At 45.0% G+C, this 72089-nt stretch overlaps 1 protein-coding gene across 1 annotated transcript; it reads left to right on the top strand.

Moving 5' to 3' along the window:
• Positions 1-38365: 38365 nt before the first annotated feature.
• On the top strand, positions 38366-68742 carry LOC143962428 (uncharacterized). The gene is made up of 4 exons (XM_077471705.1): positions 38366-38484; positions 48041-48300; positions 54137-54247; positions 68632-68742. The coding sequence occupies exons 1-4, from the start codon at positions 38400-38402 to the stop codon at positions 68740-68742; spliced, it is 567 nt and encodes a 188-aa protein (XP_077327831.1). The 5' UTR covers positions 38366-38399.
• The last annotated feature ends 3347 nt before the right edge of the window (positions 68743-72089 follow it).

Here is a 72089-nt window from a genome sequence, read left to right as displayed (position 1 = left end):
GCAAACCAATAAATATACAATTATTGACTTTTTTTTTACCAAAGACATGTGGCTGAATACATTTTGGCCTAAATGTATGACTAAAATTGAGTTTATTGGATTTTTCTAATAACAAAAAGTAGAAAATATCATTTTTTTTCAAAATTTGCGGTCTTTTTACGTTTATATCGCAAAAAATAAAAATCGCAGAGGCAATCAAATACCATCAAAAGAAAGCTCTATTTGTGGGAAGAAAAGGACGCAAATTTTGTTTGGGTACAACATTGCATGACCGCGCAATTACCAGTTAAAGCAGCGCAGTGCCAAAGTGTAAAAAGACCTCTGGTCATTTACCAGCAAAATGGTCCGGTCTGAAAGTGGTTAAGAAATGTTCCTAATAATTTAGGCACCTTATTATAACTGTTTTTTTTTTCTCTCTCTTCTCTTCTTTATCTCTGAGGTTGCCTTAATCTTACATTTTTATTTTTTGCTTGAAAAATGAAATTATATGATTGGCTCTTGGTGTCCTGCAGGGAAGTTCCTTGCACCCTCTCCTGCTACCTTCAGCAGCTCGGTGTACACCGGGCAGTTGACAGTGGCTCATGTACCCTTGGAGGGAGAGTTGTTCTCCTCCCAACGGACACATTAAGAACATAGATATGTTAAGATATATTTCAATATTGTATATTAATTGTATTTTCTTTTTCAGTCATTATCTCCTTTCCCCTCCCTCCCTCCACCCCTATACTCTGGAGACAAATAATTTCTTATATGACACACGTTCTAACATAAACACCAACATATATTTACTTTTCCCAACTCCATGGCCCCATTAAACATCATATCATTAAATACTCAGGGACTAAACGTTCCACACAAACGCACTAAAGCCTTCCGCACATTTTCATCCAAAAAAGCACATATAGTTTGCCTCCAAGAGACTCATTTTGCGTCACAATCCACTCCCAAATTTCTCAGTAAAGACTACCCCCAAGTATACACAGCTTCGGCCTCCTCTAAAAAACGAGGCGTGCTTATAGCTTTCCATCACAATACACCATTTTCACTAATGAAGGAAATCAAGGATCCAGAAGGTTGTTACTTGATTCTTAAAGGGCACCTACTTGATACCGCTATCACCATTACATCATACTACGCTCCTAAAAAAAATCCTATTTCTTTTCTTTCTCATTTATTTCAAACTATAGAACACCACAAAATAGGTACTACAATTCTATGTGGAGATTCTAATCAGACCATATTTCCATTTTTGGATAAATTACCAATCCCACAGTCACATACAGCAGACAAACAACTCTTATCAAAACGAATTACAAAACATAACCTAGTAGATACTTGGAGAGAATTGAATCCAACCAAGAGACAATACACACATTACTCGTTCCCTCATCGCTCATTCTCTAGGATAGACCATATATTTTTGTCCATAGGGCTAATTCCAGAAATTATATCTACAAAAATTATTCCCATCCCATGGTCCGATCATAGTGCGCTTTACATTACTGTTGCCTCTATAATTCCAAAAAAAAAATATCCAACATGGATATTAAGAGATTTCCTACTCAAAAATGCAGCTCATAAAAATAATATTGAAATTGCGCTCAAAGATTATATAAAATATAACTCCACACCTGACGTCTCTCCGACTACATTATGGGAAGCACACAAACCTGTTCTCTGTGGCATATGTCTACAGCAAGCAAACATATTCAACAGAGAGCGGAAAATCCTTTGTCAGACTTTAGAAACAAATTTCAATAAATGTCACACAGCATTCCAAAATAACCCTTCTTCTTTATCTAAAATAAATCTTGACAAAGCTAAATTGGAATTTGATCTATTCCTTACTGAAACAGCGGATAAAACCATCAAGAGATCACAACACAATTTCTATATCAATGCGAATAAACCTCACACACTATTAGCAAGGGCATTCAAATCCTGCCAGAACCCAACGAAACCGATACATCTGAAAATCTCTAGGGGGGTATACACAAATAATCCTTTAAAAATATTACAAAAATTCAAAACACAATTAAAAAATGTATACTCTTCTAATAATGAGTTGAACCCTTCTAGAGCGAATGATTTTTTTCTCTCATATATCTCTACCGACACTATCTAAAACACAAATGGAAATAATGGAGGAACCAGTGTCAATTATAGAGGTATCTGAAGTTATCAAAAATCTGAAACTAAATAAAAGGCCAGGTCCTGATGGTTTTTCTGCGCTGTATTACAAAATGTTTATAAACACCCTATCTCCAGTCTTGACAAACACTTTTAATTCCCTTTTGGAATGTCATTCTTTTGGAAGAGAAACTCTAACTGCAATTATCTGTATGCTCCCTAAACCTCACGCAGACGATTCAATATGGTCTAATTATCACCCTATTTCATTACTAAATTTGGACATAAAAATTTTAGCCAAAATTCTAGCTAACAGATTAAATACTATTATAGGCAATCTTATACATCGTGATCAAGTGGGCTTCATTCCATTACGTCAAGCAGGAGATATTAGACGTGCAACACTCCTGTCACATGCCGCAAAAAAAAGACATATTCCCACTTGTTTTTTTTCTTTAGATATTATGAAGGCTTTTGACACAGTATCATGGTCATATATGAACTATACCCTTTCCAAATGGGGATTCGGCCTTCATTTTTTACGATGGATCTCTAATTTGTATCAAGATCCCAAAGCTTATATCAGATATGCAGGGTACAAATCGGACGAGTTTAATATACTGAGGGGGACTCGTCAAGGATATCCACTTTCGCCATTATTATTTGCTTTACTCATTGAACCTTTAGCACAAAGAATTAGGATGGAACCCACTATAACAGGTATTGAAATGGGTGGCTTTCATCATAAGCTCTGTTTATTCGCAGACGATATTCTCCTTTTTCTATCTTCTCCAGATGCTTCGGCCCCAAATCTTATGGTTGTACTACAAGAATTCTCATTTATTTCGGGCCTTAAGGTTAATATTAAAAAATCTTCAGCATTAAACATTTCACTTGTCCAGAAAGATAAACAATCTTTACAAAATTCTCTACCCTTTAAGTGGGTAGATCATAGCCTCCCATATCTGGATGTGCAGTTTACTCCTAACCCCTCCGATTTATTTGCAGCTAATTACCCAGCTCTATTAAAAAATATTACAAGGTCGTTATCTAATTGGTCATCAATGCCGATATCATGGTTTGGGAAAATCAATATCATAAAAATGTCTGTTCTTCCAAAATTTTTATATTTATTCAGAACTCTCCCGATTCATATTCCTGCATATTTTCTTAGGCTGATTCAGCAAAAAGTAACGAAATTTACTTGGGGGGAAAATAAAACACAGACTTCACAAAAAAACACTTGTTCTCCCCAAAGCTTTGGGTGGTTTGGGATTCCCAGACTTTAACATATATTATAAGGCAGCTCAATTATCTAAATTAACAAAATATTACTCTTCTACAGAGATTCCTTTATGGGTCCTCATTGAAGCTGTAGACTGTGATCCTCTTCCTATAAACAATATATTATGGTTACAACCTGCGGATCGTAAGTCTATAAATAACCCCATGTCTAAGCACTCTCTATCTATATGGGACAGGTATAGAAATTCACATGGTCTGCAATCTCCACAAAATCCGCTATTATCTTTTCACAAGAATCCGACTTTTTACCCAGCCTGGAAATATCCCAAAACCTTTAAAGCTTGGTCTAAGGCTGGTATCACTTGTCTATATAATTTAACTTCAACTACATCAATAAAATCTTTTACAGATCTATGTGAATTATATAAGCTCCCACAATCAGAAATATTCAGATATCTCAAAATCAAACATTTTTATACTCCTCTTCTCAAGGAACCACATGCTAAAGGTCGTATTACATCATTGTATACACCAGGGATATGCAATTAGCGGACCTCCAGCTGTTGCAAAACTACAATTCCCATCATGCTCTGCCTCTAAGTGTCATGCTTGTGGCTGTCAGAGTCTTGCTATGCCTCATGGGACTTGTAGTTCTGCAACAGCTGGAGGTCCGCTAATTGCATATCCCTGGTATACACAAATGATATCTAATTCTAATACTGTTATACCTAAATATGTGGCCAAGTGGGAAAAAGATTTGGATTGTACGATCGATTCTAGGTCTTGGTCCAACATATGGTCTTTCACAAAATCTTCCTCTATAAATATATTGGCGTCTGAATCATCATATAAAGTTCTCACACGCTGGTATTTAGTTCCTGCGAAAATCGCCAAATTCTCAACAGACAACACTGGCCTCTGCTTTCGTGGCTGTCCAGAAAAAGGTACCTATATACATACCTGGTGGCATTGCCCAATTGTACAATCATTTTGGAAAAAGATCTTTCTGATAATTACAAAATTTTTTGATCGTCCAATTTTTCCAGACCCAATTATAGCTCTCCTTAATTTAAAACCAGCCTTTCTGAATCAGAAACAATTCAAATTAGTTCTTACACTCCTGATAGCCACAAAGCAGACTATAGCCAATGCGTGGAAAACAGACGTGGTGAGTATTGCAGAAACCAAACGTAGAATGAATCAATCTTTCATCCATGCTAAAATGGACGCTAAAGATAAAAACCAGATGACAAAGTTTGATATCATATGGAAACCCTGGATTAAATATTATACGTCAGATAATATTGACAACCGAGTTTTATTGTTATGGTGATTAAGATTTTTTTATAGAATTACAACATTAGCTGATATATAAAACCTCCTCCGGAGAATTATTCCCTCCCCTTCCCCTCCTATATACCTTTTTATGTTCCTCCCTTACTATATAATATTTACTATAAACATACTTTAGAAGTTATGGTCAAAACTTTAAAATCATATATTTTCTTTTAGACATATTTATATTTTCTTGGGATTAAAATGTTTAAAACTCAGCTATAAGAATGTTTTCAAATTCTAAAATATATAAGGCCATTTATTGTCATTCCCACGAGAATATCTTGAAATTCTTCTTTTCTTTATATCATCCGCACTTCAATATGTCTTTTTATTTCTGGTATCAAATAATTTGTCTTATATTCTGTACATGTAATTTATTTTAACATAAAATAAAAACTTTTGAACAAGATAAACCAAAAATTTGATTTCTGTTGCCTCATACTAAATAATTCTTTGTGCTCAGACATCTTTGTGGAACCATCTTCCCCCTCACATTCTGTATCTTTCTAAGAAAAAAAAAACCGCAATAACCGTGTATTGGTTTGCGCAAAAGTTATAGCGTTTACAAAATAGGGGATAGTTTTATGGCATTTTTATTATTTTTTTTTTTTTTATTAGTAATGGTGGCGATCAGCAATTTTTATTGTGACTGCGACATTATGGCGGACACATCAGACATTTTTGACACATTTTTGGGACCATTGTCATTTATACAGCAATCACTGCTATACAAATGCAGTGATTCCTGTGTAAATTACACTGGCAGTGAAGGGGTTAACCAGTGGGTGGCAGTGTAGGGGTTAAGTGTTCCTAGGGGCGTGTTACTAACTGTGGGGGGCTGGGCTTTGTTTTAGTGAACACTGATCTCTGCTCCAATCACATGGAGCAGAGATCAGCATCACTTGTTGCTAGGCAGAATGGGGAGATGCTGTTTACAACGGCATGTCCTCGTTCAGCCGATCCGTGAGACGATCGCGGGTATGCCCGTGGCGATCGAGTCCGTGAGACCCGCGACCGGACTCACGGGGGCCCCAATAGACACGGCGATGTACGTCAGCAGAATGGCACGGGCAGGCATATTGGCATACAGGTACGTCCAATTTTAAATGCTGCCCTGCCATCGTGAGCTCACCGCCGGCGGTGCGCTCGCGATGGCAGGGCAGCATTTAAAATTGGACGTACCTGTATGCCAATATGCCTGCCCGTGCCATTCTGCTGACGTACATCGCCGGGCGCCGGTCGGGAAGTGGTTAAAGCAGAACTAAACGTAAACAAGAAAAACAGTAGAATTTTTGTAGGCACCGCTTTGTATATTTGTTCCACCAAAAATATTTTTACCTTCTTACTAAGGATTTTTTCAACCATAAATTTTTATTGAATTTTTCCAAGAAAAGACAGTGAACATAGCAGACGAGGTAGTCAATGGATATACAAGTAAGAAGGGATGATACACACACATTGTCAGTAACATTGACATTCACCAGGATAGCTAGGTCATACATATTATAATATAGTTGTAGATCACCCAAACAATATATTTTAAAAAAGCTGAACCTACAGAACCCATATCATATTTCTTAAAGAGAAAGTAAACCCTGATGGGTTTACTTCCTCTTTGATTCCCTGCAAAGGTAAAGCATAATGGACTACTATGCATCGCATAGTAGTCCATTATGTGTCACTTACCTGACACAGGAGCCAGCGAAGTAACCGCTGTCCCCTGTAGTCCGGAGCCTCCATCTTCTTGGTGGGTCTCGCTGCTCCGGCGCTGTCATTCATCAGAGCCGCAATGACGTCACTCCCATGCATGCGCACGGGAGCCACCACTCGCGGCATATCGCTGCTAACTGCGGCGTGCTCAGTGCACTTGTTCGCCGCTGTCTACGGTGCATGCACCGTAGACAGCGATGCCTGTCTTTCGACAAATATCTCCTAAACCGTGTAGGTTTAGGAGATATTTCTTGGACCTACAGGTAAGCCTTAATATAGGCTTACCTGTAGGTCAAAGTTGGTTGTAAGGGTTTACAACCACTTTAAGCAAGCTTATTTCAGTAACTATCGCACTGGATGGAGGTAGCACACCTTATGTATAATTACATCTTCCTACATGGAGTATATAGCCCGTCTTAAGACACCACATCATCTACTATAGCTAGAAACTTATAATAAGATGAAACAAGTGATCCCATCCCTACCCACCCACCATCACTTCTACAACAAAGGTGATGGGGGGGATAGGGTAGGAATGAGATCAGTGGTGGTGGGGGATGGGATCAGTAAGAGCCAGTCTTGGTGGTGGTGGGAGTGGCATCACCACTGCTGCCACCCCCCCCCCCAAGTACACCATCGCTGCCACCCCCCAAAGTACCACCGCTGCCACCCCCCAGTACACCACCACCGCTGCCACCCCCCATGTACACCACCACCACTGCCACCCCCTCAAGTACCACCGCTGCCACCCCCTCAACATTTGGGTTTAGGGGAAAGCAGTACTATGGAGCTGACAAAATACATTGCTAAGTGACTAGGCTATATGTTTATGGACCCAAAAGAGCATGCTGGGGAATTTAGTGAAGGCAATTATGCATGAAGGACAAAAAAGGAACTTGAAAAGCTTCCAGCATGCAGGAGGACAAAGGGGCACAGCATATCAATTACAACATATTGCAATCGTGGTAATTAGGGAATGAGGAAAGAAATCCAATACATTAGCAATCATTAAATACATAGAATGTGATGCTAAAGGAGAAAACTTACCTTAATATAGTCCTTCTGCAGGACCTGAATGATGGCAGAACAAGTCTCTGCAATAATGATTCCCAGAGCCTGGGGGGAGATGCCTGTCGAGAACTTCAGGTCCTGAAAACTTCTCTCTGTCACCAAGTACCGCAACGTGGTGATGAGCCTCTGCTCCGGAGTGATGGCTTGCTGCATGCAGGTATCCTGCCTGGTGATATAAGGGGACAGCAAAGCCAGCAGACGGTGAAAATCGGGGTCCGTCATCCGGAGATAATTCCTGAAATCATCAGGATTATTCTCCCGGATCTCACAAAGCAAAGGCATGTGCGAGAACTGGTCACGCTGGAGCAACCAATTCTTGGTCCACAAACTCCTCCTCACCCTGATCATGGACTGGGCTTGTGTCAAAGCTAAAAGCCCAACACCAAGCCCCTGCACAGCACAAACTCTACGACAAGTACGTGCACGAAACATGGCTTAAAACGGTCGGCTGGTCATAACGCACAACAGAAAGCACCGATAAACAGCAAGACCTGAAAGAACGGACTGAAAACCAGAAATGAGCGAACAATAAGCACTGTAAATCAAAGCGTACTATACCAAGATACAGTCCGCAATGACCAATGAATGCGAACTGACTACACGCACTGATAATCAGATACACACCGACAAGCACAAACTGAAGAGCAGTAACGATCTGAAACACAAATCTGAAAAGCGCGAATCGTCTCTCACCAAACTTCTACTAACACGCGATAAACACGAGATCAGCAGAAGGAGCCAAAGGGTGCCGGACGTGGTGCTGAACTTCCCTTTTCTAGTCCCGTCGTAAACACGGTTTACGTCACCGCGTTCTTGTCGACTGGAAATTCCGATAACTTTGTCCGACCGTGTGTGTATACAACACCACTTCTGGACTAAATCCCTCGGAATTTATCCGATGGATTTTGTGGTCGGAATGTCTGACCGTGTGTATGGGGGCTTAGAGGTGTGTTTGGAGTCATTTTCATGTTGGAATACTGCCCTGCGGCCCAGTCTCTGAAGGGAGGGGATCATGCTCTACTTCAATATGTCACAGTACATGTTGGCATTCATGGTTCCCTCAATGAACTGTTGCTCCCCAGTGCCTCACTCATGCAGCTCCAGTCCATGACACCCACCACCATGCTTGACTGTAGGCACACTTGTCTTTGTTCGCCTCACTTGGTTGCCGCCACACACACACGCTTGACACTATCTGAACCAAATAAGTTTATCTTGGTCTCAACAGACCACAGACATGGTTTTAGTAACCCATGTTCTTAGTCTGCTTGTCTTCAGCAAACTGTTTGAGGACTTTTTTGTGCATCATCTTTAGTAGAGGCTTCCTTCTGGGACGACAGTCATGCAGACCAATTTGATGCAGTGTGCGGCGTATGGTATGATCATTGACAGGCTGACTCCCACCCCTTCAACCTCTGCAGCAATCCTGGCAGCCCTCATACATCTATTTCCCAAAGACAACCTCTGAATATGACGTTGAGCACGTGAACTCAACTTCTTTGGTCAACCATGACAAGGCCTGTTCTGAGTGGAACCTGTCCTGTTATACCGCTGTATTGTCTTGGCCACCGTGCTGCAGCTCAGTTTCAGGGTCTTGGCAATATTCTTATAGCCTAGGCCAGTGATGGCAAACGTTGGCACCCCAGATGTTTTGGAGCTACATTTCCCATGATGCTCATGCACTCTGCAGTGTAGTTGAGCATCATGGGAAATGTAGTTCCAAAACATCTGGAGTGCCAAGGTTCGCCATCACTGGCCTAGGCCATCTTTATGTAGAGCAACAATTCTTTTTTCAGATCCTCAGAGAGTTCTTTGCCATGAGGTGCCATGTTGAACTTCCAATGACCATTATGAGAGAGTGAGAGTGATGACACCAAATTTAACACACCTGCTCCCCATTCACATGTGAGACCTTTTAACACTAATGAGTCACAAGACACCGGGGAGGGAAATGGCTAATTGGGCCCAATTTGGACATTTTCACTTAGGGGTGTACTCACTTTTGTTGCCTGTGGTTTAGACATTAATGGCTGTGTGTTGAGTTATTTTGAGGGGACATAAAATGTACACTGTTATACAAGCTGTACACTCACTACTTTACATTGCAGCAAAGTGTCATTTCTTCAGTGTTGTCACATGAAAAGATAGAATAAAATATTTCAAAAAATGTGAGCAGTGTACTCACTTGTGTGAGATACTGTATCTTCTGTCACCATGAAGATTGGCGCTAGTTAAAAAAATCAGTGAATCCTCAACAATCACAAACAAAAATTATAATTTAAGAAATAACCGATTCGTCATTCAGAGGGGATACCTCCTCCAATACCAATAAACTACTGTATAATCATGGGAGGTTGGGAAAAAAGGAATGCCACCAAGAAGGTAAATAAGAGGAAGGTCAACCACAGTATGTTTAAGCAAAAATATAAGGCTTTATTAACCACTTCAGCCCCGGACAAATTGTCAGCCTAAGGACCAAAGGTCTTTTTACAATTTCGCACTGCACTGCTTTAACTGGTAATTGCGCGGTCATGCAATGTTGTATCCAAACGAAATTTGCGTCCTTTTCTTCCCACAAATAGAGCTTTCTTTTGATGGTATTTGATTGCCTCTGTGATTTTTACTTTTTGCGATATAAATGGAAAAAGACCAAAAATTTTGAGAAAAAAAAGATATTTTCTACTTTTTGTTATAAGAAAAATCGAAATAAACTCAATTTTAGTCATACATTTAGGCCAAAATGTATTCAGCCACATGTCTTTAGTAAAAAAAATGTCAATAAGCGTATATTTATTGGTTTGTGCAAAAGTTATAGCGTCTACAAACTAGAGTACATTTTCTGGAATTTACACAGCTTTTAATTTATGACTGCCTATCTCATTTCTTGAGGTGCTAAAATGGCAGGGCAGTACAATCCCCCCCAAATGACCCCATTTTGGAAAGTAGAAACTCCAAGGAAATTGCTGAGGGGCATGTTGAGCCCATTGAATATTTTTTTTTGTCCCAAGTGATTGAATAATGACACACAAAAAAAGAAAAAAGTTTACAAAAAGTTGTCACTAAATGATATATTGCTCACACATGCCATAGTTATATGTGGAATTGCACCTCAAAATATATTCTCCTGAGTATGGGGATACCACATATGTGGGACTTTTTGGGAGTCTAGCCGCGTACGGCACCCCGAAAACCAATCATTGCCTTCAGGATTTCTAAGGGTGCAAATTTTTGATTTCACTTCTCACTACCTATCACAGTTTCGAAGGCCATAAAATGCCAAAATAGCACAAACCCCCCCCCAAATGACCCCATTTTGGAAAGTAGACACCCCAAGCTATTTACTGAGAGGCATGTTGAGTCCATGAAATATTTTATATTTTGCCACAAGTTGTTGGAATATTAAAAACTTTTTTTTTTTTTGCACAAAGTTGTCACTAACTGACATATTGCTCACACATACTATGGGCATAAGTGAAATTACACCCCAAAATAAATTCTGATGCTTCTCCTGAGTACGGGGATACCACATGTGGGGGACTTTTTGGGAGCCTAGCTGCGTACGGGACCGCGAAAACCAAGCACCGCCTTCAGGATTTAAATATAAAACGCTACCAAAAAAAACTGTTAGCGATCGCAAAGGATCAGGCCTGACTGTGCGAACGCTGCAGTTATGTTTTTAGTGTTTTTTAAGTGACAGTGATCGATCGATACTGCACTTGGGTGGGCTGGGCGGAGGGGCAAAATGCAGGTGTTAGCAGGTATCTGGGCTGATCCCGCTAACAATGCATTTTTTTGGAACGCTAAACTGCTGGGGACGCTATTATAGATCTGATCAGATCAGATATTTATCTGTTCAGATACTATACCACTACGGGAGGTGTATGCTTTGCGCGTGGGTGTTAGCGGTACAGGCACTAACCTGCCTGGGGCGACGCAGACCCTGACCCTAAAACCTAATTGATATCACCCGCTGGGTGATCAGGGGGTTAAACCTTTATTGGGTAATAAATGGTGGGTGCCCTGATGCTATAAAAAGCAAACTAACTAGGGGCGTGGCTTGGCCGCTGACCGGAATGGCCGCATAAGTGCTGAGCTCCTCACATTCACGCAGCTACGATCAGCATCCAGCGCCATCCGATACCGCAATCTGTGCCACGGAGTTCCAGGGATCACCCCGCACCACCGGGGACATGACCCGCGGCAGAACCGCCGCCCACGGAGCGAGGAAACTTACCGATTTCTACATGAAGCCTGCCGGCGTACAGGCCTAAGATGGCGCCGACCGGGATGAAAGCAACACGCCTCAGGAGACACCCGCGGCCTCTGCGGCCCTTGCATCCACAGAGGATCCCCTCTCTGACATGGAGGAATCTGGGGAACAGCAGCGCTTGCCCGCCATATCTCCGGCTGACAGAGGTAAGAGAGCAGCAATCTCCCCAGCACACTCTCCCTCTAAGCCTCCCCTAGTGAAGCGGCAACATGGTGCTGGCATCTGTAGTTCCACAGCTGCACTAGGTGATTCTGACTCCTCGCTGGCTGCTTACAATACCTCTGACAGCCCTGCTTCTGAACATTCACTGAAAGCCATGCTACTCTCATTACAAGCAGACATGCAGAAAGAGCTCAGATCCTCCATTAACCATTTGTTGGACAGAGTAGACGACATGGAAGACCGCATAGATCACATTGAGCACCATCTCTCTGCTGCCACTAGCTCCCATAACACTGTGGTTGACATTCAAGATGAACATTCCACAGCTATCCGCCAACTGCGTCTTAAAGTCGCAGACCTCGAGGACCGCTCGAGGCGGAATAATATTAAGATCCGAGGAGTCCCAGAGACTGTGTCACCCCCTGATATAGTCCCTTACCTGCACCAGCTGTTTCACAAGATCATACCGGCCCTTACACCGCAGGATCTCCTCACTGATAGAGCACATAGAATCCATAAACCGCAGCACCTGCCCGATTCAATACCCAGAGATATCCTGGCTAGGATACACTTCTTTAATACTAAGGAGCAGATTATGAGGGCCGCGAGAACCATACCTAACCTTCCTGAACCCTTTGCTAAAATTCAACTGTATAATGATATTTCAGCCGCCACCTCACAGGCACGCAAGGCCTTCTCACAAATTACTGCGATACTCATAGAGCATAAAATCGCATACAAATGGGGATTTCCCACCAAGCTTCTTGTAAACTACCAGCAACAGCAAGTCACATTTCTGACTCCCAAAGATGGATTCAAACAGCTACATAATTGGAGCATCTCCCCTACCATACCCCCGGCTCCGCCTCTGAATACTAGAACCACCAAGATCCCTTCTAAATGGGCTACAAAAATTAAATCATGACTCTCAGATGACTAGGGGGCCTCCCTCCTGGTCACCCCCCTTCTTAACAGGTGCTCCATTTCACAGGTAAAAGTGGATGACTGCTTTATCTCTCTTGAACCCCCCACGCCGAACTGCCACTGTGTGCCACGCACACGGCATTACCCATACCTGTACTCCCAACTCACCGTTACACCACGTTTTACGCCACTTATTGTTCCTGAAGGGACTGTCTGATTACGTGGTTTACGCCTCTATATCTCCTGGTCAGCGATATAGAAGCTTCAACACTGTTTGTTTTCTATACTGCATTATCGTTCTTGTTCTCCTTTTTTTTGTGTTTTTGTTACAATACTTGTTTATCTCTGCTCAAAGTCAACGATTTTGTGTTCGTTCTCTGTATACAGAGCTACTGTTTTTTTTTTTTTTTTATAAAGGTCCGTCAACCTCAGTACCATCTTGACAACTGACCTTAGTAGTTCATGTCCCTTACAATCACATCCCTTAATGTTAAGGGACTAAATAGTCCTTTCAAGCGATCCCTCTTATGGAGGGAAGCAACGACTTCCCGATCTGATATCCTATGCGTTAAGGAGACCCATCTATCCTCCCGGAACACTCCACAATGTACTAATAAGCGATACCCTCATATCTTTCATTCCCGCACAGACAAAAAAGTTAGAGGTGTACTGATAGCAGTGCGCTCCACGGTGGCGCTCACGGTTTCCAATGTAGAGCAAGATCCCGAAGGGAGTTTCCCAATTCTGGCCGCTTGTTTTAATAACAAGCCCTTGGTAATTGTTAACATTTATGCTCCTAACACTCACCAAAAGCCCTTTCTTAAGTCCATTCTTGCCAAAATACAACACTATCCGAAAGATCAAATCATTTTATGCAGGGATTTCAATGCGGTGCCAGATCACGCACTTGACTCCTCAACCCCCCAAAGGAGAAGGTCCTCCACCCTCTCCTCCTTTCTACACTTGGAAGAATTCTATGACCCTTGGAGGTGTCAACATGGTACTGAGAGAGACTATATGTTCTACTCTAACGCCCAGAGATCATATTCCAGGATTGACCTGTTCCTGACATCCAAAGTGCTAATACAAGCAGTTGCGTCCACTAATATTGGCGTAATATCATGGTCTGATCATGCCCCCATCTCTATGGTTCTCAATCTCTCCCCACCTACCACCCCATTCACAATTTGGCGTCTAAACCCTAACCTGATCAGCACTAAGGACATTAGGGAACAGGTCAATTGTCCCCAATTCCACCACATGCTGGAACGCACATAAAGCGGTCCTACGAGGGATTTTACTAAAACTGGGGACTCAGGAGAAGAAAAAGCGCTCAGCGACCCTTAACGCCCTTCTAGATAGAATAAAGTCTCTAGAGAAGAGTAATATGAATTCGCCCTCTGCCTCTACTCACGCAGAACTCAGTAAACTGAGGTCAGAACTGAGTACTTACCTTCAGAACAAACATGAGTTTTATTTGCGAAAACTTAAGCTAACCTGGTACTCTCAAGGCAATAAATCAGGCAAAGCTCTGGCCCAACAATACAAACACAGGACAGTCCAATCCACAATCTCCCACTTAATAGATTCTAAAGGCAACAGATTGACTAATCCCAAAGACATAACCAATTGCTTCGGCGCATTTTATCAACAATTGTATAACTTAAAAGACTCCACGACTGAGACGCAGCCCACTGAAGCGACTATCCAGACATTTCTCTCTAACGTAGCCCTCCCCTCCTTGTCCCCTTCTCAAGCTGCTGACTTAGCCTTACCTTTCTCTCCCCAGGAAATTAAAAATGCAATTAAAGGCCTTCCTCTACATAAAGCCCTGGGACCAGACGGTTTTGGAAATGAATATTACAAGACATTCATTGATGCACTAACCCCGCATTTATGTAACTCCTTTAATCGCATGTTAGCCACCGGGGAGATCCCCACAGAATTTTTAGAAGCTACCATTTCCACTATCCACAAACCAGGGAAGGCCCCGCATGACCCAGCTAACTAGCGCCCTATTTCGCTTCTTAACACCGACCTGAAAATGTATGCCAAACTTCTGGCCACCCGACTTTCACAACACCTGACACTCCTCATACACCCAGACCAGGTGGGATTCATTCCCCGATGCCAGGCCTCCGATGGTACCCGTAGGTTTGTAGATCTTATCCACTGGGCAGAACACAGTCGAACGCCTTCTCTGTTGATTTCGTTAGATGCAGAGAAGGCGTTCGACAGAGTCCATTGGGGATATCTCGAGGCAGTTCTAAAGAAATTCTGCATAGAGGGCAACTTCTTACGAGCTATCCTAGGCCTTTATACCTCGCCTACTGCGAGGATCCGCACTTCGGGCATTCTTTCCAACCCCTTTAGAATCACTAACGGCACTCGCCAGGGTTGCCCACTCTCACCCTTGATTTTTGCCCTAGTCATGGAGCCATTGGCACAATCAATTCGTTCACACCCTCATATTTCTGGTATCAATGTGAAAGAAACCTGTCATAAGATAGGTCTATATGCGGACGATGTCATCATAGCTATCTCTGACCCAGTAAAGTCCTTACCTGTCCTGACTGAAGTTCTCCATACTTTTAGAGAAGCATCAATGTATAAATTGAACCACTCGAAATCTGCCATGCTTGGCATTGAGATTTCGCCAGCGCTTAAATCAGAAATTGACAAAATATCGCCCTTCTCCTGGGCCCCCGGTTCCTCTTTGCAATATTTGGGCATTCAACTAGTCTCCCCCTCTTCTGCATTGATACGAAATAACCTTGCTTCCTTGTTTGCGAAAATTGAACAACTTAACCTCGAATATGACCTCCTTAAAAGCCTCATGGGTTGGTAGGATAGCCCTAACCAAAATGTTTCTCCTCCCACATGTGCTTTATTTTTTTCGGACCCTCCCGCTTTCAATTCTTTCAGCAGAAAAACTACAAAAAAAAAACTACTAAACTACAGCGTACCTTAGACTCATTCATATGGGCAGGACGTAAACCCCGCTTGAAATCCTCCGTCCTATGCACTCCCTCTGCCTTAGGAGGGATGGGATCACCAGACGTTAAAAAGTACTACAAGGCCGTCATTCTAGACCAAGGGAAGCAACTGTGGTCGCAGGACCCAAACACAAGGTGGCACCAAATAGAAGCAGCAACTCTCTCAGCTGAGCCACAACTAACCCTAACAGCGATCTGGCTGTCCCTCCCTATCACACGGTCCATCTTTCCCACAGTACGCGCCTGTCTAGCACAATGGAATGCAATACGCCAAGATCACCAGGGCATTCATAGAGATTCGCTGAAAAATCTTCCCTTACTAGCGCTACAACTTCTCTCTCCGGATCTCCCGATCAAGCACTGGCATGAAGCCGGAATCAAAACCATTGGAGTCCTGTTTCTTGGTATAGATCTAAAGAGTTTTCAACAACTGACATCGGAATTTAGTCTCTCGCATAATACTTTTACATATACCTCAGGCTCAGACACATCGTCTCTCAAATCTTGATATCTCCAGAATCCACCTCCAAGGAACTTCTCAATTTTTACAACCATCCCCCTAATGTCTCAAAGGGCATATCCTTCATTTACAAACTTCTCTCCAGGCCTACCATGTCCTCGAAACCTTCGAACATGATCTATTGGGAATCCAAGTTGCATTGCTCTTTCCCCCTATAAGATTGGCATCTCGTACTACGCACCCCACTAGTCATCTCCAAAAATGTAACGCATTGGGAAACGGTCATGAAATTGTTTCATAAGTGGTATTATACACCGGACAAGTTAGCAACCATCTTCCCCACTCATTCTCCAAAATGTTGGAGGAATTGCAATTCCACCGGAGACATGTTCCACATCTGGTGGAGCTGCCCGGTTATCGTGTCCTTTTGGCTTCAAGTCTCCTCTCTGGTTCAGACTTTGACCAACTCTCCCCAACAGCTGACCTCACGAATGGCTCTTTTTGGTCTGGATTCCGAATATTGGCCCTCCACTAGTTTACCTGTAGTACACCACATACTAATTTCAGCACGCCTGCTCATAGCTCGTGCGTGGAAAAATCCCCTCTCTCCAACACTTACTGAGCTTATAAATACCCTTAATGTTCATTGCCGCATGGAATATCTTTTCTCTAGAATAAACATGACAGAACCTAGATTCAACAAACAGTGGTCCTCCTGGTTAACACACCCAAGCTGTGTTAAACTTGCGTAACCTCGTTGTGCATCACACCCAGACCAGATGGAGCCGGCAGTGAAAGTCACTGGTTTAATGTACTATTTCTTATATACCATATATAAGTTAGCTGTGATTTTCCTGAAGCTCTGACTACTTGACTCAGTTATCTCTTTTCTTTCTTTTCTTCACATTATGGGACTAAGTTCCACCCACACTCTACCTTACCTCTTCACTGTTCTTCGGCATTGCGTCCCCACTGGACACAGCCCATTGGGGTGTCAGTGGGGGACGGGATGCCTCCGGATCCACCGGACCTAACTATGCGGAATGCGTAGTATACAGCAGACGTGCACCAGGCCCATGTTCCTTTGTGCTAGCAACCCATGTAGTTCAATGTATTTGGGCACTATTTGCTTATCTATTCAATATCTCCCTACAACTTATGTACAATTTGTTGTTGTCATATATTTGTTACTGTGATATATTACAATTAGTGATGGACGAACTTCCGACGGGACGTTTCGCGAACGCGAAATGCGAACGGACCCAAACGTTCGCGAAACCGAACGTTCGCCGCGGGCCCCATTGACTTCAATGGGAGGCGAACTTTGCAAACCTTCATGTCGAATTTGCGGCCACGTGGTAATTATTAGGGGGTAAAACGTAGTCCCACCATCTGGACAATGACATAATACATGTATGAGGTGAATTTGGGATCGATAACTACAAGCATTTTTATTTTATTTGGGAAATTGTTCTAACAATTCAGGACTATGGAGCTAATGAAGGCAATGGAGGAGAGGGAAGGTCAGGGACCAGGGTAGGCAAAGAAGAGGGTGCAGGAGATGATCACCAGCAGCGTGACATACCGGAATGACACATGCACCGTGATAGAGGCATCTGACAGCAGCACCGTAATACAGAGCACTGACAGCAGCACCGTGACATACAGCGCTGACAGCAGCACCGTGACATACAGCGCTGACAGCAGCACCGTGACATACAGCGCTGACAGCAGCACCGTGACATACAGCGCTGACAGCAGCACCGTGACATACAGCGCTGACAGCAGCACCGTGACATACAGCGCTGACAGCAGCACCGTGACATACAGCGCTGACAGCAGCACCGTGACATACAGCGCTGACAGCAGCACCGTGACATACAGCGCTGACAGCAGCACCGTGACATACAGCACTGACAGCAGCACCGTAAGCAGCCCCAGGAGGAAGTCAGCACAGCACAGGGATGGTGTGATCCCCTCATAATAAGAACCCCCAGGAGGAAGTCAGCACAGCACAGGGATAGTGTGATCCCTTCATAATAAGAACCCCCAGGAGGAAGTCAGCACAGCACAGGGATATCATAAGCAGCCCCAGTAGAAATATGACACCGCTCAACCTCTTCAAAGAGGAGGGTAGGGGCATATAGTACGGTGTGCTTTTTTGGGTCAAGGAAGTGAGCCAAATGAATTAAGAAGGTCTGTGTGCTTGATTAAAAAAATAGTTTATAGACATATACATGGTCTACTGGTCACATGTGTTGAATTCCTCCGAGATCCATGCCTCATTCATTTTTAGAAATGTGAGGTAGTTAACACTGTGGTGAGCTAGGCGAGTACGCTTATCGGTCACAATCCCCCCTGCTGCGCTGAACGTCCTTTCGGACAGGACACTGGATGAGGGGCAAGCCAACAGTTCGATTGCAAATTGGGCAAGCTCTGGCCAGAGGTCAAGCCTGCCCACCCAGTAGTCTAGGGGTTCATCACTCCTCAGAGCGTCCACATCGGCCGTTAACCCAATGTAGTCGGACACCTGACGGTCTAGGCGTTCCCTGATGCTGGATCCGGATGACACCTGTCGATGGGTCGGCTGAAAGAATGACCTCATATCCGAAGTCACCAACACATCTTCAAACCGGCCTCTTCTTGCAGGCGCTGTTGGATTGGTACCCGCAAATCCTTCTCTGGGAGTGGGAATTGCTCCTCTGCCAGCGCACGCAAAAGCAGAATGCAGCATTTCTCGAAGCAAGGCCTGGAAGTGCTGCATTCTGACAGCCCTCTGCGACGGCGGTAACATTTCCGCCATTTTGTGTTTGTACCGGGGGTCTAAGTACGTTGCCACCCAGTACTGGTCCTTGACCCTCATGCTTTTTATACGGGGGTCCCTATTAAAACACTGGAGCATGAAGGCCCCCATTTGCACTAAAGTGGAAGCGGTGTGGTGGCCTGGCTCCTGCTCATCATCCAGGATAATGTCGTCCTCTTCATTCTCCTCTCCCCATCCTCGCACAACAGGGATCCCAGAAAGGTTTAAAGCATGCTCTTCTTGCTCCTGCTCATCCGCCCCGGCACCATCCTCCTCTGACTCCTCATCAGACTCCTGTTGTTGACTTGTCTCAGATAGAGTAGCCCCCCCTGGGAATTCATCCAGCATTGCGACTTCCTCATCTTCCCGCTCCTGCTCCTCCACAGCCTGATCAATGACACGACGCAATGCACGCTCCAGAAAGAAGGCATAAGGTACCATGTCACTGATGGCGCCATGGCTGCGACTGACCAGTTTGGTGATCTCCTCAAATGGCCGCAGAAGTCTGCATGTGTCGCGCATGAGCAGCCACTGGCGCGGTGAAAAAAAACCCAGCTCCCCAGAACCGTTTCTTTCGCAGAGTTCATACAGGTAGACGTTAACTGCACGTTTCTGCTGGAGCAGACTATCAAGCATATAGAAGGTTGAGTTCCATCGCGTCGGGCAATCGCAAATAAGACGTCTGACCGGCAGATGGTGTCGCCGCTGAATGTCAGCAAGGCGAGCCATGGCCGTGTAAGATCTTCTGAAATGGGCCGAGATTTTCCTTGCCTGCCGCAAGATGTCCTGGACCCCAGGGTATTTGACAAGGAATCGCTGCACGACCAAGTTTAAGACGTGTGCCATGCACGGCACGTGCGTGATTTTGCCCTGTTTCAATGCGCTAAGCAGATTGGCACCGTTGTCACACACCACTTTACCAACTGTCAAATTGAGCGGTGTTAGCCACTCATCTGCCTGTGAACGCAAAGCTGAAAGGAGTGCCGGGCCAGTGTGGCTCTTTGCTTCCAGGCACAACAGACGCAGCACGGCATGGCAACGTCTCACCTGGCATGTGGAATAGGTTCTGGGGAGCTTGGGCGGTGCAGTGGAAGAGACGCTAGCAGCGGAAAAGGAGGAGGCAGCTGAGGAGGAGAGGGAGGAGGATGGAGTAGGAGGAGGAGAAGAAGAGTCAGGCCTGCATGCAATCCGTGGCGGTAAAACCAAATCTACACGGGTGCCACGGGTTACATGCTTGACGGCCGTCAGAAGGTTCACCCAGTGGGCAGTAAAACTGATATACCTTCCCTGCCCGTGTTTGCTAGACCACGTGTCTGTGGTCAGATGTATCTTGGCACCGACACTGTGTGCCAGAGATACATTCACTTGCCGCTGAACATGGCCATATAGCTCTGGGATGCCCTTCTCTGAGAAATACTTCCTTCCTGGGACCTTCCATTGTGGTGTTCCAATGGCCACAAATTTGCGAAAGGCCTCCGAGTCCACCAGTTTATATGGCAGTAGTTGGCGGGCTATGAGTTCTGACAAGCCAGCCGCCAACCGTTGGGCAAGAGGGTTATCCGGCGTCATCATTTTTTTACGCTCAAACATTAGGCCCACGGAAGCCTGCCTTTTTGCAGAAAAATGTGAGCTTGGCGTGATGGAAGGTGGAGTGGAGGACAATTGTGAGGAGAGAGGAGAAGGAGAAGTAGAAGACGAGGCTGGACGGTGAGAGCCTGCAGTGTGGCTTTGTGTGTTCCGTTGCTCCCACTGGGCTCGGTGATGGCTGCTCATGTGCCTTCTTAAGGCGGTCGTCCCTAGGTGAGTATTGGGCTTACCGCGACTAACGCGTTGACTGCAAAGATTGCAGATGGCAACGCTATTGTCAGCAGCGGACACGTTAAAAAAAGCCCACACTGCGGAGCCATGTGCCGGTGTCCTGGGAGCGCCAGATGTGACCGTACATGGTCGATGACTCGCTCCTGATACATTTGCAGTCTGCTTTGTCCCTGCTGTGCAATGTAAGTCATTGCTGCTTCTCCTCCCTATCTGCTGGTCCATATCTCCCTCTGAACTCCCCTCCTCTTCCTCTCTTGTGGGCACCCACGTGACATCACTAGACACGTCATCATCAACGTCACCTTCCCCACCGCTATAAGTAGAGATCTCGGAGTAGGCAGCAACACCGGGGACCAACCTCCTCCTTGGGCTGATCTGGGTACTGGCGTCAGACTGCTGAGTAGCGCTTGTTGCTACCTCCTCTTCCTGATCCAATACCAAGAGTGGCTGCGCATCAGAAATGTCCTCTTGATATGGATCGGAAAATAATTCCAGTGACTCAAGCGGAAGGTATGTGGTGGTGGTGGTGGTGGTCGTGTTGTTGGTGGTAGTGTCTTTGGGGGTGCACATAGCAGAGAGTGAAGAAGAGGGTGCAGATCGAGAGGATGAGGAGGGTGCAGAAGAGTAAGGCTGAGCGAGCCACTCAACCAAGTCTGGTGCATCCTTTAAAGTAATTGAACGCACCTTCTGCAACTTCCCACTTTGGCTCAAGCCTGTTGCTCCTGCCCTACCCCTACCACCCCTGCGGAAGGGCCTGCCTCTTCCTCTGCCTGTCATTTTTTAAATGACCCTGTGACAAAACTCTTAGTCCCTATACCGCTGAAGGACTGCTGCAGTATAGGGCAGCGGTCAGCAGTGGTGCACGTCAACCCTATCTATTGTGGACCGATAGCGGTCCTTACAGAACAGCAGACTGTACCGCACTCAAGCCTATGTACCGTAGCACCCTATACCAAGTTACCAGTCCTTATAAGAACTTTTGTGGACCAAGCAGGTTGTGTATTCGTGTTTAGCAGACTGTACGTCAGTCCCTATACCGCTGAAGGACTGCTGCAGTATAGGGCAGCGGTCAGCAGTGGTGCACGTCAACCCTATCTATTGTGGACCGATAGCGGTCCTTACAGAACAGCAGACTGTACCGCACTCAAGCCTATGTACCGTAGCACCCTATACCAAGTTACCAGTCCTTATAAGAACTTTTGTGGACCAAGCAGGTTGTGTATTAGTGTTTAGCAGACTGTACGTCAGTCCCTATACCGCTGAAGGACTGCTGCAGTATAGGGCAGCGGTCAGCAGTGGTGCACGTCAACCCTATCTATTGTGGACCGATAGCGGTCCTTACAGAACAGCAGACTGTACCGCACTCAAGCCTATGTACCGTAGCACCCTATACCAAGTTACCAGTCCTTATAAGAACTTTTGTGGAACAAGCAGGTTGTGTGTTAGTGATTAGCAGACTGTACGTCAGTCCCTATACCGCTGAAGGACTGCTGCAGTATAGGTGAGCGGTCAGCAGTGGTGCACGTCAACCCTATCTATTGTGGACCTATAGCGGTCCTTACAGAACAGCAGACTGTACCGCACTCAAGCCTATGTACCGTAGCACCCTATACCAAGTTACCAGTCCTTATAAGAACTTTTGTGGACCAAGCAGGTTGTGTATTAGTGTTTAGCAGACTGTACGTCAGTCCCTATACCGCTGAAGGACTGCTGCAGTATAGGGCAGCGGTCAGCAGTGGTGCACGTCAACCCTATCTATTGTGGACCGATAGCGGTCCTTACAGAACAGCAGACTGTACCGCACTCAAGCCTATGTACCGTAGCACCCTATACCAAGTTACCAGTCCTTATAAGAACTTTTGTGGAACAAGCAGGTTGTGTGTTAGTGATTAGCAGACTGTACGTCAGTCCCTATACCGCTGAAGGACTGCTGCAGTATAGGTGAGCGGTCAGCAGTGGTGCACGTCAACCCTATCTATTGTGGACCTATAGCGGTCCTTACAGAACAGCAGACTGTACCGCACTCAAGCCTATGTACCGTAGCACCCTATACCAAGTTACCAGTCCTTATAAGAACTTTTGTGGACCAAGCAGGTTGTGTATTAGTGTTTAGCAGACTGTACGTCAGTCCCTATACCGCTGAAGGACTGCTGCAGTATAGGGCAGCGGTCAGCAGTGGTGCACGTCAACCCTATCTATTGTGGACCGATAGCGGTCCTTACAGAACAGCAGACTGTACCGCACTCAAGCCTATGTACCGTAGCACCCTATACCAAGTTACCAGTCCTTATAAGAACTTTTGTGGACCAAGCAGGTTGTGTATTAGTGTTTAGCAGACTGTACGTCAGTCCCTATACCGCTGAAGGACTGCTGCAGTATAGGGCAGCGGTCAGCAGTGGTGCACGTCAACCCTATCTATTGTGGACCGATAGCGGTCCTTACAGAACAGCAGACTGTACCGCACTCAAGCCTATGTACCGTAGCACCCTATACCAAGTTACCAGTCCTTATAAGAACTTTTGTGGAACAAGCAGGTTGTGTGTTAGTGATTAGCAGACTGTACGTCAGTCCCTATACCGCTGAAGGACTGCTGCAGTATAGGGCAGCGGTCAGCAGTGGTGCACGTCAACCCTATCTATTGTGGACCGATAGCGGTCCTTACAGAACAGCAGACTGTACCGCACTCAAGCCTATGTACCGTAGCACCCTATACCAAGTTACCAGTCCTTATAAGAACTTTTGTGGAACAAGTGAGTTGTGAATGTTTAGCAGACTGCAGCAGAAGGGCAGCAGTCAAGTATAATATCCTTTCTATATTTGGAAGAAAGAATATTATACATGTACAAGCCTATTACTGTACCACTGATACCAGTCCTGAAAAGAACCTTTGTGGAACTAATAATAACAGCAAGTCTTTAAAATTACCCTCACTGCCTGACAACACTGCTTCCTTCCTGTCCCTATACAAATTGGCAAAAAAAGAGAACGATTAGTGGTTACTGGAACAGCTCTTTTGTGGACCTTGATAGTAACAGCTAATGATGATGATGATGATGATGATGATGAAAGACTAATCTGGCTGTCCCTGTAGCATACACCGTCCTTTCCCTTTCTCTAAACTAACAAAAGACACTCAGGCTGCTGCAAGAATCAGCAGCACAGCAAACCTATCAACACCTAACACCTATACCAGTCCTGAAAAGAACTTTTGTGTACCAAATAGCTAGTGGTTTATCTCTCCCTACTCCACACAGGAACCTGTCCCTATCGTAACAGAAGAAAGAATGTAAAATGGCCACCGGATCGGGTGTATTTATAGGTTAGGGGGAATGTACAAGTGTCCATGTGCTGTCATGTCTCAATTGGCTGTCCTGTATCACATGATAAACGTGTCACCAAAGGTTAAAGTTCTTGTATACATTAAACACGTAAGTCCGCCGCGGCGAACGACGGAAAAAGGCGTTCGAACGTGCGGACCGCGAATGTCGGAAATTCGCCGCGAAACGACCGCCGGGCGAACCGTTCGGCCATCACTAATTACAATAAAACCCTTTTGAAAAAAAAAAAAAAGCAAACTAACTAACCAGAGTCACCCATAACACTTATACGGTGATCACTGGTGAAAGGCTTGAAAGGGGTTAAAATCTTTATTAGGTAGTATATGGGGGTCATGGATGCTATATAAAAACCTGACGGGGGAACCTAAATAACTAAATAACTAACTGGCTATCCAGCATCACCAGTGACACTTATACGGTGATCGCTGGTGAAAGGGTTAACTCTAGGGGCAATCAGGGAGTTAAAACCTTTATTGGGTAGTATATGGGGGTACCTAATGCTATAAAAACCTGGCGGTGAACCTAAAAAAATAACTAGCTACCTAGCGGCACCAGTGACACTAATGCAGCGATCAGAAAAACGATCGCTTAGTGACACTGGCAAAAGGGGGTGAAAGGGTTAACTCTAGGGGCAATCAGGGGGTTAAACCTTAATTGGGGGGGTAGGGGGCTACCCTGGACCTAACACTAACTGCCCTGACACTTTTTACTGTCGCAACTAACACTAAATGCAGTGATCAGTAAATAAATGATCACTGCAATCAGTGACACTGTGACTGGGAGGGGGGGGAAATCGGGGGGCGATCGGGGGTGATTTGTGTGCCTATGTGTACCTACATGTCAGTGTAGTGTTGGTGCGCTTACTATTGTGTTCTCTTCGCAGTCCGGTCAAATAGAACGCCCCGAGGAGAATGACATCACTTCCTCCCTGCCTGTGTTTACACTACACAGGCGGGGGAAGCTTCTCATTCGCCAGGAGCAATCGAGAGGGGATGGCCAGAAACCAACGGTCCTCTGCTCATCCTGGATCGCTCCTGAAGCGAAACGGACCGCCGCAGCCAGCGGGAGTGGGGCCAATCGGACCCCCCACCCGCTGGAAGGCAAGCACATACATGTACGTGCTTGTGCCTGTCGGTGCCATTGTGCCGACGTACATTGACATGCGGCGGTCCTTAAGTGGTTAAGTACCCTCTCCCAGAAGGCACAGCAAGAGTGACACTCCCACTGGGCTAGTTCTGAGAGAGAATAACCTTAATGCACCCAACTAGACTGCGTTCTAAACCCTGCCAGAGATGACCGTGCCACCTATGGTCAGGCAGAACACCATGCAGTCCAGCCAGACTGGTGCTGAGGTTAAAATTTAGAGTAATTAAACCCAAAACCAAACTGCAGTTCAAGGGAAAAGTTAAATGACAAAACACATAGCGCGTGCTCTTCAGGAGCCGGCACTACATATTCATGTAGGTTCAATGTGTAAAAAAGAAATAGTCATGCTACTATATAGGTGAAAACCTAAACAAACCTTAAGTAAATAATAATAATGTTTCTGAACACAAATGAATAAGTCTAAAATGTATCAATGAAAATAACATGCATATATGTGTGTGCAAAGTCCACATAAAATAATCTGTTACTCCAATCCAAAAGTGAAAAAAAGGCTAAGAAAAGAATAAAAAATTTTCAAGATGATCCACCACCACCGAAGGGAACTTGAGATCGCCCTTTTCTTGAGGTACACACCGGAAGAATTGAAAACTCTTACTAGATGCACGGGACCTCCTACTAGAAGCGAGGTCAACAGTGCCTGCAGATATAGCCCTCTGCGGGGTGTAGGATGAGTTTTAAATGCTGGTCCCACCGAGATCCAGGCGTCCTCACTCCAGAAACACAGCGGGGGCCTTCCATCCAACTGGGAGTGTGGCGTGATCCAAGCGTCCTCCTCTCTCCAAGAACGGGGCCCTCCGTCCGCTGTGCACTGCAATAAAATACATTGCGTTTTCAGGGATAACCACTGTAGAGCCACTTCCAGTCTGTCTATCTGGCAGCTTCTAGCAAATGTGCATTACTCCAAACAGGTGTCTCTCCCCAACCCCGAGTAGGCATATGTCTGCTCACAGCTACACACACATGATTATACACAATTTTTATCTCAAGTACCTAACTGTCATATTTTTCGCTCCATAAGATGCACCTAGGCTTTAGAGAAGAAGAAAAAATATATATATGGTGTACTAAAATATTTACCAGTGCCCATGAAATGAAGCCTGTCTGTGATATACAATGCAGCCTAACCTGTGCCTGGTGAGGACGTCATCAGATCCGACAGAGCAAACTCAGAGGAAACTCCAGTGAACAGTCAGTCGCTGATTATGGAGGCGTGGTTAAGCCTTCAAAATGCTCCGATTGGTCACAGCATCCCAGGCTATCTAACAGATCATCACAAAGTTCCCCGCAGCTCTCTGTATCCTTATACCAGCTTCCTCCAGTGATTCAGTGATCACAGCAGCGTGGATCGGGAGAATGCTGGCAGTGGACTTTACAGACTGTGATCTATGCCTACCGCTCTGTCACGTGTGAGTGCAATACAGATTGTTTTTAAACATTTCAAGAAAAACTACTGCACCAGCGGCTAACCTCTCTCTCCCTCTCTCTCCCTTTCCTTTTTGTCTCCTCTGTAATTGTCCCCCCACACCGCCGCTCCGATCCCCCTGATGTCCAGGTCCCCCTGTGTGCTGGGGCCCCTACAGGAGGTACAGTGGTACCCCGTCGGCTTCAAGTGGTGACAATATGGTACATATGTCCTTAGTGAGAAGCCATTGATTTGGCTTCAATACTCACAGAAATACTTGTTGCATAATAAGTGCAGCTACTGCAGAATGACCTGGTTGAAGTCCCAGCTTGTGGGTGTATCACACAATAGATTGTGTGCCGGCAGTTTGAGCTGTCGTTGAATGTCAGCCAGCAGAGCATTGGCTGGGTATGACCACCTAAAGTGTCTACATACATTTCTGGCCTGTCTCAGAAGATTATGTATACCAGGGTACCTAACTAGGGACTGCTGCACTACCAGGTTGAAAATGTGTGTAAGGAAAGGCATAAGTGTGAATTTTCTCTGCTGAAGTGCAGACAGCAGGTTGGTACTGTTGTTACACATGATCTTTCCTGGTACAAGATGGTATAGAGTTGGCCACCTCTAGGTCTTCCATTTCAGAGATGTCAGAATCTCTGCCCAGTGTAGCCAGTGTTGTCATTATGGGGGCATGGGAGGTGCGGACCACACCTGGGTAACACCGCCAGAGGGGTGACACCAGGGGTGGACTGACCATTCAGGCACTTGGGCACTGCCCAAGGACCTGTAGCCAGTAGGGTGCCTCATGATAGGCTTCTGGTTCCATTATTATAGTTGCCATTGACTGTTTTTTCAGACACATGTACTGTGATATATCCCAGCATCGTGGCTCTGTCAGTATTATGTTTATATTCCTCCAATCTTCCCGCTCTGTGCCTAGATTCTGCATGCTGTTCAATTCACCCCTACCTGCCAATTCTCTCAGATTCTCTGATATACTGGCCACAGTAGACCCCTACCCTGTCCCCGATCACCTTGTTCTCATAGCTGAGCTCACACTGTGCCCGGGCTGTGGGCGCTGCTGGGCTAGGATGCCTTTGGATGAGAGCCTTGAGAGTCTCATCTACTCCCCCATTTCTGTTCTGCACCATCTTCTACCTGCATGACATTGGATCACAGATGAATGAGTCTAGGAAACCATACTCACATCAGTCTTGGAGGGGGGCACAGACTTGTACTGCATCTGTACGGGAAGAAAAGGATGGGAGGTTACACTACTGAGGGGCCTGTACTGGGAAAAGCAAGGATTCTACTACGGAGTAGACATGTGCATTCGTTTTCGTCCAAATGCATTTTCGTCGGAATTTCAGCTATTTTCGTTTTGACAAACGATAACGAAAGCACAGAATCCGAAAAATGAAAGATCCGACATAAATAAATGCTTTATTTTCGTTGTTACAACAGTTTGATATAGAACAGGGCCGCTGATAGGCCAGTACAACTGGCCCTGCTGTACCGGGCCTGACCAGCAGGTGGGCCCGGGCAACCTGAACTGCAAAATTTTATGTATAAAAAAAAAAGTTCCTCCTTCACCGATCAGTGCCCTACAACCTCCCCCCCCCCAGTGCCCCCCTCCGCAACTGAAGAAGAGACAGCGCCGTGCCTCGGATTCGCAGCCCACACAGAGAGAGCCCGAGGCACTGGCAGTGGGCGGCATTGCAGGGGGGAGGTGCGAGCAGCACCCGAGTGGAGTGACAACTGCCGGCTCAGTGATCCGGGACCCGGCGCAATAATCCCCTTCTCTCTGTGGTCGCGTCGCGTGGCCGTTCTGATCAGTCTCGGCAGCGGCTGCCACTCGCAGCCGAGCAGAGTGAAGCCGCCTCCCCCTACTGCATGCACAGCACTGTGTAGACATAAAGTAGGAGGGGGAGGCGGCTTCACTCTGCTCGGCTGTGAGTGACAGTCGCTGCCAAGACTGATCATAACGGCGCGACGTGAGTCACGTGACCACCGAGACAAGGGGATTATTGCGCCGGGTCACGGATCACTGAGCCGACAGATGTCACTCCACTCGGGTGCTGCTCGCACCTCCCCCCTGCAATGCTGCTGCCTTGGGATCGAGGCACATTATGGGTCCTTAGGGGAGTCTCTGCACTGTAGGGGGGTTCTTTACTGTGGGGGTCTGTGCACTGTGGGGGGGTTTGCACTGTGGGGGGTCCTGCACTGTAGAGGGGTCTGCACTGTAGGGGGGGTCTGCACTGTAGGGGGGTCCTGCACTGTAGGGGGGGTCCTGCACTGTAGGGGGGGTCCTGCACTGTAGGGGGGGTCTTGCACTGTAGGGGGGTCCTGCACTGTAGGGGGGTCTTGCACTGTAGAAGGGGTCCTGCACTGTAGGGGGATCTGCACTGTAGGGGGAGGGGTCTGTACTGTAGGTGAGGATTCTGCACTGTAGGGGAGTCTGTACTGTAGGGGAGTCTGTACTGTAGGGGGGTCTGAGCTGTAGGGTGGAGGGGCCTGTACTGTAGGAGGGTCTGCACTGTAGGGGAGGATTCTGTACTGTAGGGGGGTCTACACTGTAGATGGGGTCTGTATGGTAGGGAGGGGGGTCTGCACTGTAGGGGGTCTGTGTAACATGCAGGAGGTCCAGAGCTGTGAGGGGCTGTGTAATGTAAAGGGGTGCAGAGGTGCAGGGTGCTGTGTAATGTAAAGGGGTCCAGAGGTACAAGGGCTGTGTAATGTAAAGGGGTCCAGAGGTTCAGGGTGCTGTGTAATGTAAAGGGGTCCAGAGGTACAAGGGCTGCGTAATGTAAAGGGGTCAGGAGGTTCAGGGTGCTGTGTTATGTAAAGGGGTCCAGAGGTACAAGAGCTGTGTAATGTAAAGGGGTCCAGAGGTGCAGGCTGCTGTGTAATGTAAAGGGGTCCAGAGGTGCAGGCTGCTGTGTAATGTAAAGATGTCCTTAGGTGCAAGGTCCTGTGTAATGTAAAGGGGTCCAGAGGTGCAGGGTGCTGTGTAATGTAAAGAGGTCCTTAGGCGCAAGATCCTGTGTAATGTAAAGGGGTCCAGAGGTGCAGGGTGCTGTGTAATGTAAAGGGGTCCAGAGGTGCAGGGCACTGTGTAATGTAAAGGGGTCCAGAGGTGCAGGGTGCTGTGTAATGTAAAGGGGTCCAGAGGGGCAGTTGTGGAGAGGGGGGTACACAGTAGTGACAAAAAGATATTGAAGGATGCAGAGGTATGCAGGGGACACAGTGGGTGTTTTTACATTTTATGGTGGGGGGGTGCCAGATATAGAACCGCCCCGGGTGCCAAATGCTCTCGGTACGCCCCTGCCCCCCCCCCCCCCCCTTGTTCAGTAAAGTTTTTTTTTTTTTTTTTAAATGTGCTATGCGCTCATTGCGCTGTGTTCATTCCAGTATGCGGCTGCAGGGGAGGGACTCTTTCCTGTATTTCGGGCGCAGAAGAATACGTCTACTGCACCCGCTCCGCACACCGCACAAGTCCCGGCCAGCATATAATGTTATGGTGTTGCGGAGTGATATTCCCAATCCTCTCTCTCTCTCTCCGCGTGACAAGAACTTAGTAGCAGAGTGAGAGGCGACTCAGGCGAGCAGAGAGAGCAGGGGCCGGGCGAATCGATCGAGTCGAGATCTTGTGGACAATTACAGGTGACAAGGTGAGGTGTATGCTTGCTTGGGGGGGGGCTTGAAGTTCAACATCTGCAAATGCAATACATACCCTGACAATACCCTGCCAATACCCAATACTCTGCAATACATACCCTGACAATACCCTGCCAATACTCTGCAATACATACCCTGCCAATACTCTGCAATACTTACCCTGCCAATACCCTGCCAATACTCTGCAATACATACCCCGCCAATACTCTGCAATAAATACCCTGCCAATACTCTGCAATACTTACCCTGCCAATACCCTGCCAATACTCTGCAATACATACCCCGCCAATACTCTGCAATAAATACCCTGCCAATACTCTGCAATACTTACCCTGCCAATACCCTGCCAATACTCTGCAATACTTACCCTGCCAACACCCTGCCAATACTCTGCAATACATACCCTGCCAATACTCTGCAATACATACCCCGCCAATACTCTGCAATACTTACCCTGCCAATACTCTGCAATACTTTCCCTGCCAATACTCTGCAATACTTACCCCGCCAATACTCTGCAATACTTACCCCGCCAATACTCTGCAATACTTACCCTGCCAATAATCTGCAATACTTACCCCGCCAATACCCTGCCAATACTCTGCAATACTTACCCTGCCAATACCCTGCCAATACTCTGCAATACTTACCCTGCCAATACTCTGCAATACATACCCCACCAATACTCTGCAATACATACCCGCCAATTGTTTCAAGGCAGGGTCTGGGGAGGGGCAATGGGTGGGGCCAGGGGTGGGGCTGAAGGAGGGACCAGGGGCGGGGCCAGTGTGGAGGTGAAGGGGGCCCCATCAGGTAGGCTGTACGGGGCCCCATGATTTCTATCAGCGGCCCTGATATAGAATTGGAGATTCGACGTGACTCTGACAATAACAATCTGTCATTAGAACCTGTGGTCGAATGTGCCTAACCTTACCTCTATTAGTCCAAGATTATATAGAGAAAATATTCGACAGAGAAAAAAGATTTGACAGAGAGAAAAGATTCTGCAAGTTACTGTCCTAAAAAGTGTTTGGGGACCCGGGTCCTGCCCCAGGGGACATGTATCAATGCAAAAAAAAGTTTTAAAAACGTCAGTTTTTTCGGGAGCAGTGATTTTAATAATGATTAAAGTGAAACAATAAAAGTGTAATATTCCTTTAAATTTTGTACGGGGGGGGGGGGGGGGGGGGGGCGGGGTGTCTATAGTATGCCTGTGAAGGGGCGAATGTTTCCCGTGCTTAGAACTGTCCCTGCACAAAGTGTCATTTATGCAGGAAAAAAAGTCCTTTAAAATCACTCGCAGCTATTATGAATTGTCGGCTCCGTAATATAGAGAACACTCATTGAAAGTCATTGATAAAAAAATAAATAAATTTAAAAAAAGTGTGGGGGTCCCACAAATTCAATTACCAGGCCCTTCAGGTCTGGTATGGATATTAAGGGGAACCCCACGTCAAATTAAAAAAAAAATTGACGTGGGGGCCCCCCTAAAAATCCATACCAGACCCTTTATCCGAGCACGCAACCTGGCAGGCCGCAGGAAAAGAGGGGGGGGGCGAGAGAGCGGCCCCCCCTCCCTCCTGAACCGTACCAGGCCACATGCCCTCAACATTGGGAGGATGCTTTGGGGGTCTGTGACGCAAGGGGAAACCCGGGCTTCCCCGTGATGTATGGGAGACCTCGCACCCCTCTGATGTAACACCCATATATCACGGGGAAGCCCATCTTTCCCCTTGCGTCAGAGGGGGTGATGTCAGGTGACGGGTGGCCCCGCCCTCCACATATTACAAACGTCAGGCCGCCGGAATCCCCGCAGTGTTTCCTCCATGGAGACAGAAGATGGATGGATTAGCTTCGCTGATTCAGATGAGCCATCGCTGGACCCCGGAGAGATGATCGTCCGTCGCTGGATAGCAAGAGTGGATTACCACCTCTGGAATCTTTTTTTTATTTTTAATAAAGGAATTTTTCAAAAGTGTGTTTGTCTTATTAAACTATTTTTTACACTTTCTTTGTGAAATGGTAGGGGTACTTTTGTACCCCCTTACCATTTCAAACAGGGGGGGCCGGGATCTGGGGGTCCCCTTGTTAAAGGGGGCTTCCAGATTGTGATAAGCCCCCCGCCCGCAGACCCCCACAACCACCGGCCATGGTTGTGGGGATGAGGCCCTTCTCCGCATCAACATGGGGACAAGGTGCTTTGAGGGGTCACAGACCCCCAAAGCATCCTCCCAATGTTGAGGGCATGTGGCCTGGTACGGTTCAGGAGGGAGGGGGGGCCCCTCTCTCGTCCCCCCCTTTTTTTCCTGTGGCCTGCCAGGTTGCATGCTCGGATAAATGGTCTGGTATGGATTTTTAGGGGGACCTCCACATCAATTTTTTTTTTAATTTGACGTGGGGTTCCCCTTAATATCAATACCAGACCTGAAGGGTCTGGTATGGATATTTAGGGGGAACCCCACGTAATTTTTTTTTTTAAATTTGACGCAGGGTTCCCCTTAATATCCATACCAGACCTGAAGGGCCTGGTAATTGAATTTGGGGGACCCCCACGCTTTTTTATTTATTTATTTATTTATTATTTTTTATCAATGACTTTCAATGAGTGTTCTCTGTATTACGGAGCCGACAATTCATAATAGCTGCGAGTGATTTTAAAGGACTTTTTTTCCTGCATAAATGACACTTTGTGCAGTGACAGTTCTAAGCACCAGAAACATGCACCCCTTCACAGGCATACTATAGACACCCCCCAGGTACGAAATTTAAAGGAATATTACACTTTTATTGTTTCACTTTAATCATTATTAAAATCACTGCTCCCGAAAAAACGGCCGTATTTAAAAAAAAAATTGCATTGATACATGTCCCCTGGGGCAGGACCCAGGTCCCCAAACACTTTTTAGGACAGTAACTTGCATATTAGCATTTCAAATTAGCACTTTAGATTTTGAACGTTGGAGTCCCATAGACTTTAATAGGGTTCTAAAGTTCACACGAAGTATGCTATATATTAGCTCCGTCGAATCTTCTTTATACATTCGACAGACACCATAAGCCTTCTAAGACAGATTCGACTGTAATTCATGTGGATTTTCGGACGAATGCAATTTTTGAGCGAAAAACAAAATAAATAAAAATGAATTTCGGGAGTAACTAAATAAATTGATTTTTCAGACGAAAACGAAATCACGAAACGAAATATTTTACTCTGCACATGTCTACTACTGAGGGGTCTGTGCTGGGGGAAAAGGTGGGGTTCTACTACTGAGGGGTCTTTACCAGGGGGTAAGGGGGTTCTACTACTGAGGGATATGTACTGGGGGTAAAGGTGGGGTTCTACTACTGAGGGGTCTGTACCAGGGTAAGGGGGTTCTACTACTGAGGGGTGTATACTGGGATAAAGGGGGGGTTGTACTACAGAGGGGTCTAAACTGGGGAAAAGGGGGATTGTACTATTGAGGGGTCTGTACTGGGGGTAAAGGGGATTGTGCTACTGAGGAGTTTGTACTAGGGAAGGGGGGTTCTACTACTGAGGGGTCTGTACTGGGGGAAAAGGGGGTTGTACTACTGAGGGGTCTGTACGGGGGGTAAACATTGGGTTCTACCACTGAGGGGTCTGTACCAGGGGGTAAGGGGGTTCTACTACTGAGGGGTCTGTAGTGGGGGAAAGGGGGGGGGTTCTACTACTGAGGGGTCTGTACTGGGCACTAATATTGCCATTATGTGCAGTGTCATATGGGAAATAGTTATTAGGGGAGTTAAACCATATTTTAATACACCAGGTGACACCAATCCTAGTGATGCCACTGAGTGTAGCTCCTGTACCTCAGGCATACCACCTGCAAAACAGAATAGCAGAATTTTGCCTAAGACATTGCATAGACTCTTGGTCATTCGGGAGAGACTGGTGGTTCAGATGATGACTCACTGGAATAGGGCCATTGAGAAGGAGGGGGTGAAGGTGACGGATCTCTCACCGTTACCAAGAGTCAGGCCATGAGATGGTTCCATCAGCTTCCCTTAACCACCTCAGTACAGGGCAGTTACACCCCCTTCCTGACCAGACCAATTTTCAGCTTTCAGCGCTCTCACAGTTTGAATGACAATTACTCAGTCATCCAACACTGTATCCATATGAAACTTGCGTCCTTTTTTCCACACAAATAGAGCTTTCTTTTAGTGGTATTTAATCACTAGTGGGGTTTTTATTTTTTGTGCTATAAATAAAATAAAACGTAAATTTTGTGAAAAAAATGCCTTTTTCTTAGTTTCTGTCATAAATTATTGCTAATTAGTAATTTTTCTTCATAAATTTTGGCCAAAATTTATACTGCTACATATCTTTGGTAAAAATAACCCACATTAGTATATATTATTTGGTCTTTGTGAAAGTTATAGAGTCTACAAACTATGGTGCCAATCACTGAAAATTGATCACTTCTGATGAGGCCTTCAGTACATCAAGTGTATCTCATTTCTTGAGACACTAACAAGTCAGGAAAGTACAAATACCCCCCAAATGACCCCTTTTTACAAAGTAGACATCCCAAGGTATTAAGTAAGTAGCATGGTGAGTTTTTTTAAGTTGTCATTTTTTCCCACAATTCTTTGCAAAATGAAGATTTTTTATTTTTTTTTATTTTTTTTTACTAAATTATCATATTATCAGGTTATTTCTCACACACAGCATATGCATACAACAAATTACACCCCAAAATACATTCCGCTACTCTTCCCGAGTACGGCGATACCACTTGTGTGAGACTTTTACACAGCCTGGCCACATACAGAGGCCCAACATTGATGTAGTACCTTCAGACGTTCTACGAGCAAAAATTACGCATCTCGTTTCTCAACCACCTATTACACTTTTGAAGGCCCTGGAGTACCAGGACAATGGAATTTCCCATAAAATGACCCCATTCTAGAAAGCAAACACCCCAACGTATAATCTGTGAGGCATAATGAGTCTTTTGAATGGTTATTTATTTTCCAGAAGTTTTTGGAATATGTGGAAAAAAATTAAAACGCATTTTTTTTTACACAAAATTGTCAATTTATAAGATATTTCTAACACATAGCATGTATATAGCAAAAATTACATCCCAAAATACATTCTGCTACTCTTCCCGAGTACGGCGATACCACATGTGTGAGACTTTTACACAGCCTGGACACATACAGAGCACCAACATTGATGTAGTACCTTCAGACGTTCTACGAGCAAAAATTACGCATCTCGTTTCTCAACCACCTATTACACTTTTGAAGGCCCTGGAGTACCAGGACAATGGAATTTCCCATAAAATGACCCCATTTTAGAAAGCAAACACCCCAACGTATAATCTGTGAGGCATAATGAGTCTTTTGAATGGTTATTTATTTTCCAGAAGTTTTTGGAATATGTGGAAAAAAAAAAATTAAAACGCATTTTTTTTTACACAAAATTGTCAATTTATAAGATATTTCTAACACATAGCATGTATATAGCAAAAATTACACCCCGAAATACATTCTGCTACTCCTCCCGAGTATGGCAATACCACATGTGTGTGACTTTTACACAGCCTGGCCACATAGAGAGGCCGAACATTGAAGTAGTACGTTCAGGCGTTCTAGGAGCATAAATGACACATCTTATTTCATTCCTACCCATCACTCTTTTGAAGGTCCTGGACCACCAGGACAGTGCAATTACCCACAAAATGACCCCATTTTGGAAAGCAAACACCCCAACGTATATTCTATGAGACATGGGCTGCAAATAGGTACTCGGGTACTCTGATGGTCTGGTGACAGGTACTCGGGTACTCTGATGGTCTGGTGACAGGTACTCGGGTACTCTGATGGCCTGGTGACAGGTACTCGGGTACTCTGATGGCCTGGTGACAGGTACTCGGGTACTCTGATGGCCTGGTGACAAGTACTCAGGTACTCTGATGGCCTGGTGACAAGTACTCAGGTACTCTGATGGCCTGGTGACAAGTACTCAGGTACTCTGATGGCCTGGTGACAAGTACTCAGGTACTCTGATGGCCTGGTGACAAGTACTCAGGTACTCTGATGGCCTGGTGACAAGTACTCAGGTACTCTGATGGCCTGGTGACAAGTACTCTGATGGTTTGGTGACTGGTATTTGGGTACTCTGAAGGGCGGTGACAGGTACTCATATGGACTGTGACAGGTACTCGGGTACTCAGATGGACTGTGACAGGTACTCTGGTACACAGATGGACTGGAACAGGTACTCGGGTACTTAGATGGACTGTGACAGGTACTCGGGTACCCTGATGGACTGTGACAGGTACTCGGGTACTCTAATGGACTGTGACCGGTACTCGGTACTCTAATGGACTGTGACAGGTACTCGGTACTCTAATGGACTGTGACAGGTACTCGGTACTCTAATGGACTGTGACAGGTACTCGGGTACTCAGATGGGCTGTGACAGGTACTCGGGTACCCTGATGGACTGTGACAGGTACTTGGTACTCTAATGGACTGTGACAGGTACTCGGGTACTCTAATGGACTGTGACAGGTACTCGGGTACCCTGATGGGCCGTGACAGGTACTCGGGTACCCTGATGGGCCGTGACAGGTACTCGGGTACCCTGATGTGCCGTGACAGGTACTCGGGTACCCTGATGTGCCGTGACGGGTACTCGGGTACCCTGATGTGCCGTGACGGGTACTCGGGTACCCTGATGTGCCATGACGGGTACTCGGGTACCCTGATGTGCCGTGACGGGTACTCGGGTACTCTGATGGGCCGGGACGGGTACTCGGGTACTCTGATGGGCCGGGACGGGTACTCGGGTACTCTGATGGGCCGGGACGGGTACTCGGGTACTCTGATGGGCCGGGACGGGTACTCGGGTACTCTGATGGGCCGGGACAGGTACTTGGGTATTCTGATGGGCTGTGACAGGTACTCAAATACTCTGATGGGCTGTGACAGGTACTCTGATGGACTGTGATTGACAGGTACTATGAGGGGTGGTGACAGGTCCTCTTTATTGGGGGGGGGGGCAATCAGTATGTTTGGTGTACACTGTATGCGGTAACGAGATGTTATCGCAATCTCCTCCTCACACGCGATCGGTGTGTGAGGAGGAGAACCCGGTAACCTCCCGTTACCGCAGTTCGTTTACATTTGAGTGATCGGCTGTGAAAGGATCACAGCCGATCACGTGGGTAAACAGCCAGCCAATGGCTGTTTACCAGCGTCGGTGACGAGCAGTGTTCCCGGGGAACACGCCGCCACCGACATGCACGCGCAGCGCGCTCGCGATAGCGCGCATGCGCCGTGCACGTTCGGGGTGTTACCATCTGTGATCGGCCGTGACTTCATCACGGCCGATCACGTGGTAAACAGCCATAACGAATGGCTGTTCACCCCCTTCGGTGGCGAGCGGTGTCTCCGTGACACGCCGCCACCGAAGAAACAGGGATGCGCGCGCACGATCGCGCGCATTCCCTGTTTAAACGGGAGGCCGTCATATGACGGCCTCCCGCCACAATAGCTGCGCCGCCTGGCCGTCATTTGACGGCCGGCGGTCAGCTACTAGTTAAAGAAGGGCTACATTTAAGTTTGGGACCAAGAACAGACTATAGTTTTTTGAGCTATTGTAGTAGTAGTTAAGTTATCTATGTTATCCATCAGCTAGATAATATCAGGGGATTGAGAAACACGCAATAACCATGTTCTGTGACAATCTAAGAGCAGACAGTTATGACCACCAGGAAATGTGTACATCTCTGAGATATTATCTTTAGAAATAATTTCCTCCAGTGATGATAAAAGTACTCAACTCTCTACAGTATAATTCTTCAGCATCAGCTTTCCCTTATATCGGTGTTCAGAGCTCAACCCGCAGTGGAAATGGAAGTCCGTCGTCTTCTGCCTCTCGTCCTTCTACATGTGGTCACCATGTGCCACATAGTGAACAGTGGCATTCAGAGAAAGGGTGAGTACCCAGCAACCTCAAAACATTAATGTAATATGTGAATAGAGAGGGCTGGTTGTCATTGATCGGAGTACAGAGGGTACAGGGACAAGGGAGGGTGGACGATGCACGCCCTGGATTTTTTCTGTTTGGATTTGCACAGATTCCCTGTTTAGCAAATCATCCACCTGTACAGCCGGGTTATTTGAGCTTTGTGTGGTTTGATGTATAAAACCTGCCTTACTTCTCCTTCTTAACCACTTCAATACCGGGCACTTTCACCCCAAAAGTCATGGAACACTGTACATATAGAAAATTGTTATCACTTTTTTCACCCAAATAGAGCTTTCTTTTGGTGGTATTTAACCACTTCAGCCCCGGATGATTTGGCTGCTCAATGACCAGGCCATTTTTTGCGATACGGCACTGCATCACTTTAACTGACAATTGCGTGGCCATGCGACGCTGTACCCAAACAAAATTGACGTATTTTTTTTCCACAAATAGAGCTTTCTTTTTGTGGTATTTGATCATCTCTGTGATTTTTATTTTATGCGCTATAAACAAAAAAAGAGCGACAATTTTGAAAAAAAAAACACTATTTTGTACTTTTTGCTATAATAAATATCCCCATTTAAAAAAAAAAAATATTTCTTCAGTTTAGGCTGATATGTATTATTCTACATATTTTTGATAATAAAAATCACAATAAGCGTATATTAATTGGTTTGTGCAAAAGTTATAGCATTTACAAAATAGGGGAAAGATCTATGGCATTTTTATTATTATTATTTTTTTTTTTTACTAGTAATGGCGGTGATCAGTGATTTTTATCAGGACTGTGACATTATGGTGGACAGATCAGACACTTTTGACACATTTTTGGGACCAGTGATAATTATACAGTGATCAGTACTATAAATATGCACTGATTATTGTGTAAATGTCACTGGCAGGGAAGGGGTTAAATATTAAAGAAAGGAAGGGATTCCGGCGCTCCAATTTTTGTAATGTCTTATTAGGATGATGCAATATAAGCTTAAATGGCTCATTAAAGTCAGTCACTATTTATTTGCAGGTGAGAAGGCAGCCATCCTCAGAGGGTGTCCATAACCTCAGTATATAAGCAAAAAAAAAAAACAGGAAATTAGGGTTTTGGAGGCGCCAACTCCAGTAGTTCTATCACATAAATATATGCTGTTTTTTTAACTTACTGGTTTGCAGGTTCATAAAGTAGTGATGTCCATCAAAGGTTATAAAAACCCTGAAGTGTGTTGGTGATAGGGTGCAGGCTCTGCTGGCAGTCCTTTTGCTGTAAGGATGTTAGTCCTGGTTGTTTTAGCAGCTAGTCCGTGTTGTACATGGTGTGGGAAGCTCCACGCTAACCACCCTGGAACGCGGAAGCGTGAGTGACATCAGCAGTGCTCAGCAAGCATCCAGAGTGTAGAATGTACAGCTACGTGCTCGGGGCTCACAGCTCCTTCTACTGGTCTGTTTGCTCTCAGGAGGAGAGCAACATAAATACAAGTGTAGGAACTCCAGCTGGAAATGTGGGTGGAAAGTCTACGGCTGTGGAACCATAACAGCCAGTATTTTTGTAAAAAAGTGAAAGAAAAAGGGGAATGAAAGAAAAAAATAATTTAATTTAAAAATATTTTATTTAATACAAAAAAATAAAATGAATGTGAATTCATACTAGAATAAAAATCGTGGAAAAAAATTTGAAACCAGATAAAGTTTTTGAGTTTAATAATAATAAAAAAAAGGATATTTTGATATGGCAGTTCAACACGATGGAACTGTAATTATAATAAAGAACGTGTCTCTATTTCTTCATTGGGCCCCCTTGGTGAGAATGTGCCCAAATAATATATCCAGTAGGTTTCTTGCTGATATAAGCATTTAAAACGTTCTGTGGCAGGAAGACCTCTGTAAATGGCCTCTATAACCCAGACTCTAAGACCCCAAGTGAATTTTGATGTTCCTTTAAAAAATGAATGGGGGCACATGTTTGTCCCAACCTTTCTCTTTGAAACGCCTATGGCGTAGAGTGCGTATGGTCCTGCCCATGTAAAAAAGACCACATGGGCAGGTTAGGCAGTACACTACATACTCACTGTAACAATTGTGAAATTCTTTGATATTATATGTTTTACCTTTGATGGTGAAGTTTTTCGGACCATGATCAACAAATTTACAGATAAGACATAATTTTTTCTTACATTGATACATTCCCACTAACGAAATTAGGGGAATATGTGAAACCGGAGTGGATGGTACATTTAAAATTCTACTAGATGCTATTTTACTCTTTATATTTTTTGCTTTGCAGTTGTTGAGTGAGAGAAGAACCTAAAAAAGGGTCTCTGAGCAGGATGCACCAATGTTTGGCTATGATATTCTCAATTTTTTTATGACAATCATGGAATTGGGTTGTGAATCCTTTGGGGAAGGTTTTTCGCTTGTTGAAGGAAGGCTTCTTGAACCAGATTTGGTGGATATGCTTTATCCTGGAATTTTTCTGAGAGAAGTTTACCCTGTGTGTTGTAGTCTTCATCTTTAGTACAGTTTTGCCAGATTCTGTAAAATGTACTCCTGGGTATGTTCTTGATCCACCTCGGATGATGACAGCTTTAATAGTGGATATAGGAGTTTCCAGCGGTTGGTTTGACAAAATTTGTGGCATGTATTTTGGAATCACTATGAAAAAGTTCTAAGTCTAAAAAGGCTAATTTTGTTGAGTCTTTGACATAAGTGAAGGATAGCCCTAGAGCAGGGGTGTCCAAACTTTTTTCAAAGAGGGCCGGATTTGATGAAGTGAACATGCGCGAGGGCTGACCATTTTGCCTGACATTCTTTGAATCGTTAAAATTCGGTCTAAGTGTGTTCGTTCGAGCTCTAATACACTGCCCAATAAGAATTCTCTTGCCTTTGTGGCTGTGTGTGGGAAGAAATGAGCTTGGGCGTATTTGTACATACTGTATTAATTGGCGTATAACACACACCTTCACTTTAAGAGGGAAGTTTCAGGAAAAAAAAATGTTTAAATAAAGAACTGTGAAGCAAAATAATGGTCAGTGCCCACCAATGCAGCCTAATCAGTGCACATCTGCAGACCCACCATTGCCAGGAACACACCCACCACAGCCAGGAATGCACTCACCATAGCCAAGAATGCCCCCACCATAGCAAGGAATGCCCCACCATAGCAAGGAATGCCCCACCATAGCCAGAAATGCCCCCACCATAGCCAAGAATGCCCCCACCATAGCAAGGAATGCCCCACCATAGCAAGGAATGCCCCACCATAGCCAGGAATGCCCCCACCATAGCCAGGAATGCCCCCACCATAGCCAGGAATGCCCCCACCATAGCAAGGAATGCCCCCACCATAGCCAGGAATTCCCCCACCATAGCCAGGAATGCAGCACCATTGCCAGGGACGCAGCACCATTGCCAGGGACGCAGTACCATTGCCAGGGACGCAGCACCATTGCCAGGGACGCAGCACCATTGCCTGGGACGAAGCACCATTGCCTGGGACGCAGCACCATTGCCAGGGACGCAGCACCATTGCCAGGGACACAGCACCATTGCCAGGAATGCACTGACGAGCGCCAAAGGAGAATCTCCTGTTTACACGGCGGCTTCTTTAATAGAAAGTCCCGCCTCCTTTGATGGACAGAACAGTCGTCCAACGGCAGTGCAGAAGAAGGACTTCCTATTACAGAGGCCGCCCGTAAACAGGAAATTCTCCTGTGTACGGCGCTCCGTCCTGTCCTCCCTGTACCTTCCGAAGCATATATATCTTTTGTGGCCCCGGCGCTGGGAGATCGTCGGTGGCCACAAAAGATATGTATGTCCAAATAACCAGGCGGGCCGTTCAAAACCGGGCCGCGGGCCGCGATTGGCCCGCGGGCCGGACTTTGGACATGCCTGCCCTAGAGAGTTGTGGTTGCAATATTCTACAAAGGACTTTACACTTTCTCCAGGGCAATCCCAGATCATTATGATATCATCGATGTAGTGTCCATAGTAGATAATTTGGGCTGCAAAGGGGTTATTGTGTGAGACATACTGTAGTTCCCAATAGCCCATAGTCAAGTTTGCAAATCTTGGGGCAAAATTGGCGCCCATAGCGGTACCCTGGGATTGTAAATAAAAAGTGTGATTGAACTCATAATAATTATGTTCCAAGCAGAATTGTGTGGCCTCCAGGAGGAACTGTGCATATCTGGGGTTGATAAGAGGATCTTCAGAGAGGAAATGTTCTACTGTTCTAAGGTCTATAGAGTGGAGAATGGAAGTATTTAGGGACATGACGTACAAGGAAACCCACTGATAAGTCGCTTCCCAGGTGTAGAAGGAAAGAATATCCAGTAGATGTGTGCTATCTTTGATGTATGATGGGAGGTTTTGAGCAAGGGGGTTATGACTATGAAGGGGTATACATGCCTTACCACAATATGGGCAAGTGCAAACTATGAGGAATTGGGAAAACTGGAGGGATTAGATCTATGGAAAAAACACAGGTTAAGGTACCCGATGCAACTATTTCAGGAGGACACTTTAAAATCCTTTACTCAAAAAATGGAAGAATATGAAATCCTGAAAAAAAAATGTTTCAATACCCTCAGCTCAGACATGCTATAAAAGCCTGTGAAATAAAAAAATACATACAAAAGGACTTATATCACGACTATATGGGGTATTGTATAATAGATGCTCAATGGGCATGTGATTTGGGTCCATTATCAGATGATCAATGGTCAATGGCCTTATCGACAATTCCAGACAAATCTTTATCTACCATGCAAAAGTTAAAAAATTATTTATTTTACATGGAGTGTAAAACACTCCTCAGAAATGATTCAAATGGAAATGAAGGGACTCCCCTCTCTGTCCTCGATGTAAGGCCGGACCCGCAAATCTCATTCATATGTTATGGAAATGTTCCAAACGTCACCGGTACTGGTGGAGGGGTAATTGAGACTATTAACAGCTTGTTAGGAATACAATTGCCACTAGATCAAGGTTTATGCCTGCTAAACATGATGGAACAATTTTGGATCCCGGATGGTGATTATATTACAATATTAACCACTTCAGCCCCGGACCAATTGTCAGCCTAAGGATCAGAGGTCTTTTTACAATTTCGCACTGCACTGCTTTAACTGGTAATTGTGCGGTCATGCAATGTTGTACCCAAACAAAATTTGCATCCTTTTCTTCCCACAAATAGAGCTTTCTTTTGATGGTATTTGATTGTCTCTGCGATTTTTATTTTTTACGATATAAAAGGAAAAAGAATGAAAATTTTGAAAAAAATATATATTTTCTAATTTTTGTTATAAGAAAAATCGAATAAACTTAATTTTATCATACATTTAGGCCAAAATGTATTCAGCCACATGTCTTTAGTAAAAAAAAATTTCAATAAGCGTATATTTATTGGTTTGCGCAAAAGTTATAGCATCTACAAACTAGAGTACATTTTCTGGAATTTACACAGCTTTTAATTTATGACTGCCTATCTCATTTCTTGAGGTGCTAAAATGGCAGGGCAGTACAAACCGCCCCCCCCAAATGTCACCATTTTGGAAAGTAGACACCAAGGAAATTGCTGAGGGGCATGTTGATCCCATTGAATATTTTTTTTTTCTCCCAAGTGATTGAATAATGACACAAAAAAAAGTTTACAAAAAGTTGTCACTAAGTGATATATTGCTCACACATGCCATGGTTATATGTGGAATTACACCACAAAATATATTCCGCTGCTTCTTCTGAGTACGGGGATACCACATATGTTGGACTTTTTGGGAGCCTAGCTGCGTACGGCACCCCGAAAACCAATCACTGCCTTCAGGATTTCTAAGGGTGCAAATTTTTGATTTCACTCCTCACTACCTATCACAGTTTCGAAGGCCATAAAATGCCAAAATAGCACAACCCCCCCCCCAAATGACCCCATTTTGGAAAGTAGACACCCCAAGCTATTTACTGAGAGGCATGGTGAGTCTATGGAATATTTTATATTTTGCCACAAGTTGCGGGAATATTACAAACTTTTTTTTTGCACAAAGTTGTCACTAAATGATATAATGCTCACACATGCTATGTGCATAAGTGAAATTTTACCCCAAAATAAATTCTGCTGCTTCTCCCGAGTACGGGGATACCACATGTGGGGGACTTTTTGGGAGCCTAGAACCGTACGGGACCCCGAAAACCAAGCACCGCCTTCAGGATTTAAATATAAAACGCTAGCAAAAAAACTGTTAGCGATCGCAGGGATCAGGCCTGACTCTGCGAACGCTGCAGTTATGTGTTTAGTGTTTTGTAAGTGACAGTGATCGATCGATACTGCACTTGGGTGGGCTGGGCGGAGGGGCAAAACGCAGGTGCTAGCAGGTATCTGGGCTGATCCCGCTAACAATGCGTTTTTTTGGAACCCTAAACTGCTGGGGACGCTAGTATAGATCTGATCAGATCAGATATTGATCTGTTCAGATACTATACCACTACGGGAGGTAGTGGCACTAACCTAGCGTTGCCTGGGGCAACGCAGACCCTATCTGACCCTAAAACCTAATTGATATCACCCGCCGGGTGATCAGGGGGTTAAATCTTTATTGGCTAATAAATGGTGGGTGCCCTGATGCTATAAAAAGCAAACTAACTAACCAGAGTCACCCGTAACACTTATACGGTGATCACTGGTGAAAGGGTTAACTAGGGGCAATCAGGGGTTAAAACCTTTATTAGGTAGTATATGGGGGTCCCTGACGCTATATAAAAACCTGACGGGGAACCTAAATAACTAACTGGCTAACCAGCGTCACCAGTGACACTTATACGGTGATCGCTGGTGAAAGGGTTAACTCTAGGGGCAATCAGGGGGTTAAAATCTTTATTAGGTAGTATTTGGGGGTACCTAACGCTATAAAAACCTGGCGGTAAACCTAAAAGATAACTAGCTACCTAGCGGCACCAGTGACACTAATGCAGCGATCAGAAAAACGATTGCTTAGTGACACTGGCAAAAGGGGGTGAAAGGGTTAACTCTAGGGGCAATCAGGGGGTTAAAACCTTCATTAGGGAGTATATGGGGGTCCTGGACGCTATATAAAAACCTGACGGGGAACCTAAATAACGAAATAACTAACTGGCTAACCAGCGTCACCTGTGACACTTATGCGGTGATCGCTGGTGAAAGGGTTAACTCTAGGGGCAATCAGGTGGTTAAATCCTTTATTGGGTAGTATATGGGGGTACCTAATGCTATAAAAACCTGGTAGTGAACCTAAAAAAATAACTAGCTACCTAGCGGCACCAGTGACACTAATGCAGCGATCAGAAAAACGATTGCTTAGTGACACTGGAAAAGGGGGTGAAAGGGTTAATTCTAGGGGCAATCAGGGGGTTAAACCTTTATTGGGGGGGTAGGGGGCTACCCTGGACCTAACACTAACTGCCCTGACACTTTTTACTGTCACAACTGACACTAAATGCAGTGATCAGTAAATAAATGATCACTGCAATCAGTGACACTGTGACTGGGAGGGGGGGGGGGGATCGGGGGGTGATTTGTGTGCCTGTGTGTACCTACATGTCAGTGTAGTGTTGGTGCACTTACTATGTCTTCTCTCCTCGCCGTTTGGTCAAAAAGACCGCCCCAAGGAGAGTGACATCACTTCCTCCCTGCCTGTGTTTACACTACACAGGGGGGAAGCTTCTCATTCGCCAGGAGCGATCGAGAGGGGATGGCCAGAAACCAACGGCCATCCCCTCATCCCGGATTGCTCCTGAAGCGATTGGACCCCCCACCCGCTGGAAGGCAGGCACATACGGGTACGTGCTTGTGCCCGTACATGGCATTCTGCCGACGTATAATTACATGCGGCGGTCCTTAACCACTTGCTTACTGGGCACTTAAACCCCCCTCAGTCGCAGACCAATTTTCAGCTTTCAGCGCTGATGCACTTTGAATGACAATTGCGCGGGCATACAACACTGTACCCAAATGACATTTTAATCATTTTTTTCCCACAAATAGAGCTTTCTTTTGGTGGTATTTAATTACAGCTGGGAGTTTTATTTTTTGCTAAACAAACAAAAAAAAGATGCAAAAAAATAAATAAATCATGTTTAATAGTTTGTTATAAAATTTTGCAAACAGGTCATTTTTCTCCTTCATTGAAGTGCGCTGATGAGGCGGCACTGATAGGCTGCACTGGTGGGCACTGATAGGCTGCATTGGTGGGCACTGATAGGCTGCACTGGCGGGCACTGATAGGCTGCACTGGCGGGCACTGATAGGCATAGTTAAGGCGGCACTAATAGGCACAGATAAGGTGGCACCGATAGGCACAGATAAGGCAGTACTGATGGGCACAGATAAGGCAGCACTGATGGGCAAAGATGGGTGGCACGGATGGGTGGCACTAAGGGGCACTGATAGGTACCACTGATAGATGGGACTGATGGGCACTGATAGGTAGCACTGATAGGTGGCTCTGATAGGTGGCACTGCTGGGCACTGATGGGTGGCACTGCTGGGCACTGATGAGCACTGGTAGATGACACTGATGGGCACGGATATGTGGCACTGGGGTGCAGCACCATTTTTGAGGCAGATTGTGGGCACTGTGGGTGGCACTGTGGGCACTGCTGGGTGGCACTGTGGGCGCTGCTGGGTGGCACTGACGGGGGGCACTTATGTTTTATTAAGGTGGCACTGGCAGGGGGCAGGTGGGCACTGGCAGGGCTGGCGGTGATCGGGACTGATGTCCCGATCACGGCCGCCGGTGATCGGCTCTTTTTTTTCTCCTCGCGCTGTCAGCGCGAGGAGGAATAATAGCCGATTACCGACTCCGTTGCATCACATGATCAGCTGTCATTGGCTGACAGCTGATCACGTGATAAGGGGTCGGGATCGACCCCTTGCTCGGATCAGTGATCAGGCGAGTCTCATAGAGTCGCCGATCACAGAGCGCGCCGCGCGCGCCCCTCAGGGGGCGCGCAGGCCGCTCGTGCACGGGACGACGTCAATAGACGTCGTCCCGGCAAAGGAGGTCCGCGCTGTAGCCGTCATTCGCCTATAGCGCGGATCTCAAGTGGTTAAGTGGTTAAGAAGCTTGTTTCAGGCATGTAAGTTACTATCTCTAAAGTTGATCTCAATATACCCCCAACAGTGGAGGAGTGGAGAACACAAATTAGGGAAAGTTTGTTAAAAGACTAATATGTGTTTTTGCATCAAGGCTGTTCAGGGAAGTTGGAGATTATATGGAGAAGGTGGCTGGTTGATTTTGGCCCGGATATGGAAGGAGGATTATAGCCAGTGAGGGGCCAGAGAAGAGAGGGAGAGACTTGATTTTGAATATTTTGTTTGTCTTTTGTTTTTTCTTGTTCCATTCGCTTGAATCTGTATCTGGATTGTATGTATGCCATGTATTGTTTATTTGAGTATGTAAACAAAATATAAATAAAAGTTATTGCATTAAAAATAAATCATTCAGCTGTATCTGTCATTGAGATGTCACTCATCTGTCTTCATCTCATCTTTTTATTGCAGAGAACATCGGAGACACTCAATCTGTCTCACCAAGACCGACTACTATGCAGAATATAACGACTCCGCAGTGTGATAATTGTCCAAAAAAGACCAAACACCACCCGACACATCGTACCACTGTGCTACCCACCGATCAGACCACACAAGGACCTTCTCCTCCACCCAAACCCGTAGAATACATTGTGGTTGGCGGATCAGGAATCTGTCTAAGAATAAAGGCAATCTTCATAATAATGCTGAACATCACAGAGATCAGAAATGTAAGTTACCTGTAGTTCCCATAGATTGGCAATTTAATGGAAGCCTTGAGCGTGATCTGGAAGTTTTGGGGGCTGAAGACTCAATGCCAATGAGGAACATCCATTCCAATTGTGAAAGTTATGATTGGTTTAGATTATCCAATCAAATCCCATGATTATCAGATCAATGATTATATGACATCCTGATCTGAGGTCATAGACAGAGCTGCCAGCAAAGGGCAATGGCCATAAATCTTACAACAGTGGACTTTATTAATTGGTTGTATCAGTAGCAATTCTCAAACTCTTATCAGATAATAGCAACAGCATCTCACAAAAGTGAGTACACCCCTCACATTTTTGTAAATATTTTATTCTAACTTTTCATGTGACAACACTGAAGAAATGACACTTGTCTACAATGTAAAGTAGTGAGTGTACAGCTTGTATAACAGTGTAAATTTGCTGTCCCCTCAAAATAACTCAACACACAGCCATTAATGTCTAAACCGCTGGCAACAAAAGTGAGTACACCCCTAAGCCCTTGTAAACACGGTCGGACATTCCGACGGAAAATGTCAGATCGGACCGTGTTGTCGGATAATCCGACCGTGTGTGGGCTCCATCGGACTGTGTCTGTCGGAATATCCGACCGACAAAGTTTTAGAGCTGGGCTATAAAATTTTCTGACAACATGATCCGATCGGACTTTGTCTGATCGTTTGTAGAGAATTTCCGGTCGGACAAAGTGCCACGCATGCTCAGATCAAATTCCTATACCAAAGCTATTGGCTACTAGGCTGAACGTAGTCTCATCATAATGAAATAATATGATCACGTTTCGAACGATCGGATTTTCAGACAACTTTGTCCGACCGTGTGTATACAACACCAGTTTCGGACAAAATCCGTCGGACAAAATCCGATGGATTTTGTTGTCGGAATGTCCGACCGTGTGTACAAGGGCTAAGTGAAAATGTCCAAATTGGGGGCAATTAGCCATTTTCCCTCCCTTGTGTCAGGTGACTTGTTAGTGTTACAGGGTCTCAGGTGTGAATGGGGAGCAGGTGTGTTAAATTTGGTGTTATCGCTCTCACTCCCTCATACTGGTCACTGGAAGTTCAACATGGCACCTCATGGCAAAGAACTCTCTGAGGATGTGAAAAAAAATATTGTTGCTCTACATAAAGATGGCCTAGGCCAGTGATGGCGAACCTTGGCACCCCAGATGTTTTGGAACTACATTTCCCATGATGCTCCACTACTCCGCAGAGTGTATGAGCATCATGGGAAATGTAGTTCCAAAACATCTGGAGTGCCAAGGTTCGCCATCACTGGCCTAGGCTATAAGAAGTGTGCCAAGACACTGAAAATGAGCTGCAGCATGATGGCCAAGACCATAAAGAGGTTTAGACATTAATGGCTTTGTGTTGAGTTATTTTGAGGGGACAGCAAATTTACACTGTTATACAAGCTGTACACTCACTACTTTACATTGTAGACAAGTGTCATTTCTTCAGTGTTGTCGCATAAAAAGATAGAATAAAATATTTACATAAATGTGAGGGGTGTACTAACTCTTGTGAGATACTGTATAATGCAACAGCTAAGGGAAGGGACATATGAATCTGGAATCATTGCAGCAATTGGACATCACACTGTTGTTGAGTCTTTTCTTAGATGTTACAATTCATTTAGCTCTGTCATTTCCCCTTTGCTGTCAGGTTGCAGTAACAATCCCCGGCTCTTCTCAGCTCATAGTTATAATTATACAAAAGCTATTAGAGGACATAAGGAATTTGGAAACATTCCAATAAATGGACATCACACTGTTGCTGGATGTATGGATTAGGTGACAGGTCACTCCAGTTATCTTTGTGAATTAACCACTTGCTGACCACCTACCACATATGTACTGCGGCAGGTCGGCTCTATTGTGCGAAACAATCTACCTGTACATCATTTCATGCAATAGACACTGGGAGCGCTCATGCGCTGATTGGACAGAGGGGGAGCCAATCAGCAGGTCCAGCAGGCCTGATGTCCTCAAGCCACCCGCGATTAATCCCCAGAGAGGCAGAATGGCGATCTGCCTATGTAAACACGGCAGATTGCCGTTGTGACAGGTGAGAAGATAGAGATTGGTGTTCCCGCTAAGCAGGAACACCGACCTCTGTGTTCATCCAGTCAGGCCATCCCCCACACAGTTAGCAAGCACCCCCTAGTAACTAACTTAATCCTTTCATCACCCCTGATATTAACCCCTTCCCTGCCATGGTCATTAGTACAGTGACAGTGCATATATTTGCCACTAATCACTGTATTAGTGTCACTTGTTCCCAAAAAAGTGTCAGTTAGGTGTCTGGTTTGTCTGCCACAATGTCACAGTCCCTCCAGAAAATCACTGATTGCCACCATTACTAGTAAAAAAATTTTTTTTAAATCCCATAAATATATCTCCCAATTTGAAGACGCTATAACTTTTACACAAACCTATCAATATGCACTTATTGGGATTTTTTAAATAAAATATATAGCAGAATACATATTGGCCTAAACTTATGAAAACATTTTGATTTTTTCTTTTTTTTTGGATGTGTTTTATAGGAAAAAGTAAAAAATATAGTTTTCTTTCTCCAAATATGTCGCTCTTTTTCTGTTTATAATGCAAACAAATAAAAACCGCAGAGGTGATCAAATACCATCAAAATAAAGCTCTACTTGTGGGAAAAAACGGATATAAATTTTATTTGGGTACAACATCGCACGACTGCGCAATTGTCTGTTAAAATAGCGCAGTGCTTTATTGCAAACAATGGTAATTGAGGGGGTAAAACCTGCCAGGGCTGAAGTGGTGAAATGGTATTACTCCTGGCTGGTCCTATAATCACCAGTCACTGGAGATGTATCCAGCAATGGGGTCCATCTATTGCCCAGAAATTCTCCAACAATACATACAAAGGCTGCACAACCACTAATCCCACTTCTCAGTCACCTTTATTGTACAATGTTCATTCCATCTTTCCAATCTCTGCATCTTCTGATGCATTTCACCCTCTTTCAGGAATTTGTTATGGAGGGAAAGGAGTCTTTTTCTGTCTCTTTCTTCTTCAGAGGGAAAAGTAGAGTATTAGAATTTTGGCTGAAATGGTAAATAGGTACTAAATAGTGATTTATATTTTCCAATATTCATATTTAATGTGAATTGTGTTCTAAATGTGGTTTTATTGGAAGCCTTGCGCCCGACTCCTCCCTTCCTGGATAGTTGGGAGAGGGATCTGAACAGACGTGGACTGTACCAAAGTTCTGCCACTGACGTATAAATCCTCCATTAGTAGTAAGTAGCAGGAATTGTGATCATACTACTGACAAGGTGGTACTGCTCCTTTATTTTCCATCCCACCTCAATGCCAGAGAAAATATACAAGAAATCAGTGGTGCCCCATCTGGTAAATGCAGCTCGATCCTTCATTCCAGCTTTGTTGTAATCCACGGCTACCCCCACTCTCACACAATGGTTTCATAAGGTGGAAGATGTCCGCCATATGGAGAGCCTGGCTAGAGCCCTAAAGGGAACTGATGAGAAGATTAATAAGACCTTTTGGCTTAAAACTCTTGCACTGCTGACTTTGACTGCATTTTGGTAGGAGCCTCCTTCTTAGACACCGGGCCACTGAGTCCATACTGCCATGAAGGTGGATTTTAGAATATTGGCCCTTGAGTGATTGGTGGCTGGGCAGGTGGATATGGAGAAGGTCTGCCCTACTGCTTTCCTTTCCCTTCCCCTCCCCCTTTTATTGGCCTTGGAATGTCATATTGAGCTTTGGTATAGATGGGTAAAGTCCAGAGAAGTGATCACCATTAGGAGATCCTGGTGGAGCCGCCCACACATCTGGGAAGGTGATGAGACCTCATTTGGTTGGACACCTGTCACATGTACCGGGCTGCCAATGCTGGCACAAATTACTGTAAACTATGTATTTTTTTCCCCTTTATGAATGTATGTCTGCTAGAGCTGCACGATTAATCATTAAGAATCATTATTGTGATTTTTTTCCCCGTTGCGATCTTGACAAAGTATTTCCTGATTCTTTCTATGCAGAGAATTCTCTGTTCTGTGGACAGCTGTCAAAAGAAAGGGAATAAAAACGGGCAGTCTGCCAAGAAACACAACATTCTTTAGCAGTGGAACTTAAGTATAAACATTGTAATGATTTGTTCTTTAGATCAAAGGAATAGACTTTGGTGTGTAAATGAGGGAAGTTTAACCACTTCAGCCCCCCAGGAGGATTTACCCCCTTCCTGACCAGAGCACTTTTTGCGATTCGGCACTTGCTTTAATTGACAATTGCGCGGTCATGCGGCGTGGCTCCCAAACAAAACTGACATATTTTTTCCCCCCACAAATAGAGCTTTCTTTTGGTGGTATTTTATCACCTCTGCGGTGAACCACTTAAACACTAAACTTTTTTCTGACATTCGTTGGGTTCAAGTTAAAGTCATTTCTTTTTTTTTTTGCTTGAAAATTACTTAGAACCCCCAAACATTATATATCATTTTTTAGTAGAGACCCTGGAGAATAAAATGGTGGTTGTTGCAATATTTTATGTCACACTGTATTTGCGCAGCAGTCATTCAAATGCAAATTTTGGGGAAAAAATTACACTTTAATGAACTTTAAAAAAAAAAAAACCAGTAAAGTTAACACTTTTTTTTTGTATAATGTGAAAGATTTTACGCCGCAAAAATGGTGATCTTTTTATTCTAAGCAAAAAAATAGTGATTCTCATTTCGGCCAGAATCGTGCAGCTCTAATGTCTGATATTTTCAAAAAAATGAATAAATAAATAAAAACACCAAAGTGTTAAAGTCCAAAAGAGTCAATGAGAACAATTAGGATAAATGATGAGATGAGGATAAAAGTTCCCCAGAAGTTGCTTCTATTTTCATCGCCCACTTTTAGGGAGGTCTGTACTGTACTTTGAGAATTTTTCTAAAACTTTTTGTTTTGAAAAATAAAGAATGCATAAAAAATATGATTTTATTGAATATATTACTAAAGATTTCTACTATAGAAGGATTCTCATAAAGGGGAGGTGTGATAATGGGGGAGTTGGAGGAAGATGGGTGATCATTATTTGCCTTTCTTTCCATCTATTAAATCTTCTGCCCTTGTTGTTGTTGTTGTTGTTTTATCTTTGGAAAGTAAAACATTTTCTGCCAGTAAATCCCTTACACAGCCCACTTCCTGTTTCTTGTCTGGTCATTAGCCTAGGCTTATGACATCATACTCAGCACTCTCTCACTCTCCTGAGAGTTTGACAAGAAGAAAGAGAAGGAAGGAGTCACAAGAGGGCCAATGAGAGCTGCCGAGCTAGAGGTGTGCCTCTGTGTAAATCCAGGAAGTGAACAAGCAGCAGCTTCAGCTGCCCACAGTTATGATGGATGCAGCCAGACTCGGTGGAGGGAGATTTCTGCAGCATATTTGGCAAGTACAGAATCACAGTATATATAAAATAATATGCACAGTGGTTGGAGGGAAGCTTCAGAATGGCAAAGATGTTTTTATCACAAATGATGTGATCAGACTGCAGTTCCTCTTTAAGACTGAAAAAAGAACAATGTAACATGGATGTGTTGTACCTTTGGGGTTGTAAATTGTGGGAATGCTGTACAAATTGTTGCCCCTTCCCCCCACTCCTCGCTAAATCCTGACAGAGAGTAAAACATGTCAGTAAGGAGCAGAGTTTGGGGGGAGATAAAATATATATTTACACTACAAATGTTAGACAGTAAAAAATAAAAACATTTTAAGCTTCGTCCTGATCATCCTCACACTGATCCTTGTGTTCTTCAGATCACAATCCCACCAACTCCAATCAGAGAGATCGATGGTGGATGTATTGACGACAAAGCATCGCTGAACGTGATATTTCAAGGAGGACAACTTATTCTGAGGTTCAAAGAGGTATGGAGGGTACAGACTGGGGGAGGGGTGTGATGGGTAGATGGGACATGGAGGGCACAAACTGGGGGAGGGGTGTGATGGGTAGATGGGACATGGAGGGCACAAACTGGGGGAGGGGTGTGATGATTAGATGGGACATGGAGGACACAAACTGGGGGAGGGGTGTGATGGGTAGATGGGACATGGAGGGCACAGACTGGGGGAGGGGGTGTGATGGGTAGATGGGACATGGAGGGCACAAACTGGGGGAGGGGTGTGATGATTAGATGGGACATGGAGGGCACAGACTGGGGGAGGGATGTAATGGCTAGAAGGGTCATGGAGAGCACAGACTAGGGGAGGGGTATAATAGGTAGATGGGACATGGAGAGCACAGACTGGGGGAGGGGTGTGATGGGTAGATGGGACATGGAAGGCACAGACTGGGGGAGTGGTGTGATGGGTAGATGGGACATGGAGGGCACATACTGGGGGGGGGGGTATGATGGGTAGATGGGACATGGAGGGCACAGACTGGGGGAGGGGTGTAATGGGTAGATGGGACATGGAGAGCACAGACTGGGGGAGGGTGTGATGGGTAGATGGGACATGGAGAGCACAGACTGGGGAGGGGTATAATGGGTAGATGGGACATAGAGGGCCCAGACTGGGGGAGGGGTGTAATCGGTAGATGTGACATGGAGGGCACAGACTGGGGGAGTGGTGTGATGGATAGATGGGACATGGAAGGCACAGACTGGGGGAGGGGTATGATGGGTAGATGGGACATGGAGGGCACATACTGGGGGAGGGGTGTGATGGGTAGATGGGACATGGAGAGCACAGACTGGGGGATGGGTGAAATCGGTAGATGGGACATGGAAGGCACAGCACGGGGGAGGGGTGTAATGTGTAGATAGGACATTGAGGGCACAGACTGGGGGAAGAGTGTGATGGGTAGATGGGACATGGAGGGCACAGACTGGGGGAGGGTTGTATTGAGCAGATGGGACATGGAGGGCACAGACTGGGGGAGGGGTGTAATAGCTAGAAGGGTCATGTCGAGCACAGACTGGGGGAGGGGTGTAATGGGTAGCTGGGACTTGGAGAGTACAGACTGGGGGAGGGGTGTAATGAGTAGATGGGACATGGAGGGCACAGACTGGGGGAGGGGTGTAATGAGTAGATGGAACATGGAGAGCACAGAATGGGGGAGGCTTGTAATGGGTGGATGGGACATGGAGGGCGCAGACTGGTGGGTGGTGTAATATGTAGATGGGACATGGAGGGCACAGACTGGGGGAGGGGTGTCATGGGTACATGGCCCATGGAGGGCACAGATTGGGGGAGGGGTGTAATGGGTAGATGGGATATGGAGAGCACAGACTGGGGGAGGAGTGTAATTGGTAGATGTGACATGGAGGGCACCGACTGGGGGTGTGATGGGACATGGAGGGCACAGACTGGGGGAGGGGTGTAATGATTAGATGGGACATGGAGGGCACAGACTGGGGGATAGGGATGAGCCGAACACCCCCCGGTCGATTCGCAGCAAAACATGCAAACAGGCAAATAATTAGTTTGAACACGCTAACACCATTAAAGTCTATGGGACACGAACATGAATAATCAAAAGTGCTTATACGCATGGTATTGTCATAAAAAGTGTTTGGAGACCCGGGTCCTGCCCCACGGGACATGCAAATTTTTTTTTAAAAACGGCAGTTTTTTTGGGAGCAGTCATTTTAATAATGCTTAAAGTGAATTAATAAAAGTGCAATATTCCTTTAAATTTCATACCTGAGGGGTTTCTATAGTATGCCTGTAAAGTGGCGAATGATTCCCATGTTTAGAACAGTCTGACAGCAAAATTACATTTCTAAAGGAAAATAAAAGTAATTTAAAACTACTCGCAGCTATAATGAATTGTCGGTCCACAATACACATAAAAGTTCATTGATAAAAACGGCATGGGGATTTCCCCACAGGGGAACCCCGAAGCAGAATTAAAAAAGCAAAAAAAGACCCTTCAGGTTTGGTATGGATTTTAAGGGGAACCCCGCACCAAAATGTAAATACAATTGGGTGGGGTCCCCCCAAAAATCCATACCAGACCCTTATCCGAGCACGCAACCTGGCAGGCTGCAGGAAAAGAAGGGGGGATGAGAGAGCGCCCTCCCTCCTGAACTGTACCTGGCCAAATGCCCTCAACATTGAGAGGGTGCTTTGAGGTAGCCCCTCAAAGCACCTTGCCCCCATGTTGATGGGGCGAAGGGACTCATCCCCACAACCCTTGCCTGGTGGTTGTGGGGGTCTGCGGGCGGAGGGCTTATTGGAATCTGGAAGCCCCCTTTAACAAGGGGACCCCAAATCCCGCCCCCCGTGTGAATTGGTAATGGGGTACAAATCTACCCCTACCATTTCACCAAAAAAGTGACAAAAAGGTTAAAGATAAGAGACAGTTTTTGACAAGTCCTTTATTAAATTCTTCTTCTTTGCGCTTCTTTTTTCATCCTCTTCTGGTCTTCCTTCGGTGTTCTTCTTCTCCATCTTCTTCTTCATCTGCTTCTTCTTCCGCTCTTCTCATCTTGCATCTTGCTCCGGCTTCTTCTACGCACCGTCCACATGATCCGCCTCTGTTGGAGTCTTCAGCAGTGTGCCGTTTCGCTTCTTCTGACACTTCTTAAATAACGGAGGGCGGGGCCACCGATTTACGTAAATGGGTGACCCTGCCCCTTTGACATCACGGGAAAGCCATAGGGAATTCCCCGTGTGTCGGAGGAGGGCGGGGTCACCGGGTGGCCCTGCCCTCCGTTATTTAAGAAGTGTCAGAAGAAGCGAAGCGTCACACTGCTGAAGACTCCCACAGAGAGGTGGATTGTGTGGAGAAGAAGCCGGAGCAAGATGCGGGATGAGAAGAACGGAGGTGGAGGAAAATGGAGGAAGAAGAACAACAACACCAAAGGAAGACCAGAAGAAAGAAGATGAAAGAAGAAGAATTTAATAAAGGACTTGTCAAAAACTGTCTTTTTAAATTTTTTGACACTCTTTTTGTGAAATAGTAGGGATATATTTGTACCCCATTACCAATTCACACGGGGGGGGGGGGGTCTGGGGGTCCCCTTGTTAGAGGGGGCTATTGAGGGATTAAAACTTGGATGTGGTAAGGGTTCATGAAATGCCCAGAAATATTCTTGCATGGTTTGAGACAATTTAGATAATCTCCTCCTGCACAACACTTGCTGCAGACGATCTCTCCTTCTCCCTCCAGCACAACTCTTCAGGCACAGCTAGCACATGGTTAGGCCTGGCACAGGTTTCAGCCAGGCCTTAGCAAAAGTACCTTATTACAGGCAGGGACTGCAGGCCCCTATGGTGTAGCAATTGAAAGTTCTGATACTAGCTGCCCTCTTTGGTGGACTACTGCTCCCAGTCAGTAGCCCTCCTGGCTGCAGCTTTCTGTTTTCACTGCCCATGACACCACAGTCCTTACTGGCTCTACATTCATCTCAGATTGCATATACTAACAACTTTCTCTTTGTTCCTTCCAAGACCTCCTTCTCTTTAGCTCCCCCATCACCTCCTCCTTTGCTTTCTCCAGAGCCTCTCCAATCCTATGGAACTCCTTACCCCAATCTGTCCAATTATCTCCTACTATTAGCTTTTAGATGATCCCTGAAAATCCTCCTCTTCAGAAAAACCTATCCTACCCACATCTAACAACTGTATTTTAATTTTCTCCATCAGCTTATCCCCCACAGCTTTTACCTTTTGTTTCATTTGATCCTCCCTTCCAGATTGTAAGCTCTAATGAGCAGGGCCCTCTGATCCCTCCTGTATTGAGTTGTATTGTAACTGTACTGTCTGCCCTCATGTTGTAAAGTGCTGCGCAAACTGTTGGAGTTATATATTTCCTGAATAATAATAATAATAATAATAATAGTCTGTTGCCTACGACAGTGGTCATCAACCCTGTCCTCAGGGCCCACTAACAGGCCAGATTTTATGTATTACATTGGGGGGAGATGCAGACTAGAATACTGCAATCACTGAGCAGAAAACGATATCACCTGTGATGTATTTCAGTTATCTTGCAAACCTTGCCTGCTAGTGGGCCCTGAGGACAGGGTTGAAGACCACTGGCCTACGAGGCTGAGGAGTGATACTGTTTGTATTGTTAATTGGAACACCTATTTTCTCTGCTAGCAAACTCTTGTGGGTTGTGTTTATACTTGTAATAATTTTTATTGTTTTTAGCGAGCTTGAAGTCGGCAAGTCTGACAATTGTAATTATATTCCTGTGTACAGACTACCCCATACATACACTACATATACAGAGCTCTGAGTATGTGTGTGTGTGTGCCTATATGGCACCAGTAACTTCAGTCCCTTGGAAGAAGAGTGAGGCCTTGAATCTTTGGCTAGCCACTTTAGTTGGTGCAGTTAGAACTCTTGCTTGGTAAAGTGTAACTGCAGTATGCTGAGAGTCAGCAAGATAGCAAGGCGGACACTGTGACTGTTTAGCAGGGCATCAGTGAGACACAGGTTCTGGCAAGTGTGGGCAAAAGTAAAGTAACTCTGTCTGCATGTTTCCTGCAAATGGGCAAGTGCCCGCTCACCAATCCTGTGATCAAGGCCCACATGAATCTCCTGGAAACAGGCAGACTCTTCAGGTAACTAGACTGGGTACCTCACACTGGAATGTTTCATGCCGTCATTGCCGGTGTGCCTGGAAATGCACCTGAGACCCCCTCTCAGTCTGGATGTCCCCAGCCTGCCATGGATGCCTGTAAAGAAGTGGTGGATTGACCGAGGAGGCAACACCTCTCTCTTGGGTCCAGTCTCTTCTCCTGCTTCGTGGTGCTTGCCCTGGTCCTCAGGTAGACAAGATGGTGTCCTTTGCTCTTTTCCCCTAGAGCATGCTGGGCGTTTTAGTTCCACCCCATACAAGGCTATTGGGCCACTTTAGTTGGAGGACCACATGTCCCAGGATGCTTTATGCTGCTGGAGCCCTGTGTTGATTGGCTCCTTGATTGTCTTCCTGCCGATGAGGATGCAGGGGAGGGAACAGAGTGGGCAGCCGTGACTATGCGAGTGCTGCTCGTATTAACTGAAGTAAAGAGAAGGGGGAGGGGGGAAGATTCCACCCCGTAAGAGCTGGCAGGCACACTCTCCCTCTCTGGAGAGCCTATGTACATTCTGGCGGTGGTCGGAGCAAGATGCACCTGCTACAAATATATGATATGTGAATTTGTGTAGTAGAAAGGAAAACTTTGCTAAGTCAAACTTAATCCAAAACAAACAGCTGTAATATACCATGTGACATAATGACATAGTATAAGAGATAAAATAAAAATGTTGTGCTATAAAAAGTGACCACCAATCACCTAGACAGTGATGGAAAATACAAAAATCCCAGTAGTTCAATATCAATCTGTGATAGAAATCAATGTGCAGTGACAGTTTCCAATAGAGAGAAAGTGCTGTGTACAGACCTCCACCTAGTGCTAAAACACAAGGCTTACCAGACAGAACTGACAATCCACTAGAAATAGGTCAATTACACATTTTAATGATATCCTTTATTCACTGATGATGGTAAACCGTCATGGGCAATACCACTGCACACCCTGTTAACTGGTTGCTCCACAATGTGTATATATTAGAGATAAACAAAGAGACCTCACATAGCGTAACTCTGTTATTAACCACTTGACCACTGGGCACTTAAACACCCTTAATAACCAGACCAATTTTCAGCTTTCGGTGCTCTCACATTTTGAATGACAATTACTCAGTCATGCAACACTGGACCTATATGAAATTTTTGTCCTTTTTTTCACACAAATGGAGCTTTCTTTTGGTGGTATTTAATCACCGCTGGGTTTTTTATTTTTTGTGCTATAAAAGAAAAAATACAGAAAATTCTGTAAAAAAATGAATTTTTCTTCATTTCTGTTATAAAATTTAGCAGATTAGTCATTTTTTCTTCATAAATTTTGGCCAAAATTTATACCACTACATATCTTTGGTAAAAATAAGTACAAATTGGTGGATATTATTTGGTCTTTGTGAAAGTTATAGAGTCCACAAGCTATGGTGCCAATATCTGAAAATTGATCACACCTGAAGTACTGACGGCCTATTTCAATTCTTGAGACCCTAACATGCCAGAAAAGTACAAATACCCCCCAAATGACCCCTTTTTGGAAAGAAGACATTCCAAGGTATTTAGTAAGAGGCATGATGAGTTTTTTGAAGTTGTCATTTTTTCCCACAATTCTTTGCAAAATCAAGATTTCTTTAACTTTTTTTTTTTTTCACAAAATTGTCATATTATCAGTTTATTTCTCACACAGCATATGCATACCACAAATTACACCCCAAAACACATTCTGCTATTACTCCCGTGTACGGCGATACCACATGTGTGAGACTTTTACACAGTGCGGCCACATACAGAGGCCCAAAATGCAGGGAGCGCCATCAGGCGTTCTGGAGCACCCAGGACAATTCTGACATTTCTCTCCTACATGTAAAAATCATCATTTATTTGCTAGAAAATTACATAGAATCCCAAAACATTATATATGTTTTTTTAGCAAACACCCTGGAGAATACAATGGTGGTTGTTGCAACTTTTTATCTCGCACGGTATTTGCGCAGCAATTTTTCGAATGCTTTTTTTTGGAAAAAAAACTGTTTTGTGCTTAAAAAAAAAAAAAACACAGTAAAGTTAGCCCAATTTTTGCATAATGTGAAAGATGAAGTTACACCGAGTAAATCGATACCTAACATGTCACTCTTCAAAATTGCACAGGCTCGTGGAATGGCGCCAAACGTCGCTACTTAAAAATCCCCATAGGCGACGATTTAATTTTTTTTTTACTGGTTATATGTTTTGAGTTACAGAGGAGGTCTAGGGCTAGAATTATTGCTCTCGCTCCAACGTACGCAGCGATACCTCACATGTGTGGTTTGAACACCGTTTTCATATGTGGGCGGGACTTACATATGCGTTCGCTTCTGCATGCGAGCACATGGGGACAGGGGCGCTTTAAAAAAAAAAAACATTTTATTGTTCACTTTACTTTATTTATTTTAGTTTGACATTTTTTTCCCCAAAAATAAATTTTTTGATCACTTTTATTCCTATTACAAGGAATGTAAACATCCCTTGTAATAGGAATATGGCATGACAGGTCCTCTTTACAGTGAGATGTGGGGTCAATAAGACCCCCCATCTCACCTCTAAGCTGGGAAGCCTGAAAAAAAAAAAAAAAGATTCTGGATTTGATAGTATTGGCGAGTCGGTAGAAGCACCGGAGGGCGGTGGGAGGGGGGGGGGTGTCTATGGCTGGGTATTGCAGGGTATCACCGACTATGGCTGGGTATGGCTGGGTATATCAGAGTATGGCTGGGTATCTCAGAGTATGGCGTTGCAGAGTATTGCGTTGCAGAGCATTGCAGGATATTGGAGGGTGTTGCAGAGCATTGCAGAGTGTTGCACGGTATTGGCGGGTGTTGCAGAGCATTGCAGAGTGTTGCAGGGTATTGGTGGGTGTTGCAGAGCATTGCAGAGTGTTGCAGAGCATTGCAGAGTGTTGCAGGGTATTGCAGGGTATTGCAGGGTATTGCAGAGTAATGCAGGGTAATGCAGAGTAATGCAGAGTAATGGCAGGGTATTGCAGAGTATTGCAGTGTAATGCAGACTATTGCAGAGTATTGCAGGGTAATGCAGAGTAATGCAGAGTAATGCAGGGTAATGCAGGGTAATGCAGGGTAATGCAGAGTAATGCAGGGTAATGGTAGGGTATTGCAGAGTATTTGCAGGGAATTGAGGGGTTAATTTTCGGTGAGCAGCAATGTGGGCACTGCAGATGCAGCCCACATCGCTGCTGACACCGATCTCCTCCCCCTCCGCTGTTCCGATCGGTACAGAGAGGGAGAGGGAGGAACCGGCGTCAAAACATGACGCCGGTTTGTTTACAAGTGATCACTCCGTCATTTGACGGAGCGATCACGTGGTAAACGGCCGCGACGAGCGGCCGTTTACCGTGATCCGTGATGCGCCGGGTCCTATGGACCCGGCGGTCACGGATGCTCTCGAGTGCGCGCCCCAGGGGGAGCGCGCGAGAGCGGAATTCTGGGAGGACGTCATATGACGGCCTCCCACAGTTAAGAAACCGCCCTAAAGCCGTCATTCGGCTATAGGGCGGTTATTAAGTGGTTAAATAAAAGGTAATAACACTCACACGTCCTCCAAGTAAAAAGCAATTTTCACATTTAAAATCTGCAAGTACACACAAGATCGCTTCCAGTATTGAACGTAGTGACGCCACAGGATCCTCCCTACGCATTTAGTCCTATCTGACATCATCTGGTGCACGGATGTCACACCGGACTGTCACTCAGATATAGGAAGCCAAGCCTCCATTTGGATCCTATTACACACCCAATCTAACAGGCTGAAATACATTGCGTAGTCCCAATGGCAAACCCCATAGCTACATTAAAAATGCAAACTAGCAGCCTTGTTGCCTAATCAGCATTGCATGGAGTGCATAATGTGTAAGCCATCCATTTAAGAACAAAACTTTATTAAAAAAACAACAATAAAAATGTAACTGCCAGTCTTCAAAGCACCTAAAATACAGATATCACAAAATTAAAAAATCAGATGTCACAAATTTCAAACATACAAAAATAAAAAATAAAGATAAATAGCCCTATTTGAGATTTCTCTTTCTAAAGGCCCTCCAGTGGCCGTAAGAGAAATCAACATCCAGAATTGTATTTAAAAAGGCCCTCTTAATAAAGTTTTGTTCTTATATGTATATATTGTTCTTGGTCATTTCCCGCCTCGACTACTGCAACTCCCTTCTCATTGGCTTACCTCTACATAGTCTATCACCTCTTCAATCCATCATGAATGCCGCTGCCAGACTCATCCACCTTACCAATCGCTCTGTGTCTGTTACTCCTCTCTGTCAATCCCTCCACTGGCTTCCGCTCAGCCAAATAATGAAATTCAAAATACTAACAACTATGTACAAAGCCATCCACAACTCTGCCCCCAACTACATCACTAGCTTAGTCTCTAAATACCAACCTACTCGTTCTCTTCGTTCCTCTCAAGACCTCCTGCTCTCTAGCTCCCTCATCACCTCCTCCCATACTCGCCTCCAGGACTTTTCCAAAGCCTCTCCAATCCTATGGAATGCCCTACCCCAATCTGTCCGCCTATCTCCTACTTTATTAGCTTTTAGACGAACACTTCTATTCAGAGAAGCCTACCCCACCCACACCTAACTGTATTTTCATTTTCTCCATCAGCTCATCCCCCCACAGTTATTACCTTTTGTTTCAACTTGACCCTCCCTTCTAGATTGTAAGCTCTAACGAGCAGGGCCCTCTGATCCCTCCTGTATTGATTTGTATTGTAAGTGTACTGTCTGCCCTCATATTGTAAAGCGCTGCGCAAACTGTTGGCGCTATATAAATCCTGAATAATAATAATAATATGGATGGCTTACACATTATGCACTCCATGCAATGACGATAAGGCCATCTGCTCTTGTTCACATATTTAATGTAGCTACGTGGTTCACCATGGGGACCACGTGGTGTATTTCAGCCTGTTAGATTGGGAGTGTAATAGGTTCCAAATTGAGTCTTAGCTTCCCCGCTTACTATATCTGCGTGACGGTCTGGCGTGGCGTCCGTGCCCCAGATGACATCAGATATGACGAAACGTGTAGGGAGAATCCTGCTTTGACGCCACTATGTTCCATACTGAAAGTGATTGGGAAGCTCTCTTGTGTGCACCCACAGATTTTAAATGTGAAAACTGCTTTTTACTTGGAGGATATATGAGCGTTATTACCTTTTTATTCAATAAACTATGCACATACAAAGTTACGCTATGAGGTCTCTTTGTTTATCTCTAATATATACACATCGTGGGGCAACCATTTACCAGGGTGTACAGTGGTCTTGCCTTTGACTGTTTACCATTAGGGATGAGCCAAACACCCCCCTGTTCGGTTCGCACCAGAACATGCGAACAGGCAAAAAATTTGTTCGAACACACGAACACCATTAAAGTCTATGGGACACGAACATGAATAATCAAAAGTGCTAATTTTAAAGGTTTATATGCATGGTATTGTGAAAAAAAGTGTTTGGGGACCTGGGTCCCGCCCCAGGGGACATGTATCAACGCAAAAAAAAGTTGTAATAATGTCAGTTTTTTCAGAAGCAGTGATTTTAATAATGCTTAAAGTGAAACAATAAAAGTGTAATATTCCTTTAAATTTCATACCTGGTGGGTGTCTATAGTATGCCTGTAAAGGGGCGCATGTTTCCCGTGTTTAGAACAGTCTGACAGCAAAATTACATTTCTAAAGGAAAAAAAAAATTAAAACAACTCACGGCTACAATGAATTGTCGGGTCCGACAACATACATAACAGTGATAAAAACGGCATGGGGATTTCCTCACAGGGGAACCCCAAACAAAATTAAGAACAAAAAATGTGTGGGGTTCACATTTTTTTTTAAATGGCGTGGGGGTCTCCCTCAAAATCCATACCAGACCCTTCAGGTCTGGTATGCATTTTAAGGGGAACCCCGAACCAAAATAAAAAAAAATGGCATGGGGTCCCCCCAAAAATCCATACCAGACCCTTATCCGAGCATGCAACATGGCAAGCCGCAGGAGAAGAGGGGGGGGATGAGAGAGTGCCCCCCCTCCTGAGCCTTATCAGGCCACATGCCCTCAACATTGGGAGGGTGCTTTGAGGTAGCCCCCAAAGTACCTTGTCCCCATGTTGATGGGGAGAAGGGCCTCATCCCCACAACCCTTGCATTATGTAATGAGTGTCCCCGCCCCCCTCTGACATCACGGGGAAAGCCCTAGGGAAGTCTCCGTCAAGTCCCCATGCGTCAGAGGGGGTCGCCCTCCCTTATATGAGAACTGTCAGAAGAAGAGAAGTGTCACACAGCAGCAGCCTCCCATGGTTGCGGAACGGCCTAAGATCGAAGCGGAGAGAAGACGCCGTGGAGGAAAATGCCCGGCAAGAACACCAGAGCAAGAAGCAGAGGATCAGAGGAAGAAGCAGAGGAATAAGAAGATGGAGGAAGAAACCGAAGGAAGAAGAGAGGAAGAAGACCCAAAGAAGATGGAAAGAAGACGACTTTAACCACTTAAGGCCCGCCGCATGTAATTCTACGTCGGCAGAATGGCATGTACGGGCACAAGCACGTACCCGTACGTGCTTGCCTTCCAGCGGGTGGGGGGTCCGATCGGTCCGTTTCGCTTCAGGAGTGATCCGGGATGAGGGGATGGCTGTTGGTTTCTGGCCATCCCCTCTTGATCGCTCCTGGTGAATGAGAAGCTTCCCCTGCCTGTGTAGTGTAAACACAGGCAGGGAGGAAGTGATATCACTCTCCTCGGGGCGGTCTTTTTGACTGCGAGGAGAGGACATAGTAAGTGCACCAACACTACACTGACATGTAGGTACACATAGACACACAAAGCGCTAGGTTAGTGCCAGTACCGCTAACACCCACGAGCAAAGCATACACCTCCCGTAGTGGTATAGAATCTGAACAGATCAATATCTGATCTGATCAGATCTATACTAGCGTCCCCAGCAGTTTAGCGTTCCAAAAAAATGCATTGTTAGCAAGATCAGCCCAGATACCTGCTGGCACCTGCGTTTTGCCCCTCCGCCCAGCCCACCCAAGTGCAGTATCGATCGATCACTGTCTCTTACAAAACACTAAACACATAACTGCAGCGATCGCAGAGTCAGGCCTGATCCCTGCGATCGCTAACAGTTTTTTTGGTAGAGTTTTTTATTTAAATCCTGAAGGCGGTGCTTGGTTTTCGGGGTCCCGTACGCGGCTAGGCTCCCAAAAAGTCCCCCACATGTAGTATCCCTGTACTCGGGAGAAGCAGCAAAATTTATTTTGGGGTGTAATTTCACTTATGCCCATAGCATGTGTGAGCAATATATCATTTAGTGACAACTTTGTGCAAAAAAAAAAAAAAGTTTGTAATATTCCCGCAACTTGTGGCAAAATATAAAATATTCCATGGACTCAACATGCCTCTCAGTAAATAGCTTGGGGTGTCTACTTTCCAAAATGGGGTCATTTGGGGGGGGGGGGGTTGTGCTATTTTGGCATTTTCTGGCCTTCGAAACTGTGATAGGTAGTGAGGAGTGAAATAAAAAAATTGCACCCTTAGAAATCCTGAAGGCAGTGATTGGTTTTCGGGGTGCCGTACGCAGCTAGGCTCCCAAAATGTCCCACATATGTGGTATCCCCATACTCAGGAGAAGCAGCAGAATTTATTTTGGGGTGCAATTCCTCATATAACTATGGCATGTGTGAGCAATATATCATTTAGTGACAACTTTTTGTAAACTTTTATTTTTTTTTGTGTCATTATTCAATCACTTGGGACAAAAAAAAAAATATTCAATGGGCTCAACGTGCCCCTCAGCGATTTCCTTGGGGTGCCTACTTTCCAAAATGGGGTCATTTGTGGGGGGGGGGGGGTTGTACTGCCCTGCCATTTTAGCACCTCAAGAAATGAGATAGGCAGTCATAAATTAAAAGCTGTGTAAATTCCAGAAATTGTGCTCTAGTTTGTAGACGCTATAACTTTTGCGCAAACCAATAAATATACGCTTATTGACATTTTTTTTACTAAAGACATGTGGCTGAATACATTTTGGCCTAAATGTATGACTAAAATTTTAGTTTATTCGATTTTTCTTATAAGAAAAAGTAGAAAATATCTTTTTTTTTCAAAATTTTCAGTCTTTTCCCTTTTATATCGTAAAAAATAAAAATCACAGAGGCACTCAAATACCATCAAAAGAAAGCTCTATTTGTGGGAAGAAAAGGACGCAAATTTCAACATTGCATGACCGCGCAATTACCAGTTAAAGCAGTGCAGTGCGAAATTGTAAAAAGACCTCTGGTCCTTAGGCTGACAATTGGTCCGGGGCTTAAGTGGTTAAATAAAGGAATTGTCAAAAACTGGCTTTAGTAATTTTTACAATTTTTGACACTTTTTTTGTGAAATGGTAGGGGTACTTTTGTACCCCATTACCATTTCACACGGGGGGACAAGAGCTGGGGGTCCCCTTGTTAAAAGGGGCTTTCAGATTCCGATAAGCCGCCCGCAGACCGCCATAACCACTGGGCAAGGGTTGTGGGGATAAGGCCCTTCTCCCCATCAACATGGGGACAAGGTGCTTTAGGGGTTACCTCAAAGCATCTTCCTAATGTTGAAGGCATGTGGCCTGGTAAGGTTCAGGAGGGGGGACGCTCTCTCTCCCCCCTTCTTTTCCTGCGACCTGCCAGGTTGCATGCTCAGATAAGGGTCTGGTATGGATTTTGAGGGGGACCCCCACGCCATTTTTTTTGGCACGGGGTTCCCCTTAATATATATACCAGACCATAAGGGCCTGGTAGGGAATTTAAGGGGACCCCCATGCATTTTTTTTTTATTTTGTTTCAGGATTCCCCTGTGGGGAAATCCCCATGCCGTCAATCAATCAATGAACTTTTATGTGTATTGTGGACCGACAATTCATTGTAGCCGTGAGTAGTTTCAAATTACTTTTATTTTCCTTTAGAAATGTAATTTTGCTCTCAGACTGTTCTAAACACGGGAAACACTTTACAGGCATACTATAGACTCCCACCAGGTACGAAATTTAAAGGAATATTACACTTTTATTGTTTCACTTTAAGCATTATTAAAATCACTGCTCCCGAAAAAAACAGCCTTTTTAAAAACTTTTTTTTTTGCATTGATTCATGTCCCCTGGGGCAGGACCCGGGTCTCCAAACACTTTTTTATGACAATACCATGCATATAAGCCTTTAAAATTAGCACTTTTGATTTCTCCCATAGACTTTTAAAGGGTGTTCCGTGGCTTTCAAATTTGCAGAGAACACCCAAAATTGTTCGCTCTTCGGGGAACTGGCCAACAACCAATGTTCGAGGCGAACATGAGTTTGGTTTGAACATAAAGCTCATCCCTGTTTACCATAATCAGGGAATAAAGGATATCATTACAATGCGTAATTGACCTATCTGTAGTGGATGGTCAGTTCTGTCTGGTAAGCCTTGTGTTTTATCACTGGGAGGAGGTCTGGACACAGCACTTTCTCTCCATTGGAAACTGTCACAGCACTTTGATTTCCATCACAAATCAACATTAAACTACTGGGATTTTTGTGGACTTCATTTTTATTTTTCATCACTGTGTAGGTGATTGGTGGTCACTTTTTTAGAGCAACATTTTTATTTTATATAATATGCGGAAACAAATAGTAAGAATTGTATTGATGGAATAATTTATACTTTTCTTTTTATAGAACAAGACGAACCATGTGTTTTATCTGGAGAAGGTTTTTATTATCAAATGGGAAAAAGGTAATACAACAAATACAACTTCATACTGCCAGGATATTTTAGCGGCAAAGTAGACCCAAGTTACACAGTCAGTTTACCCCAATCTGATATTTCAGTGTATGGTGAATGCTGGAGAGTTACACCCCATAACTATCTTTTATATCTCTGAAGCATTCTATTGCGGTTTGAGTCCATACACCTGCTGTGCCCATTATGAGGGGCTCTCACCATCCACGAGCTGAGTTCCCAAATAGCTGGTGCTGTGATATAGTACTCTTCTATGTGATTCGGATAACAGGTGTCTGTGCACAGTGTTCAAGTGTGGTGTCTTATGGAAGGCAATAAGATTTCTGGGCAAAGCCCCCTCACCAAACCTGTATGCATTCAGCAGTCCTCCAAAGAGCGATCAAATGATTCTCCTGGCTGCAGATTTGTCGCTATGGCGTCTTTTGACCTGGTGAATCGACTGATTCCATGACATTCCACACTGCTGCAGAGCATCCTTCTGGAAGCATACAGGGTTCTGTCCCTCTGGGCTGGAGCTGCAGGCTGTGTGCCCCTTGGTAGGCCACAATCCCCTCACACAGCAACAGAGGGTTGCTCTCCTGATGGGATCCAGGAAACAGGGCCTCCTTGGCCTGGTCCACCCTGTACTTTTATAGTCTCTCCCACAATCCTCTTGACTCTCTGCAATGCAGCCTGGGATTTCAGTCCTGCCCCCTCCCCAGTCAGTCAGGCTGCCTTGTGCTAGGACTTCATATTCCACAGTTCTCTGCTGCTGCTCCCTGATGATTGGCTCTCAGTCTCTTCCAATAGGGAGGCTAAAATGTAAACAGTTCTGTGTGTCTGTGTGTGAGAGAAAGAGGAGAGGAAGGAGGTGAAAAGCCCACACAGCTGCTAGCGGGCAGCTTTATCCCTCATGGATTCAATCAAGCTGGAGAGGTACTTGCTACACATATGATAAATGGCATGAATGATCAGAGCAAAGGAAATATTTTGCAATGCTATATGCCATATAGCATTGCAAAATCCTTCATTTCCTCTCATCATTCATATAATATATTATGCCAGGTTAGCAAATGCCAAGCAGTGCTGCATTTCAGTGCCCATCAGTGCCTGCCCACCAGTGCCTCCTATCAATGCTCATCAGTGCCCATAAGTGCCACCTATCAGTTTCCATAAATGGCAACCATCAGTCAGTGCCACCTATCAGTGCTGCATAATCAGTGCCACCCATCAGTGCCCACTGCCCATCAGTGCTACTGTAACATGATATTTAAAAAAAAAAGTATCTGTCTTAAAAAAGTGGTATCAGGACAACCCTAGTTCCCACCATGCCCACACCGATTTCCTGGGTCTGCACACCTGTTGTGCCCATTTTAAAGGGGACTTCCACCATCCCTGCTAGATTTTCTATTTATTCTATGTTTCGGAGATTGTGACAGGAGGACACACAAAGTTAGGCAGGAACATCCCATGAGGGGCAAGAACATAAAAGATAGAAGAAACACCAAAAATTCCCTTGTGGATAGGAACAGAGCTGGGTATTATGGCAAGACAATCTCACTATTGAATGATCCATACTGTTACAGATTAGCACCATATCTTATTTTCATTGCTCAAACCAGGGGTCACCAATCTTAACAGGGCCATGTTGTATTTTTTTACAAATAATCATGGGCCAAAAAAAAAACTGTTTTATTCAATAAATAAAATGTAAACAAATTATTAGGCTTTACTTGGATGTTTTTGGAATCACCATTATAGGATTCAGAACAAAAGAGAAAGAACTTTTGTAAAATAAAGCAAAGAAATGTCAAATACACTTGAGCCCATCAGAACCTTGCATGATGTTCTCCTTTAGAGCCTCCCCTTACATCAGGGCCTCCATCAGAGTCCCCTACTTGTGTCAGAGCCCAACCTATACACTTATCACATGGCTGGGAGCCATCCCATCTTCATGTGAATGCTGGTATAAGCACATGATTGGTTGTTAGGATGCTTGTTGTCCAAGCAACCAACAATGGTACAATAACAACGGAGTCGGGGGAATCTGTTCTGGAGACTGGAGGTTGAACTGTAGAAGATGGGGAGTGTGTGACCTGTGTGAGAGGTGACTGACCCTAGCTGTGAGCATGAGGAAATGATATTTCCCGGACCTCCAGTGTTTGGTCTCTGACCGGTGCCATTCTAAATACATCTTATCATGGTTTAATATGCATGTGTGTGTGTTATATGCCGATAGCGCACCTCAGAGGGGAAGGAGGGGGACGAGCGCCACCGGAATTCATTGAGCTGTCATATCCTGTATAATCTGCTCTCACTCGGCTCTGACATCACACACACAGTCCCAACTCTGCCATCGGCATTGGACCAGTTTTCTGTCAATCACAGGAGCTGTTCCAATGGCGGAGGCATGACTGTGTATGTGACTGCCAACTGAGAGCTGCATAAACAGGAGATGACGGCTCCGTGATTTCCTGCATCAGAGATGGTGAGGCTGCAGATGGGCATCAGGCTGCATTGATGGGAGATGGGTGCAGATCAGGCTGCGTTAAGGCTGCAGATGGGCACAGATCAGGCTGCAGATGGGCACATATCAGGCTGTATTGAGGCTGCAGATGGGCACATATCAGGCTGCATTGAGGCTGCAGATGGGCACAAATCAGGCTGCATTGAGGTTGCATATGGGCACATATCAGGCTGCATTGTGGCTGCAGGTGGGTACAGATCAGGCTGCATTGAGGTTCCAGATGGGCATATATCAGGCTGCATTGGGTCTGCAGATGGGCACATATCAGGTTGCATTGAGACTACAGATGGGCACAGATCAGGATGCATTGAGGCTACAGATGGGCACATATCAGAAAGCACTGAGGCTGCAGATAGGCACAGATCAGGCTGCATTGAGGCTGCAGATGGGCACATATCAGGCTACATTGAGACTGCAGATGGGCACAGATCAGTCTGCATAGAAGATGCAGATGGGCACAGATCAGGCTGCACTGAGACTACATATGGGCACAGAACAGGCTGCATTGGACACTGACCATTATTTTGCTTCAAAGTTATTTTGAAAAAAAATATATATATATCTGAAACTTCCCTCTTAAATTGAAGGTGCGTGTTATACGCCTGTGTGTGTGTGTTATACACCGATAAATATGGTAAAGGCTTTAGTAGAAATTTTTCCAAATACAGTTCATAGTGACATCTTGCCTGGTATAACTAACTTTGGGAGCCATCTGAGTTACAATGGTTGGTGGTCTGATATGGACTATCGCTGAATACCTGTAATCATTTGTTAACAACATGCGTTATTGATCTCTATTATAAGCAGGGGTGTTGCTAGGTGGAAAAAGACCAGGGGCTTCAGCTTGAAGGTAAATTTGATAACCCCTCACACATTTTAAAGTAAGTC

Source organism: Lithobates pipiens, unplaced genomic scaffold (assembly GCF_037356315.1).
Source record: "Lithobates pipiens isolate NorthernLeopardFrog02 unplaced genomic scaffold, aLitPip1_a1.2 Scaffold_8, whole genome shotgun sequence".
NCBI classification, from domain to species: Eukaryota; Metazoa; Chordata; class Amphibia; order Anura; family Ranidae; genus Lithobates; species Lithobates pipiens.
Note: the sequence above shows the minus strand (reverse complement) of the source record. Positions and strands in the feature narration are given on the sequence as shown.

Excerpts from the sequence above, each read along its gene's own strand:
- LOC143962428 (XM_077471705.1), top strand. The coding sequence starts at position 38,400 with ATGGAAGTCCGTCGTCTTCTGCCTCTCGTCCTTCTACATGTGGTCACC. Across the intron at positions 38,485-48,040 it reads CAGTGGCATTCAGAGAAAGG|AGAACATCGGAGACACTCAA; the intron begins GTGAGTACCCAG and ends TTTTTATTGCAG. Across the intron at positions 48,301-54,136 it reads ACATCACAGAGATCAGAAAT|ATCACAATCCCACCAACTCC; the intron begins GTAAGTTACCTG and ends TGTGTTCTTCAG.